The sequence below is a fragment of the Thamnophis sirtalis genome, unplaced genomic scaffold (genome assembly GCF_051295495.1).
Source record: "Thamnophis sirtalis isolate CommonGarterSnake01/CBP01778 unplaced genomic scaffold, rThaSir2_p1.2 scaffold_9, whole genome shotgun sequence".
Classification (NCBI taxonomy): Eukaryota; Metazoa; Chordata; class Lepidosauria; order Squamata; family Natricidae; genus Thamnophis; species Thamnophis sirtalis.
Window position 1 is genome coordinate 73,035,912 of NW_028261389.1, and position 71,096 is coordinate 73,107,007.

The window sequence follows — 71,096 nt, forward strand, 5'->3', positions numbered from 1 at the left end:
TATCGCCCCCACAGTCTGGGTCCTCATTTCACCCACCTCGGAAGGATGGAAGGCTGAGTCAACCCTGAGCCGGTGAGATTTGAACAGCCAAACTGCAGATAACAGTCAGCTGAAGTGGCCTGCAGTACAGCACTCTAACCACTGCGCCACCTCGGCTCTTCAGGGTTGTGTTTGACCTCGGGGGACCAGGGTGGGCATGGCCAGCTTGACGTCACTTGTGTCGAGGGCACCTGTAGTAGCCTGAGTGCTCTGCCAGAGAAAACAGGCTCCAGAGTACTGTTTTTGGCTGCAACAACCTCCTACAATCCTCTGCCATTGAAAACTCCATTTGAAAACTCCAAAATGGAACTCCATTTTCGCTGGCAGAGGCCCTGCAGGCCAGTCTTTCACAGTTTTCAGGGTGGCCCCATGGCCCAGACCAGTGGTGGGTTGCAGGCGGTACACCCCAGTATGGGCATACCGGAGCCTGCCTGGAGCACTGGATACCATTCCGGTACAGTGCTCCGGAGGGCCCACTAACCCACCTGAGCTCCTTACCTGTCTTTTACAGCTTCTGTGCTTCCACGCATGCACATGGCGCATACAACACTTGCGCGATGTTCCGCGGAGCAGCTGGAGCATCACGGAGGCTCGTGGAGGCGCTGAGACGCATGTCCACGCTGCGCATGTCCATGTGGATGATGCCGGGCCTGTTCCAACTGTACTGGTTGGAACGGGATCTGGAACCCACCACTGGCCCAAACCTAAGCACCCTACAGACCGGATTCGTCCCCTGGGCCTTGAATTTGACACCCCTGCTTTAGAGCTTCCAGCGCCTTTCAGTATAGACTCTGCTTTTCTGGGGATTGTTCCCTGTGTCCTGGAATAACCTTCCAATCCCCAAAACAACCAGTGGTACCTGAATTTCAACAGTAACAAGATATCCTTGGACTACTGCAGCATTCAACAGGTATCACAAGAGGCTTACTGTAATTACTACTGCTGCTAGTAAGAAATGCTGCTCTAATGGGCATTGACTTTTGTTTCCACATCATCTCTACGAAAGCTGCAATTTTCACGTTGACATTCTCCAATTCCAGTTGCGTTTCACCCCAGTGCCCAGCTGAAGCATGACAATTGTCACTGGATGTCCTCCACCCAGAAGTGCCGAATATGAACCAATTTGTATTCTGTATATTCCTAATCAGAGGTGATATTCGGCCGGTTCGGACTGGTTCAGGTGAACCGGTAGCCAAGATTCCGTATGGACGGTGCTATGCCGTCCTATTTGGCCATGTTTTTGAGGCCGGGCACATGTGTGGAAGGCGAGCACAGCGCATGCACAGAATCCGGGAGCATGCAGGGAAGATGCGCACACGGGGTGAACCGGTGGTAAAAAAATAAGTGAAACCCACCGCTGTTCCTAATGTATTTATCCAACAGGGCTAGAGATTTTGTTTTTATTTAAAATATTAATACTATGGAATGTAACAAGGATATACAGTAGATCCCTAGGAGTGGAGGTTTGCATTCTAGAAGAGAAAGACACAACATAATCCGCAACTTGGGAGTCCTCCTGGACCCACAGCTGACTTTTGAACACCATTTGTCAGCTGTGACCAGGGGGGCATTTGCCCAGGTTCGCCTGGTGCACCAGTTGCGTCCCTACCTGAACCGGGAGGCTCTCACAACAGTCACTTGTGCCCTTGTGACCTCTAGACTGGAGTACTGCAATGTGCTCTACATGGGGCAGCCCTTGAAGAGTATTCGGCGACTTCAGCTGGTCCAGAATGCAGCCGCACGAGCGATCGTGGGTGCGCCTCGATTCACCCACGTAACACCTATCCTCCGCGAGCTGCACTGGCTGCCTGTTGATCTCCGGGTACGCTTCAAGGTGCTAGTCGTCACCTACAAAGCCCTTCATGGTATTGGATCTGGGTACTTGAGAGACCGCCTACTGCCAATTACCTCCACTAGACCAATAAGATCCCACAGACTAGGCCTCCTCCGAATTCCATCAGCCGGCCAGTGTCGACTGGCGACTACCCGGAGGAGGGCCTTCTCTGTGGCTGCTCCGACCCTCTGGAATGAACTCCCCATGGAGATTCGTACCCTCACCACCCTCCAGGCCTTCCGCATAGCCCTTAAAACCTGGCTGTTCCGACAGGCCTGGGGCTAAAGACTTGCAGCCCCACTTCGAATGGTATGATTGTTGTGCTTTTTAATTGTGTATGAGTTTTATGTTTTGTAACTTGTCTGTTTTTCCCCTCCCTCGAGTTGTGAGCCGCCCTGAGTCCCTTTCAGGGAAAAGGGCGGCATACAAATAAAGCAAAATGAAATGAAATGAAATGAAATCCAGATATTATATGCAGAGAAAAGAGGGTAAGGACAGTACATACCTAATGAAAGTATATTGTAGCTGCAAATACGTAATAGGATCCTCAGTCTGGCAAGATTTTGGGCAGAAGTGTGAAACCATAAAGAACTCAACTTGGAAGACTTGTCATGTTTCATTCTTGCTTTGGAGGCCGATGTAGTTTTTTGGGAATCTCTTTCGCTCATACTGAAGCTTCATTACCAAAGCAACTAAGGATGAAATGTATGTTAAATCCACAGCAGAGAAATGTTATTAGGAAAAAGCTCAGGGTTGGAACACTCTAGGTGTGGTCTTACTAAGGCTTTATAGAATGGTATTAGTACCTCCCTTGATCATGATTGTATCCCTCTGTTAATGCAACTTAGGATTGTGTTGTCCTTTTGTTGTTGTTGTTGTTTCTTCTTCTCAATTTCCTTTCTTTCTCTCACTGGAATCTGAAGTAGAAGTTTAACTGTTTAACTGTTTAACTGTTTAATACATTTATAGGCCGCCCAATCCCGAAGGACTCTGGGCGGCTTACAGAAATACATTTCCAAAAATAAAAATTAAAATAGAGAGAATAAAAACAGATTAAAAGATCACTTCATACACTCAATCTAGGCGGGGCTGGACCTCATACATTATTATTATTATTATTATTATTATTATTATTATTATTATTATTATTATTATGCAATTGTATCACAGCGGCCAGTTGTTTCACCGGATTTGGCATTGGTTACTAGTCGGGCCCCACCCAGGGGCCTAGGACGTCGTAACGTATTTTCGTAATATGCGTGCAGATCCAAGCAGTGCGGCTTTTTGCATTTGACTGATGGTGATTTTGTCAATTTTTAACTGTTTTAAATGTAATTCCAGTGCTTTTGGAATAGCACCCAGTGTGCCAATTACCACTGGAATTACCACTGCTGGTTTGTGCCATAGTCGTTGAATTTCAATTTTTAAGTCCTGGTATCTTGCGATTTTTTCATGTTCCTTCTCGGCGACCCTGCTATCACCTGGTATTGCGATGTCTATGATTGTGACCTTATTTTTCTCAACCAGTGTGATGTCTGGTGTATTATGCGCCAGTATTTTGTCGGTTTGTATACGGAAATCCCACAAGATCTTGACCATCTGATTTTCGGTGACTTTTTCAGGCTGATGTTCCCACCAGTTTGTTGCTGTTTTAATATTGTAATTTTTGCACAAATTCCAATGGATCATTTGTGCTACTGAATTGTGCCGCAATTTATAATCAGTCTGCGCGATTTTTTTACAGCAGCTGAGTATGTGATCAACAGTTTCATCAGCTTCTTTGCAAAGTCTGCATTTGGCATCATCAGAGGATTTTTCGATTTTGGCCTTAATGGCATTTGTGCGGATAGCTTGTTCTTGGGCAGCCAGGATTAGTGACTCTGTTTCTTTCTTTAATGTACCTGTTTTTAACCATAACCAAGTTTGTTCCCTGTCCACTTTATCTTTTATTTTTTCCAGAAATTGGCCATGCAGTGCTTTGTTCTGCCAACTCTCCATTCTTGATTTTATCACATCTTTTCTATATTCTTGTTTTGTCTGTTGGGCCTTCAGTAGATTTTTGTTCTTTACTTCGATTAATAGATGTTCTTGACTTTCTTTTAAATAATCAGCCAGTGCATGTTTTTCTTCTTGAACTGTTTGCTTCACTTGTAATAATCCTCTGCCACCTGATTTTCGGGGCAGGTAGAGTCTATCAGTATCACCACGTGGATGTAAACTGTAGTGCATTGTCATTAGTTTCCTGGTTTTTTGGTCCAAAAGGTCCAAATCAGTTTGTGTCCAGTTAACTATGCCAGCTGTGTATCTTATAACTGGTATTGCCCAGGTATTTATGGCCTTGATTGTATTTCCACCATTCAATTTAGATTTCAAAATTTTCCTAACTCTGTTGGTGTACTCTCGTCTGACAATAGTTTTTACTTCTCCATGCTTGATGTTATCCAACTGCAGAATGCCTAAGTATTTGTAGGCTTCATTTTCTTTGCATTTAATTAGTTGGCCATTGGGCATTTCAATTCCCTCAGATGCAGTGATTTTGCCCCTTTTTATGGATACAGTGGCGCATTTTTCCATGCCAAACTGCATTGAAATATCGGTGCTGAATACTCGGACTGTATTTGTCAATGATTGGATTTCTATTTCTGACAATATTATTAGAAATATTCTATTTCTAATTATTATTATTATTATTATTATTATTATTATTATTATTATTATTATTATTAATCTTGTATGCCGCCCACTCCCGGAGGACTCCGGGCGGCTCACAAAAGACAAGGGAAAGGGGGGAACAAGACAAAGACAACATATTAAAAACAAAACCAACATTCACAATTTCCATGGAGGTAGATGCTTCTCAGCTCCCCCCAGCCTGCTGGAACAGCCAGGACTTGGTGGCTTTGCGGAAGGCCGGGAGGGTAGTAAGGATCCGGATCTCAACAGGGAGCTCATTCCAGAGGGCCGGAGCTGCAACAGAGAAGGCCCTCCCCCGGGGAGTCGCCAGCCGACATTGGCTGGCAGATGGAATCCGGAGGAGACCCAACATGAGATACATGAGGTCAACAGCCCCAGGCCTACCAGAAGAGCCAGGTTTTGATAGCTTTTTGGAAGGCCGTGAGAGTGGGAAGGTCCGAATCTCCGGGGGCAGATCGTTCCATAGGGCTGGAGAAGTTTAAATGAGAAGATGATTGGAAATTACACTTAGGAGGCAATTACAATTACCCAGAATTGTTCATTACATGCCCAATGTATTTGGTTGATAAGCAGTAATAATCTAATACAGTTAGTTGCAGTTCCAATACTCGCTGTCACAATACTTTCTTTCATGAAAAAATAACAATAGCAATAGCAGTTAGACTTATATACCGCTTCATAGGGCTTTCAGCCCTCTCTAAGCGGTTTTCAGAGTCAGCATATTGCCCCCACAGTCTGGGTCCTCATTTCACCCACCTTGGAAGGATGAGTCAACCTTGAGCCGGTGGGATTAGAACCGCTGAACTACAGATAACAGTCAGCTGAAGTAAGCAATATATTCCGTGGCCCCAGAATTTCTCTCTACAAGATATACAATACAGTAACTGCATTAATAGTTTTACTAAGAAGAGGAAGGAAGGAAGGAAGGAAGGAAGGAAGGAAGGAAGGAAGGAAGGAAGGAAGGAAGGAGGAGGAAGGAAGGAAGGAAGGAAGGAAGGAGGAAGGAAGGAAGGAAGGAAGGAAGGAGGAAGGAGGGAGGGAGGGAGGGAGGGAGGGAAGGAAGGAAGGAAGGAAGGAAGGAGGAAGGAAGGAAGGAAGGAAGGAAGGAAGGAAGGAAGAAAGGAAGGAAAACAAAGAGAGATTCAGGGAGGGAGGAAGGGAAGAAGGAAGGAAGAAAGGAAGGAAGGAAGGAAGGAAGGAAGGAAGGAAGGAAGGAAAAAGCTCAGATATATATCTCCCCAATCCTAACCCTAACCCACACTATAACTTTGCAACTTTGCAACTTTGCAACTTTAATAAGATTTGTATGCCGCCCACTCCCTAGGAACTCCCTAGGGATAACCCATACCAGAGGTGTCAAACTCAAGGCCCATGGGCCACATCCAGCCTACAGGGTGATTATCTATTTAGTCACTAAGTGTCCACAATGAGTTAATGGCATATAATCACTATGCTGACATTATTTCTAGGTTGATGGTATGTAATCAAGCAATCAGATGACCTGTCAGGACACCATGTATAGCATAAACTGTAAACGAATATTCATAACATATAATTTATTGCTCCACAGCAACCACAATCAAACGCATCGGCTCAGTTCATCATGAATGAATGAGCCGTTTAAGGTGTGTGCTTAGTCATCTAGTTTACAACCACTTGACGCAGGGTGACACATCCATTTCACTTCCTTGAACCCAGCTTGCAATGATCTAATTTAGAGATACTTTCGCCATTTCCAACTTTCAGATGCAGTTTTCGGCTTTCAGAGGTTCTCCTTTTCCAATAGTAACCAACTCAAATTAGGATAACAACACACAATACCCAAGTAAGAGGCAACAATCTATGTACCAGGGGTGAAATTCAGCAGCTTCTGACCAGTTCTGGAGAATCGATAGTTCTGAGTAGTTTGGAGAACTGGAAAACGCCACCTCTGGCTGGCCCCACCCCCATCTTTTCTCCGCCTCCCAAGTTCCAGCTGATTGGGAGGGAACGGGGATTTTGCAGTATCCTTCCCCTGGAGTGGGGTGGGAATGGGGATTTTGTAGTATCCTTTCCCTGGAGTGGGGTGGGAATGGGGATTTTGTAGTATCCTTCCCCCAGGAGTGAGGAGGGAATGGGGATTTTGCAGTATCCTTCCCCCAGGAGTGAGGAGGGAATGGGGATTTTGCAGTATCCTTCCCCTGGAGTGGGGTGGGAATGGGGATTTTGCAGTATCCTTCCCCTGGAGTGAGGAGGGAATGGGGATTTTGCAGTATCCCTCCCCTGGAGTGGGGTGGGAATGGGGATTTTGCAGTATCCTTCCCCCAGGAATGAGGAGGGAATGGGGATTTTGCAGTATCCTTCCCCTGGAGTGGGGTGGGAATGGGGATTTTGCAGTATCCTTCCCCCAGGAGTGAGGAGGGAATGGGGATTTTGCAGTATCCTTCCCCTGGAGTGGGGTGGGAATGGGGATTTTGCAGTATCCTTCCCCCAGGAGTGAGGAGGGAATGGGGATTTTGCAGTATCCTTCCCCTGGAGTGGGGTGGGAATGGGGATTTTGCAGTATCCTTCCCCCAGGAATGAGGAGGGAATGGGGATTTTGCAGTATCCTTTCCCTGGAGTGGGGTGGGAATGGGGATTTTGCAGTATCCTTCCCCCAGGAATGAGGAGGGAATGGGGATTTTGCAGTATCCTTCCCCTGGAGTGGGGTGGGAATGGGGATTTGTTGTTATATTACACTAGAGCAGCGATGGTGAACCTTTATGGCTCATGTGCCATAAGCGCAGTCATTTCCGGTTTGCTCATAGGGCTCTTTTTAGTCCTACGGAGCCTGCAGGGACCTTCAGGAGGCTTCCCTGAAGGCTCCAGAGGACGAAAAACGACTGGTTTGCTTGTAGGGTCGTTTTTAGTCCTCTAGACCTTCAGGGACTTTCAGGAGGCTTCCCTGAAGACACCTTAGAATAATGACGTAATCTTCGAGAAACTAGTTGATGAAAGCTAACTAATTGGTTTATTTTCAACCCTCTTTTTCTTCTAACTTTTGAAATGTCAAGAATTATGAAATCAAGGATGGTGGAGTAATCGCATCTACATGATCTTGCTTAGCCACACCTGTTATATATATAGGAAGATTTAGAAACTGAACTGTGGAGAGCACATTACAGATTCCCTCTCATTCTCCCAAGACACAATTCTATAATATATATATTTTTAAATCCACTTATATCTGGTGAGTAAGGGCTGATTTTTTGGGGGGAGGGGTGGGTTTCAGGTGTTACAAATATTGAGTTCATCCTCTGGTTGGTTGTGATTTTACTTATCTGTGTTGCTTCTCTCTCTGTCTCTGTCTCTGTCTCTCTCTCTTTCTCTCGCTATCTCTTTCTCTCTCTCTTTCTCCCTCTCTCTCTCTCCCTTTCTCTCTCTCTCTCTCTCTCTCCCTTTCTCTCTCCCTTTCTCTCTCTCTCTCCCTTTCTCTTTCTATCTCTCTCTGTCTGTCTGTTTGTCTCTACTTCTGTCTCTCTGACTCTTTGTGTCTCTGTCATTATCTTTCTCTTTCTCTCTCTCCCTTTCTCTCTCTCCCTCCCTTTCTCTCTCCCTCCCTTTCTCTCTCTCTCTCCCTTTCTCTCTCTCTCTCTCCCTTTCTCTCTCTATCTCTGTCTGTCTGTCTGTTTGTCTCTACCTCTGTCTCTCTGTCTCTTTGTGTCTCTGTCTTTATCTGTGTGTGTGCGCGCGCGCGTGTGTGCACGTGTGTCTTTCTCTCCTCATCTGTCTCTCTCTCCCTGTCTCTATCTCGCTCTTTGTCTCTCTCTGTCTCTCTCTGTCTCTCTCTCTATCTCCCTCCCTCTCTTCCTCTCTGTCTCTCTTTTGTAAGCCACCGAGTCATTATGGAATTGGAAGGTGTGCAAATGGAAATGGTTCAAATGTGTATGGAATGCTTCCCTGTGGTTAGGCTGGAAGTTTTACTAACCTGGATGAGAAGAAACCCTTCCTGGGTTTCTGAAGGAAACTTAAGCTCAACTTAAATTTTATTAATTTGGTCTCACTTTTATTAGTTTTATTGTTTTTATATGAGGTTTTATATTCTTGTAAGCCACCTAACAGGGACATATTGCCTCAATGGTTAAGACGCTGAGCTTATCAATCAGAAAGATCAGCAGCTCAGTGGTTCAAATCCCTAGCGCTGCATAACGGAGTGAGCTCCTGTTACTTACCCCAGCTTTTGCCAACCTAGCAGTGCGAAAGCATGTAAAAATGCAAGTAGAAAAATAAGAACACCTTTGGTGGGAAGGTAACTGTGTTCCGTGCGCCTTCGGTGTTTAGTCATGCCGGCCACATGACCACGGAGATGTCTTCAGGATAGCGCTGGCTCTTCGGCTTTGAAACGGAAGTGAGCACCGCCCCCTAGAGTTGGGAACGACTAGCACATATGTGCGAGGAGATCCTTTGTAGTTATCTTTAAGCTGCCTTGAGTTGCCATTTGTGAATTGGCGACAATATAAATGTCCAAATAAATAAACTTTCCCTGGTCTTCAAGTCCAGGTCAATGAGGAAGAATGCAGTGCACCAATCACATAGGATGGCTTCTCATTGCCCTCTTGATAGGCCGGGGGCTGTAAGGCACTGAGTCCTGGACTTGAAGAGCCGAGGTGGCGCAGTGGTTAAATGCAGCACTGCAGGCTACTTCAGCTGACTGCAGTTCTGCAGTTCGGCTGTTCAAATCTCACTGGCTCAGGGTTGACTCAGCCTTCCATCCTTCTGAGGTGGGTAAAATGAGGAGCCAGATTGTTGTTGGGGGCAATATGCTGACTCTGTAAACCGCTTAGAGAGGGGCTGAAAGCCCTATGAAGCGGTATATAAGTCTAACTGCTATTGCTATTACTTGCTCCAGAGACAAACCAGATATTGGAGGGTGGGGTGGAGACAGCATTCACTCAGCCATTATGGCAAGGTCTTTTTCCTCCTAACCTGGCGTCCTTTGTAGGAACTGAATAGAAGGAATGGCATGATTGTAAAGAGCCTTCATCGTGGTTTACGCTGATGGCACCTTGCTTTCTCTTTGCAGTCAGTGGTCTGAATGTTGAAGGTGGACTTGAATGAACGGGCCAGGGTTGAGCCTAGAGGATAAGGACACTCTAGTTTCTCGTGACCCGTCAAAACCGCGTTCCACAAAACCGCGGTCGACGAAATCGCGTATGTGATGTCATCACAACGCGACGAAAAAGATCGAAAAATTGAAATAAAAATTAAATTACATAAAGGTAAGGGTTAGGTTAAGGGTTAGGTTTAGGGTTAGAGCGTTAGCGTTACGTTTAGCGTTAGGTTAAGGGTTAGCGTTAGGTTTTTCATTACGTTAAGGGTTAGGTTTAGGGTTAGGTTTAGGGTTAGGTTAAGGGTTAGGTTAAGGGTTAGGTTTAAGGTTAGGTTTAGGGTTAGGTTTGGGGGGGGTTAGGGTAAGGTTTTTGCTTTATTTTTACATTTTTTGATCTTTTCCGTCGCGCTGTGATGACGTCACATACGCGCTTTTGTCGACCGCGATTTTGTCGTCCGCGGTTTTGTGGTAGAACCCTAGTTTCTTTCTTAGGCTAGCTCTGGAGATGGTTAACAAACTAGCCCTTTAGTTAACACTGTGCTTATGGTTGTCCCAAAGGTGCTATTTTCCAGAAGTAACTGGACTTTCTGGATTTTCTTTTTTTTATTGAAAGTTTTAAAGAGTTTTGCAAATATATACCTTCCCTCTCCACCCCCCACCCCACATCACCTCCCACCCTCCCCACCCACCCCACCCCCCCAGAACCTCCCAGAGCAAATACAGGGTATAAACGTTTAACAACCATCTACCAAAATAAATTAACTAACTTTAGCATCATCCCTTGCTCGTACTTTAACTCCCCTTTTGCGAAGCTAATTTTAGATCAGTTGTAACATTCCTTGCTATCTGGGGTTTCTTAGTCCTATATTTATTTTGAATGTAGTACTGGATTTTCTTTGAAGACATTTCACTTCTCAGCCCAGAAACTTCTTCAGGAAGCTCCTGGGATGAGAAGCAAAATATCTTCAAAGAAAAACCAGAAAATACAGTGGTTTCTGGAAAAAAGCACCTTCGGGACAACCATGAGTTGGAGGACTGAGAATCTCCATAGATATTTTTGCTTATGGTCCTGAAAAAGGTGAGGATTGGTTGTATAGTTACTTTTTTCTTCATCTTCATAACTTGAACAGTTGCTGTACCAGTCAATCATTAGGTGAGGACTATTATGATTATAAAGGTAAGGTGGCTCAGTGGCTAAGACGCTGAGATTCTCAATCAGAATGGCCAGCAGTTCAGTGGTTCGAATCCCTAGCGCCGTGGAACAGAGTGAGCTCTCATTACCTGTCCCAGCTTCTGCCAACCTAGCAGTTCGAAAGCACATAAAAACACAAGTAGAAAAATAGGGACCACCTTTGGTGGGAAGGTAACAGTGTTCCGTGCTCCTTCGGTGTTTAGTCATGCCGGCCACATGACCATGGAGACATCTTCGGGCAGCGCTGGCTCTTCGGCTTCAAAACTGAGATAAGCACTGCCCCCTAGAGTCAGGAATGACTAGCACATATGTGCGAGGGGAACATTTCCCTTTCCCTATTATGATTATGGTTGGCTGGATGGTCAGTCAGATGTTTAGACTGGATTTGGTATTTTTCATCCACTTATCAAGTCCTTTCCAAAAAAACTGGGATTAGCAGATGTTGATGGTATTAAATGTGCAAAATTTAAAAGTAACATCAGTATGTGTTAAAACCACTTTATAATGCCTTGGTAAGGCCACACTTAGAATCCTGCATTCAGTTTTGGTCGCCACGATGTAGAAAATATGTGGAGACTCTAGAAAGAGTGCAGAGAAGAGCCACAAAGAGGATTAGGGGACTGGAGACTAAAACATATGAAGAACAATTGATGGAATTGGGTATGTCTAGTTTAAGAAGGACTAGGGGAGACATGATAGCAGCCTTCCAATATCTCAGTGGCTGCCCCAAAGAAGAGGGAGTCAAAATATTCTCCAAGATACCTGAGAGTAGAACAAGAAGCAATGGGTAGAAACTAAACAAGGAGAGAAGCAACTTAGAACTAAGGAGAAATTTCCTGACAGTTAGAACAATTAATCAGTGGAACAACTTGCCTCCAGAAGTTGTGAATGCCCCAACACTGGAAGTCTTTAAGAAGATGTTGGACAGCCATTTGTCTGAAACAGTATAGGGTTTCTTGCCTAGACAGGAGGTTGGACTAGAAGACCTCCAAGGTCCCTTCCAACTCTGCTATTGTATTGTATTGTATTGTATTGTATTGGATTGGATTGGATTGGATTGGATTGAATGTTGTTAAAAGGAAACTATTGTGTTAAATGCATTGCAGATATTCTGGGACACCATTGTTGCTCCTTTGTTGTTGTTTACAGTCGGTCTGCACAATCTTCTGGCAACAGCTAACAAGGTGGCCCATTGTTTTCATCAACTTCTTTGCAGAGACAGCATTTGCCAAATCTAGTTTTCTAAGGCAGCTTTGCCTGTTGCATTTTGTGTCTGCGTGTGCTTGTGGGTGCACCAGCCATGGCATAGTTTGCTTTGTCCTGAGTCTTCCCTGTTCCACTCTTCATTGAGCCTTTCTTGTGGGTCAGTTTACGCTCTCGAATGCTGGGATAATGCTCTCCCCCCCCCCCATGTCCTTCTTTTCTCTAAACTAGCCAAAACCCAAATCCTCCAACCGTTCTTCATATGTTTTAGTCAGAGGTGGGTTCCTGCCAGTTCTAACCTCTTCTATAGAAGAGGTTCCACAAATCTTCAGTGCCATTTGGAACCGGTTCCATCTCCCTCCCCCCGTCCATCCGCACATCATCAAGATGAAGAGCGAGAGGAGGAATTCTGGGAGTTGAAGTCCACAAGTCTTAAAGCTGTCAAGTTTGAACACCCCTGGGGTTATTTTTTTCTAAAGGGTTAGGGGTGCAAGGGTCTTGTAACATGACAGCTTTAAGACTTTCACACTTCAATGCCAGAGTTCCTGAGCCAACATGACTGGAAGAGGAATTCTGGGAGTTGAAGTCCACAAGTCTTAAAGCTGTCAAGTTTGAACACCCCTGGTTTTTTTTTCTAAAGGGTTAGGAGTGGAAGGGTCTTGTAACTTGACAGCTTTAAGACTTGCACACTTCAATGCCAGAGTTTCTGAGCCAACGTTTTGGTTGCTAAGCAAGAGCGTTATTGTTTTTTTAGCAGATGTTTTTTATTATTTTTTCCCTTCTACAACACCTTACAGTCATTACATCAACATTGTTATGTCATCATACCTGTACATGTATATAATATTTCGCTTCTATATTGACACACTTTATACACAGTTCTATATATATTTATATATATTGTTTTTTGGCTTAATTAATTTTATTCTTGTTTTGCAGCCATTTGTACCAATTGTTCCAAATTTCGTAATATTCCGACTCTTCTTTATCTTTTAATTTCAGAGTTAATTTGTCCATCTCTGCACAATCCAGAGTTTTTTGTATCACTAATTCATCCGAGGGGGTATTATTTTGTTTCCAGCATTGTGCAAATGCTATTCTAGCTGTGGTTAGCAGACATGTTAATATGTACTTAATTTTCTTTGTATATTTCCCTTTGATTATTCCCAGTAGAAAGATTTCGGGTTTGTATTTTATCTGTTCTCCTGTAATTTCTTGCACCCATTTCCATTTTTTTGTCCAATAAGAGCGTTGTTAAGTGAGTTTTATCACATTTTACAAGTTGGGCCATGGCCACCCAGTCACATGACTGCCAAACCACTCCCACTCAGTCACATGGCTGGCAAGCCACTCCCACAAAGCAGGCCATACCTACAGAAGAGGTTCTAAAAAAAATTTGAAACCCACCACTGGTTTTAGTCTCCAGGCTTTTTCAACAGGTCTTCTTGCTCTTCAACTTCTTTTCTTTCACTTGTTCGAGCTTTCGAACGTAACCTGTTCATCTTATTTCGCAGACGGATCTTTCATTTGGGAGATGCACCATTTGTTTGTGTTTACTTGTTGGTATATTTGGCATCCAAGTCATTCAGTTATAACTCCAGCCATGTTGTATATTAGTTGATTTGTTTCTTGCAACCCCCCTCCCCATGCTTGGACAGGAGACCTTATACCCGTGATAGGGGATCCATAAAGGGGGCATACATAAGTGCACCAGCATGCCTACCATCCCTGTCCTACAGTCCCCATATATTCGAAGCCATTTCCTATCCATTATAAAGTGTTAATGCCACTTCATTATGCCTTGGTAAGGCCACACTTGGACTCCTGCATTCAGAGCCGAGGTGGCACAGTGGTTAGGGTGCAGTACTGCAGGCCACTTCAGCTGACTCTTATCTGCAGTTCAGCGGTTCTAATCTCACCGGCTCAAGGTTGACTCAGCCTTCCATCCTTCCGAGGTGGGTGAAATGGGGACCCAGACTGTGGGGGCAATATGCTGACTCTGTAAACCGCTTAGAGAGGACTGAAAGCCCTACGAAGCGGTATATAAGTCTAACTGCTATTGCTATTGCTAGTTTTGGTTGCCATGATGTAGAAAAGATGTGGAGACTGAGTGCAGAGAAAAGCAACAAAGATGATTAGGGGACTAGAGGCTAAAAATTATAAAGAACAGTTGCTGGAATTGGGTATGTCTAGTTTAAGAAGGACTAGGGGAGACATGATAGCAGCCTTCCAATATCTCAGAGGCTGCCACAAAGAAGAGGGAGTCAAACTATTCTCCAAGGCACCTGAGGGTAGAACAAGAGGTGGGAACTAGTCAAGGAGAGAAGCAACTGAGGAGAAATTTCCTGACAGTGAGAACAATTAATCAGTGGAACAACTTGCCTCCAGAAGTTGTGAATGCCCCAACACTGGAAGTCTTTAAGAAGATGTTGGATAGCCATTTGTCTGGAACAGTATAGGGTTTCCTGCCTAGGCAAGGGGTTGGACTAGAAGTCCTCCAAGGTCCCTTCCAACTCTGCTATTGTATTGTATTGTATTGTATTGTATGTGTGATATTATGTGTCTTCCTACTAGATCCTGCCACCAAGAACTTGGAAATGAAGGATCCCATGTCTTTGGTTGGCGCTTACTACGCTGGGAAGTCAGTCCTTATTACAGGAGTCACAGGGTTTATGGGCAAAGTCTTGGTCGAGAAGCTTCTCCGTTCTTGCCACGATGTGAAAGCCATCTATGTGTGTGTGCGGCCCAAAGCTGGACATTCCATACAAACCCGGGTAGAGAATATGCTGAAATGCAAGGTAAGGACATTCAAAGGTGGGGAAAAACAGGTAGCAGCTGGTAGGGTTTTGCTGAATCATACAGAGCCATTTGTCCATTTGGTGCTGTGGTGAGGAAGCATGTCTATCCATAAGGGCAAAGATGAGTTTTCTTGAATGACATCCATGGTTTTACTTCACCCAGCACTCGTAAAGACAAGTAGGCTGGGAGATGCTGCTATCAAACTTAAATATTCAGAGGGAACGTCAAACATTTATTTTCAGATGGGGGTACCATATTTTTGGAGTATAAGACGCACCTTTTACCCTCAAAGAAGAAGCTGAAAATCTGGGTGCGTCTTATACACTGAATACAGCATTTTTTGCCTCCTGAAACCCCTCCCACTTCCCCAAAATGGCCGTGCATAGCCTTTAGGAGGCTTCCAGAGTACTCCTGGGGACTGGGAAGAGCAAAAATGAGTGACACATGTGCCGTTCTTTGCTCAATTTTGCCCCCCAGCCCCCAGGAGCAGTCTGCGAGCCCCCCTAAAGTCTATTCTTGCCTTTTTTTGGAAAACTCACAGGCCCATTTTCATGAAAAATGGCCTGGTTTTGGGAGGTTTGCAGAGGTGCAAATACCTTTTTTTAAAAAATTGCCTCTTCAAAACTTTGGTGCGTCTTATACTCCAGTGCATCTTATACTCTGAAAAATATGGTAAGTGTTGGAATCCATTATTGGAATGCATCTCTGTGCAACAACTACAATAATATTCAGCCAGTGGATGGCAGTATTTACAAGTTTGGATCTATGGTATAGACCGTGAATGGCGAACCTATGGCATGCGTGCCACAGGTGGCACACGGAGCTATATTTGGTGTCATGCCAGCCGTCAGTTCTGGCGCACATGCGTGCGCCAGCCAGCTGATTTTTTGCCAATCCAAAGGTCCAGGGGAAGCTATTTTCACCCTCCCCAGGCTTCAGGAAGGCTCCGGGTCATGTGTGCATGCACAGGTAGGCGAGGAGATTGAGTGGGCACGCGTACGCACGGGATAGTGCATGTGCACACAATTTTGGCACGCTGTAAGAAAAAGGTTCACCATCACTGGTATAGACTCAATTCTCTTTTGTTCTAAGCAAAGTTTCCTGTTTGTGTTACCCTTATATAGTTGAACAGTAAAGCACATGGTGACTGTACTCTTTGTTTCCTCTGTGATGCTTTATATAATCTGAATTTCTAATAGTAAGAAACATTTTTTTAAAATTATATCCAAAGCTAATATATTCTTAAATTAACCCATAAATTTGAAACATCTGCTCAGCAGTCATTTTGGCTTTATCTGCCAGCATATTAATAATATAAAATAAATTAAATCTTAGTGGATTTCGATTCGAGGAACCTGGAGCATTTTTTGTTATTAATTACACGACTATTGTCTCGAACTCTAGGTATTTGATAGAGTCCGGGAAGAATGGCCCAATTTCCATGAGAAGATTAAGCCCATCAGTGCTGAGTTCACCCAGCCAAACCTAGCCATCTCTTCCGAAGACATGGAGCAGCTGCTCCCTCAGGTCAACGTGATCTTCCATTGTGCTGCAACGGTTCGATTTGATGAGCCTCTGAAGTAAGTTCTCCTTCCTTCCTTCTTTGTTTCGTTGGAAATCACCACTTTGCTATCACAAGCTTCGGGCCATTCCTGAAGTCATTCTCAGAGGGGAAAAATTAGCTACAAAGAAAAAAGCAATAGATGGTGGCTTTGTTTTGGTTTTTGTTTGGTTAAAGAATTTGCAAATTCAACCAAGCCACGGTATTTCCAATTTTACAGCAGAGACAGAGGTGGTATTAAGCCGGTTCGGATCAGTTTGGACCGGTTTGCCCAAACTGGTAGTTGAAATCACAGGTGGCCCTGCTTTATACCGTCCTATTTAGGAACGTTTTTGAGGCTGGGTGTTTTCACGGAAGGCACGTGCGAAAGCAAATCGCACGTGGGGAAGGCTGGGTACATGTGCAGAAGTGGTGCACATGCCTGCATAGCAGGCGCACGCGGGAGGCCAACCAGTAGTAACAAAATGTGAAACCCACCGCTGAACAGAGACCTTTTGTAAGAAGATGTAGATTCCACCTGTGGTCTTCTCCATGAAACATGAGATACTACTGAAGTCAATCCAGGGAGGAGAGATTTCTAAATCCAGCAATGCAGTTTTATCTCTGTGAAATGATGTTCAATCCTCGAAGACGTTCTCAGAAGAGCCAAACAAGATGTGTTAGATCTCAATGTAATGTGACTTCACATGTATACTTCAGCTTGTCCAGAATGCAGCCACGTGAGCGATCGTGGGTGCGCCTCGGTTCACCCACGTAACACCTATCCTCTGCGAGCTGCACTGGCTGCCTGTTGATCTCCGGGTACGCTTCAAAGTGCTAGTCGTCACCTACAAAGCCCTTCATGGTATTGGACCTGGGTACTTGAGAGACCGCCTACTGCCAATTACCTCCACTAGACCAATTAGATCCCACAGACTAGGCCTCCTCCGAATTCCATCAGCCGGCCAATGCCGACTGGCGACTACCCGGAGGAGAGCCTTCTCTGTGGCTGCTCCGACCCTCTGGAATGAACTCCCCGTGGAGATTCGTACCCTCACCACCCTCCAGGCCTTCCGCATAGCCCTTAAAACCTAGCTGTTCCGACAGGCCTGAGGCTAAAGACTCGCTGCCCCACTTCGAATGGTATGATTGTTGTGCTTTTAACTATGTATGGTTTTTATGTTTTTATGTTTTTTTGTTACTCTGTTTGTATTTTCCCTCCCCTTTTGAGTTGTGAGCTGCCCTGAGTCCCCTCAGGGAAAAGGGCGGCATACAAATAAATTAAACCTAACCTAACCTAACCTTTTTTTTAAAAAAAATTCTTTAAAAATAGGATAGGCCAAGTATATTGACATGTAGCGGAAATACACCAAGGAGCGGAGGAGTGGGAAAGAAGAAAGATGGGCAGAGAGGGATGGGAGAGAGGGTGGGAGGGAAAGGTGAGAAGGAAGGGGGGGAGTGGATGTGGAGAGAGGAGGGGTAGAGGGGGAGGGGAAGTAGGGTAGAGGGGGATGATGGAGGAAAGATAGAAAGTTGGAGGATGGTGGAAGAAAGAGGTGTATGGAGAGCGGAAGAGTTATATTGGGTTTCTATTTTCTGGGGCATTTTTGACAAAGAGGAATTGATGCAATTATTGTTTAATGCTGTATGGCGTTGGCTATGTACAGTATGCATGTGAGTGTATGAAAATGAAAAGAAAAAAAAGAAGAGCCAAAAGGATTAATTTGGACCTGGTTTCATACCAGCTGGACCTCATCCTAGCTTTTTGTTCCTTCTTGAGCAGGGATGCTCTTCTCCTGAATGTTACGGGTACCCAGCAGCTCCTGAGGCTGGCCCACCAGATGAAGAACCTCGAAGCTCTCATCCACATTTCAATGGCCTATTCAAACTGTAGATGATAGATAGATGATAGATAGATGATAGATGATAGAGAGAGAGAGAGAGAGAGAGAAAGAAGCCCTCACATGCCTCCCTTATATAGACAGCTTCTTAACCCTGCTGACTCATTCTCATTTCATCATCTTGGTTTACAGCCTTACAGCAGCTGGTCAGCTACTAAATCATCATTACCTTAACAGATATGCTCTTTAGGAACTATGGGGGAGAGGCTCTGATTTTCCCATTGCCAAAAAGCAAATGGCCTTAAAAGTCAGGGTCCAGGTATCTTTTAAATTCACCTGGTAGTCAAAAGGGGACTTTGTCTTCACTGTAGGTGATGCTGTTCTCTTTATTTGTTGGGTGGTGGTGGAGGGGGTTGGTCAACTAATTTGTACCAAGCCACGGTCGTTTCCACTACTAGCAGAGATCTCTCATAAGGTGATGTAGACTATACCTGTGGTCTTCTCCACACTACATGAGGTATCTTGCCATTAAGGTGTTCTGAAGCTCCTGAGGCAACTCTCAGAAGAGCCAAGAGGACCTCTCACCAGCAGGACCTCATCCTAGCTTTTTGTTCCTTCTTGAGCAGGGATGCTCTTCTCCTGAATGTTATGGGTACCCAGCAGCTCCTGAGGCTGGCCCACCAAATGAAGAACCTCGAAGCTCTCGTCTACGTTTCAACGGCCTATTCAAACTGTAATCGGAGGCACATAGAGGAGGTCTTCTATCCTGTTCCTGTGGAACCAACGAAGCTTTTGGACCTGCTGACGTAAGTAATGGAAGCAACCCTCCCTCGGTTGTGATGTATTTGCAAGTGCGTTTGAAGGAATACCTGTTGTCTTCTCCTATATACTTTCTTCAAAAAAGAGAAGATTTGTGGTAGCAAAGTTTCAGAAATGTACAAGAGTTACATAGATGCCTCATGCAAAGAGTATTGTTACAATATAGAATATAATTCCTTATTGGCCAAGTGTGATTGGACATACAAGGAATTTGTCTCTGTTGCAGAAGCTCTCAGTATCCATGCGAGCAATAAGTAGTAAATCATGATCATAATCATAAATACAATAATTTTATTATATAATGAGCTTTGCCCTGATAAATGGTAATGGAGGAGGAGGAAACACACATACTCTGACAACAGAGCATCAACCACCATTGTGTTGCCTTCTTGTCTCTTTGGACCACAGATTCAGGCCACCACAGTTCTCAATAGCAATAGACTTATATACCACTTCACAGTGCTTTACAGCCCTCTCTAAGTGGTTCAGAGTAAGCCTCTTGCCCCCAACAATCTGGGTCCTGATTTTACCCACCTCGGAAACATGGAAGGCTGAGTCAACCTTGAGCCCGGTGAGATTTGAACTGCCAAATTGCAGGCAGCGAGCAGTCAGCAGAAATAGCTTGCAGTACTGCACTCTAACCACTCTGTCACTGAGGCTCCATGGTCTTTTTGTTGTTGTTAGTTGCGAAGTTGTGTCCAACCCATCGCAACCCCATTTGGAGGCTTGGAGGAACAATGTTCCTCCATGCCTTCCTGTCCTCTGGAGTACATTTAAGCTCACGCGGACTGCTTTGGTGACTCCATCCAGCCACCTCATTCTCCGTTGTCTCCTTCTTCTTTTGCCTTCCATCGTTCCCAGCATGAGGCTCTTCTCCAGGGAGTCCTTCCTTCTCATTAGATGGCCAAAGCACTTGAGTTTCCTCTTCAGGATCTGGCCTTCTAAAGAGTAGTCAGGGTTGATCTCCTCTAGGACTGACTGGTTGGATGGCCTTGCAGTCCAAGGGACTCGCAGGAGTCTTTTCCAGCACCAGAGTTCAAAGGCCTCCATTCTTTGGCGCTCAGCCTTCCTTATGGTCCAACTTTCATAGCCATCCATTGCAATTGGGAAAACTATATCCTTGACTATACACACTTTTGTTGGCAGGATGATGTCTCTGCTTTTTAGGATGCTGTCTAGATTTGCCATAGCTTTCCTCCATCACCTGATAAACAGTGCTCCCTCTGTCCCTGGGGTCTATGGGGAGCCTAGAACAGTGTTTTTCAACCTTTTTTGTGCAAAGGCACACTTTTTTCATGAAAAAAATCACGAGGCACACCACCATTAGAAAATGTTAAAAAAAATTAACTCTGTGCCTATATTGACTATATATAATAATTTTTCCCACGGCACACCTTACACTATGTCACGGCACACTAGTGTGCCGCGGCACAGTGGTTGAAAAACACTGGCCTAGAATATATAGGATGTCATCAGCCCCTGCAATCTCATATACAATGTGAGAAACATGAGATGCACATGAGTTCCCTGTCTTAGATTTAGCAGCGATTTCTAACTTCCTCTTTAGAGGCAAGTTGGAAAATTATTTTTGATTTAAGGTAGCCATCAGCAGAACAGGATATAATTCCATTTATAGAAGGCACTTCGGTTTTCTTGTGCTGCAAGACTCAAAGAAGCTGATTTTTAAATTTTATTTTATTACCCTTCAACGGAGATTAATACCCTCCTTTCAGGATAAGCTTCTACTGTGCCCAACAATTGTTCCTTTTGGGAACAAATGTATTACATCCATTATCTCAGATCTGAGATACGATATTTTCACATGTTTGTGTTATTTTCCAATGTATTCTTATCGCGGGTTTATTCCTATTTCAATAGCTATGACTGTAACTATAACTCCCCTAAAGTTAGCTTAATAAAAGGGGAGTTAAAGTACAAGAGGAGGTAGGATGCTAAAGTTAGTTAGCTTATGTTAGTGTATGATTGTTAAATGTTTATACCCTGTATTTTGCTCTGGGAAGTTGGGGGGAGGGAGGATTGGAGGGGGGCAGGGCTGGGGCGGAGGGAGGGAAGAGGAAGAGGAAACATTTGTAAAATCTATTAAAACTCTTTAATAAAAAAAAATAGCTATGGATGATCGTAATGAAATATGATTTTCATTCAATGGAAGATTTATTGTACAATTCCAGTGCACATATGTGACATTGTGAACATATTCTCCATGTGTTTCTCTTCTTTTAGTTTTCGCTTTTGGTTTCTTTTGAATATATCAAAATCAAAACCATTAAAACACATACAGACATTGCACCGAATTCTCTGTTCTTCTTCACCTGCAGCCATTTCTGTAGCCATTTCAGTCTACTTAGTTGCATAAAGGAAGCGAAGCCATGTAACAGCAATTTAACTTTTACAAGGATATGCATATGAAAAGATATTAAGACAACTGCTTCCCCCTCCCATGGATAGCTCCAGAGGTGGTCTTCAGCCACTTCCGACCGGTTCGCCTGAATCGGTAGTGTAAATTGCAGGTGGGCCTTCCCACCCACCCCAGCTCTATGTTTTTGTAACCAGGCAGATGTGTGTATGGCACATGAGCAAGCAAAGCACATGTGTGGAAAGTGCATGCACATGTGTGCACATTTGTGAACCAGTAGGGAAGGTAAGTGAAAACCACCCCAGATAGCTCTAAATATATATATTTGGTTCAAATCCCAGTAAGGGTATGGCTAGCTGATGAGAGCTAAATAGCTTGAAATAGATCTATACTAGTCTCCCTTTATTTATTTATCAGCACAAATACAACAAAATGTAACAAAAAGGCAACAGTAAAAATATTGGGTTTCTGTCTGGATGGTCTCTTGTGACGAGCCTAATGACAGAGAGTGGAAGTAGTGATCTTCCTCCCATATTTGGGCATACCGGGGGTTGTAAATCTAAATAGATACCTTCCACCCTGGCTTGGCTGATAAGGAGTCGAGCTCTGTGGCTTAGTGGTTAACACATCTGCCTAAGATGCAATATAGCACAGGTTCGATTCCCAGTAAGGGTAAGGCTAGCTGATGAGAGCTAAATAGCTTGAAATAGATCTATACTAGTCTCCCTTTATTTATTTATCAGCACAAATATAACAAATGTAACAAAAAGGCAACAGTAAAAAATATTGGGTTTCTGTCTGGATGGTCTCTTGTGACGAGCCGAAGGACAGAGAATGGAAGTAGTGATCTTCCTCCCATATTTCGGCATACCAGGGGTTGTAAAAATCATATATATATATATATATATATATATATATATATATATGTATGTATGTATGTATGTATGTATGTATGTATGTATGTATGTATGTATATTATATTATATTAGATATTAATATGAATTAATATGAATTGGGTGGGTGGGTGGGTGGGTGTGTTTTCGTAGATTTTTATGGGTACAGGTATGCAGGTTTTGGTGTATTCGGATCTTTTCCTGTGTAAGGTTTATATATCTATATATCTATATTTATATCTATATCTATGTCTATGTCTATGTCTATGTCTATGTCTATGTCTATGTCTCTCTATCTCTATCTCTATCTCTATCTCTATCTCTATCTCTATCTCTATCTCTATCTCTATCTCTATCTCTATCTCTATATATCCTTATATCCTTATATCCTTATATCCTTATATCCTTATATCCTTATATCCTTATATCCTTATATCCTTATATCCTTATATCCTTATATCCATATATCCTTATATCCATATATCCATATATATATCCATAAATATATATATTTGTTCTATTTGTGCTGATAAATAAATAAAGGGAGACTAGTATAGATCTATTTCAAGCTATTTAGCTCTCATCAGCTAGCCATACCCTTACTGGGAATCGAACCTGTGCTGTATTGCATCTTAGGCACGTGTGTTAACCACTAAGCCACAGAGCTCGACTCCTTATCAGTCAAGCCAGGGTGAAAGGTACCTTCTGGCAGCTCTGTGCATGCATGCCCTGGGAATAGGCTCCCCCTGTTCCTCTGCCTCGCTGATGTCAGGCTCCGGAAGCTCCGGAGGCAGCACATAACTCCCAGATGGCCCAGTCCCCCTCTCTGCCTCCAAAGCAGAGCCTCATCAGAGCCTTCCCTAGACTCCAGGACTGGCCCATGTTCCTCCCCAACCTCCTGACTATCCGACTCAGCGGCCAGCTCCGCAGGCCACTGGCGGGCCACAACAGGTATATCACATCTTAGGTGATGGATGGGTCCCCCATAGAGCTTTTCCAGAAAAAACGTGTATAAAAAATATGTAAGGACAATGTTTTTCTCCTCATGCGCATCTTTTACTGTTAATTCTTTTTTTCGAAAAACATCCCCTTAGGTGTATGGATGGGCCCCTCACCGAAGCGATCACCCCCAATTTGATTGGAGACTGGCCTAACACATACACTTTCTCCAAAGCTCTGACTGAACATCTGATCCAGCAGGAGAAAGGGGACTTGAATGTTGCCATCATTCGACCCTCCATCGTGGGGGCTAGTTGGCAGGAGCCCTTCCCGGTAAGTAGGTTTGCTCTACCAGTGTTTGCTTCTTGTCCAACATCGAGTAAAAGGTTTGATTTGGAAACCGTTCCCTGTAAACAAGAATGCCATTCTCCTGCGCTCGGAGGAGGGCCTTCTCTGTGGCTGCTCCGGCCCTTTGGAACAATCTCCCCGTGGAGATTCGGACCCTCACCACCCTTCAGGCTTTCCGTAAAGCCGTCAAGACCTGGCTGTTCCGGCAGGCCTGGGGCTGCTGAGTCCCATCCCCTACTCGAATAGGTATGCGTGTTGAGACCTTTTAGATTGTTTTGTACTGTTGTTCGTTTTTTGTGGTTTTCCTTTTGTATTGTCCTCCCCCCCCCCAGTTTTGTTAGCCGCCCTGAGTCCCTCAGGAATATGGCGGCATACAAGTCGAATAAAACCTTCAAACCTTCAAACCTGCAGGAGGGAAGCCTTCATCAATGAGCTCTAAAGCAGAGAGAGTGAACCTGGATGGGTTTTTATCGTGGTACCTCATGATTTGGAGGCCATCTGGTCACATAATTCCAAAAGAACTCCAGTGAGGTGGACCTCATTCTCAAGACATATTATAGATCAAACTCAAGGCCCGTGGGGCGGAGCCGGCCTGCACGGTGCTTAGATCTGGCCCCTGGGGCCGCCCTGGAAACCGCCCTGGCTAGTAATGCTCATAAATTGATCCTTTCATCTTTCCCATTTATGAATGTACTGAGAATAAAATAAAATAAATATTTCAGCCAATTATCTTTTTTTCCCCATGAAAATTGCTAGTTTAATCTAAGAAATTCAGATGTTGGCCGGGAACCAGTGATGTGCGGTCAGCTTTAGGCCTGGTGAAGCACTTTTTAGACTTGTGGACTTCAACTCCCAGAATTCCACAGCCAGGCATGCTCAGTTCCGATTTAAAGCGACAGCATTGGATATATTTTCCAAAAGCTTGAAAGCAGCTCCTGTGCCATACCCCCCCTTCCCCTGCTGACTTCCGATCAAACTTTTTGAATTCCTCCCCCCACTCCCCACACACGCACCTTTTCCAGCTATTTCAGAGACGATTTCAACTCTGCTTCGCCCTGCCCTGCGCTCCCTTCATGAAAGGCCAGAGACTGAGCTAGTTGCTCCCAGAGAACTCTAAAAAGCCTCTAAAAATGCCCTCTACAGGAGGCAAGAGAATATGTGCCTCATTTGCATAAGAAATTCTTCACATTTTAACCCTTGGTTATCTCTTAAAAGGCGAAAAATTCCTTATGCACAGGAGGCCTCTATTTCTCTGGCCTCCTCCTATGGTTAACACAAAGCACTGTTCCAAGTCACTGTAAATCTGGTAGCAACTACCTTGGCTTTAATTATTTTTAAAAAATTCTTTAAAATTCCTTTTCCTCATGACTGGTGAGGCCACGCCTCCCCTGCCTCTAATGACTGCACGTCCCTGCCGGGAACAGTCAATTTTTTTTCTACTGAGAGACTAGCTTGAAGTTTAGGTCCCTTCACCAAAATTCATGGAGAAAGAAATCTGATAACTTCCATATTAGTTTCCAAAGTTTGGGCAGAATTCATGTGTCCTTGTTACAACCAATTTTCTTTCTGGTTTGTTGGCCCTTAACAAATATTAGTATCGTGCTTGTAACATTTTCTCAATAATTCTATCAGCAGCAAAATCCTGCATGAGAATCGTGATTCCCAATTTTGAAAGTAGTGTGCCTCCCTCCCCAATCCCAGTTTAGCAAGCTGAAATGAGATGTGCCTAATGCTACAGTTTTTCCCATGCTTTAACATTTTTATTGAGTTATAAAGTATCATAAAATACAAAAAAAAAAGTAAACAGAGAAGCAGTTGGGGAAGAGAAGTGAGGAAACAGAGTGTTCTGACCCAGCTTTAGCAGAAGCAAGAAACAGAGTCCTTGTCACGAAAAGCCCCTCTTTATTTATGTCTTGTGAATTAATGGCATTCACCACTGAAAAGTCTGAGCAACAGTCCTGCAATGAGTAAACTGCAGTAAGAGACCTTATCAGTTGCTCGAGATAATTGCAAGGCCATGTGCTCCCAGCCGAAAGGCTGGCAAGCAATCTTTGTGGCCGGAAACACAATGAGCAAAATCTTCAGAAATATGAACTGTTGTCTCCTATGACAACCACTCCCCTTTCCTTCTATTTATTCCCCAGCCAGGGAGGGGCCATTCATTGTCCACATATGCTCTGAGTTGACTCCTTGTCCTCCATTGTTCTCCTCTCCTAACTGCTCTGCGCATATGTGCATCTGGAACAGGCCCCAGATGTTCTTCCTCCTCACTCATCTCAGCCTCCAAAGGCAGCTGCCTTTCCGATGCCTGGGAAATGTCGGACGGCCCTGGCTCTATCTCTGCGTCTGATGCAGAGCCTTCCTCAGACTCCAGAACTGGTCCAACCTCCTCATCGTCAGAGTCTGGTGGGCCGTAACAGATAGGGGAAAAGAAAAAGAAGCATTGACTTCCGACTCTCTCTGTTACAGTAAAATAAGGCATTAACATCAAATCACAACTTTTTACTTCGCCATAATAATACGAACAAGCCATTTCTGTAAGGATCTATCAATCTATCATATTTTGTGGAATATAAGACGCACCGGAGTATAAGATGCACCAAGATTTTTTTTTTTTGTACAGTATAGTCTTTATTGTCATTAAACAAAATAAATACAACTAAATTGGTTAGAAATTAAATAGTCACACAATCCTGCAAGTGGGGCTCACTCCAAGGCAGACTCCAAGTCCAGGGGCCTTCGAATAGCAGGGCCGGCCAGCTCTTCCTGAAGAATCTGGCCGCCTGCTTGCCGCTGCTGCGGACCCTGGGCAATGTGGCCTTGCAGGCGGAGGCGGCGCGGAGGGTGTCTTTTGGGGAGACGCCGCTGCGGGCCTTCACGCGCCTGCCGGAGCGGCTGCAGCTGAAGCAGCGGGCGGGCATGGAGGCCCTGCTAGCGGAGCTGCGCCAGGAGAAGCTGCCGGCGCTACTGGAGCCTCGGGAGGCCGTCGGCGCGTGTCTGGTGCCGCTGCTGGCGCTCGGGGGCCCCAACGCGGCCCCAGCCCAGCAGCCCCGTGCATCCTTCCCGGCCTGGGCCGACCTGGTGGTCGGGCTGTTGGACGCCGAGGCGCTCTACCACGTGGTGTACTTGGAAGCGCAGCTGCTGCTGCTCTCGCTGAACTACCGGGATGTGGCAGGGATGCAGGTGGCCCCCCAGGCCTGGGAGCGGATAATGCAGCACGGGCAGCGAGGAAACCGCGTGGAAGAAACGTTGCTGAAAGCCACCTTCTTCCTGGAGGACACCTGAGAGCACAAAGCAGCTTGTTTGCTCAGCCCCAGTGAAGATGCACCAAGATTTTGAAGAGGCAAATTTTAAAAAAGTTTTTTGCCCTCTGCAGTACTCCCCAAAACAGACCTGTTTTTTTAAAGGGCCTGCATAGCCTTTAGGAAGCTTGTAGAGTGCTCCTGGGGGGTGGGCGGAGCCAAAAAAGAGCAAAAACTGGGCCAATTTTTGTCAAAAAAAAATGATCCTTCAGAGTCTTTAGGAGGCTTATAGAGTGCTCCTGGGGGCTGGGGGAGCAGAATTGAGCAAAAACAGCTCATTTTTCGCTCATTTCTGCCCTCTCCAGCCCCCAGGAGTACTCTGGAAGCCTCCTAAAGGCTCTGCATGGCCATTTTGGTGAAGGGGGTAGGTTTTTGGGAGGCAAAAAATGCTGTCTTCGGTGTATAAGATGCACCCAGATTTTCAGCCTCTTTTTTGAGGGGAAAAGGTGCCTCATACTCTGAAAAATATGGTAACTGGTAAAACCCGAAGTCAGCATTTCATTGTTCTCCGCATCAAGCATGAAGTTCAGAATTGGTTTCCATCTGGCGACAAAAGCACGTATGTTCTTTTCTTTAATCAAAGTAGTCAATGCTACAGTTTTTCTCTGTTTTGCTTTTCAGGGTTGGATTGATAACTACAATAACATAAGCGGCTCATTAGTTGCGGTAAGTAGAGATGAAAATAACATTCAGGTCTTCTGAATCTGAGGTCAGCAAAAGGAAGAAATCACAAGAATCAATGCACAAAACTGCTCCAGGTTCTTGGATGAGAAGCGAAATGCCTTCAAAAAAAAAAAACCAGAAAAGAGGAAACATGAAATATACTTATAATGGAAAATTATTGAGATTATAAAGACAGAACTACAAATTTGGAGCATATAAAGATGCATAACTATATAAATATAATAATGAGAATAGCTGGGAATAATAACCAGGTCTACATCTCTGCCAAAAATAGTTTTTTTTTGGGGGGGGGGGTTAAAATATAATTACTATATATGTATACTTTTTTTCTTTTAAAAAAGGAGGAATATATATGTTAAAATTAAATATGTATATTGAAGAGGAATTATAAATACCGTCAACATAAAATGGAGCTTGCTCAGAGGCTGAAATACACCAAGTAAATGAGATGAAGAGTGGGAAGTAGAGGAGAGAGGTAAGGGAAGAAGAGAGGGATAGGAGAGAGGGCAGGGGGAGGAAGAGGAGGAGAGAAAGAAGGAGTGGAAAGGAGAGAGAGGAGAAGGAGAGAGGAAAGGGAAGTAGAGAAGAGAAGGGCGATAGAGGGAAGAAAGGAGGTAGGGAGGGGGAAGAGAGAGGGAGAAGGAGAAAGGAAGGGAGGGAGGGGGAGGAGAGAGGGAGAAGGAGAGAGGAAGGGGAAGTAGAGAAAAGAAGGACAACAGAGGGAAGAAAGGAGGTAGGGAGGGGGAGGAGAGAGGGAGAAGGAGAAAGGAAGGGAGGGAGGGGGAGGAGAGAGGGAGAAGGAGAAAAGAAGGATGACAGAGGGAAGAAAGGAGGTAGGGAGTGGCAGGAGAGAGGGAGAAGGAGAGAGGAAGGGGAAGTAGAGAAGGACAACAGAGGGAAAAAAGGAGGGAGAGAGGGGGAGGAGAGAAGGAGAAGAAAGTGATGGATAGGGTACAAATATGGTGTATGGAGAGCAGAAGAGCCAATAATCATTTTTTGGGAATTGATGGCAAGATGAATTGATGTAAACATTTAACAATATAATATAATGTTGGTTATGTAATAGTATACATGTGGTTATTTGTTACGAAAATGAAAAAAAAAAACTTTATTAAAAAAAACCCAGAAAGTCCATTTTTCCTCTTGAAATTTGTATGACATTGTATGATATATTATACAACATGGAATATATTAGAGAATATAGAAATAGAGCTTATGTAAATACGAATCATATCAACGATACTGATACGGACTGGCTCTAATGAATGGAAATTTGTGTTTTGTTTTTTTTTAATGTTGAAAAAGAGCTTAATAAAAATATTTTTTTAAAAAAAGGAGAGAGAAAAAGGCATCTTTGGGATATGCTAAGTAAGGAAATAAAATTATATGCATTCATTAATGTCTTCCCTTTTTCTAGGCTGCCAAAGGGATTCTACGGAGTGTGAAATGCAATCCAGGTGCAGTAGCTGATATTATCCCAGTAGACCTGGCTATCAACTTAACCATCACCGCTGGCTGGTACACTGCAGTTCACAGGTTGGGGCCTCTTTCTTGAGCAAGAGATAAGCCATTGAAGAAAAATGTTTTTTTCCCCCCAAGGTTGTAGGTTTCTCAGGAGCTGCCAAAGCTGCTGATTCCCTCATATCCTCATCCAGGTCTTTAAAGCTTCCTGAAAGTCCAACATTGCCTCCTACAGGCCGTGGTGCATTCACACAATTCCTTAGTGTTGGCTTCTGCCCCCTGCCTTGTGAAAGAAACCAGCACATCTGCAATCTTCATTGTTGGGGTTTCTTTCCTGGGAACAGGTGAACACTGCCATGTTATAGAGAGTTCATAGACAGCATGATTTCAGCAGCTCTAGTACTAACATCAAGGGCAGGAATCACCACAAGGAAGAGGAAGGCTAAATTCTTCTTTGGTTCAATTTGTATTTCAAAGCCTGCCAAAAAAACCCAAACTTTCATGGACTCTGATGGCTTTAAAAGAAACTTTTTTTAAAGAATAGAGTGTAGAGTAGAGTAGAGTAGAGGGTTCTACCACAAAACCGCGGACGAGAAAATCGCGGTCGACGAAAGCGTGTATGTGACGTCATCACAGCGCGACGGAAAACATCAAAAAATGTAAAAATAAAGCGAAAACCTTACCCTAACCCCCCCAAACCTAACCCTAAACCTAACCCTAAACCTAACCCTTAACCTAACCCTAAACCTAACCGTAAACCTAACCCTTAACGTAACGAAAAACCTAACGCTAACCCTTAACCTAACGCTAAACGTAACGCTAATGCTCTAACCCTAACCCTAACCCTTAACCTAACCCTTACCTTTATGTGAATCGGCTTGCTGTAATTTAATTTTTATTTCAATTTTTCGATCTTTTTCGTCGCGTTGTGATGATGTCACATACGCGATTTCGTCGACCGCGGTTTTGTGGAACGCGGTTTTGACGGGTCACTAGAGTAGAGTAGAGTAGAGTAGAGTAGAGTAGATAGAGTAGAGTAGAGTAGAGTAGAGTAGAGTAGAGTAGAGTAGAGTAGAATAGATAGAGTAGAGTAGAGTAGAGTAGAGTAGAGTAGAGTAGAGTAGAGTAGAGTAGATAGAGTAGAGTAGAGTAGAGTAGAGTAGAGTAGAGTAGAGTAGAGTAGAGTAGAGTAGAGTAGAGTAGAGTAGAGTAGAGTAGAATAACAGGGTTGGAAGGGACCTTGGAGGTCTTCTAGTCCAACCCCCTGCTCAGACAGGAAACTCTAAATCAAGCTGGTTTGGGAATTCTAGGCTGCAGCCCTTTCGAGAAATATTTGTTTGGTCAAGGAAAAAATAGCTAGTTGAATTATTTGTCCTTATGATCCAAGGCTGTTTATAAACAGTTGTAGAAAGTTAACACCCACTCCTCTTTTAGAAGGATGAAATAGGATAGAATAGAATAACAGACTTGGAAGGGAACTTGAAGGTCTTCTAGTCCAACCCCCTGCTAAGGCAGGTAACCCCACACCACTTCAGATAAATCGTTGTCCAATCTCTTCTTAAAAACTTCCAGTGTTGGAGGCAAGTTGTTCCACTGGTTAATTGTCCTCACTGTCTCTATTCTTACAATACAATAGCAGAGTTGGAAGGGACCTTGGAGGTCTTCTAGTCCAACCCCCTGCTTAGGCAGGAAACCCTACACCACTTCAGACAAATGGCTATCCAACATCTTCTTAAAGACTTCCAGTGTTGGGGCATTCACAACTTCTGGAGGCAAGTTGCTCCACTGATTAATTGTTCTAACTGTCAGGAAATTTCTCCTTAGTTCTAAGTTGCTTCTCTCCTTGATTAGTTTCCATCCATTGCTTCTTGTCCTGCCCTCAGATGCTTTGGAGAATAGCTTGACTCTCTCTTCTTTGTGGCAACCCCTGAGATATTGGAAGACTGCTATCATATCTTCCCTAGTCCTTCTTTTCATTAAACTAGACATACCCAGTTCCTGCAACCGTTCTTCCTATGTTTTAGTCTCCAGTCCCCTAATCATCTTCGTTGATCTTCTCTGCACTCTTTCTAGAGTCTCCACACCTTTTTTACATCGTGGCGACCAGAACTGGATGTAGTATTCCAGGTGTGGCCTTACCAAGGCGTTGTAAAATGGTGTTTAGAGAAAGGCATTGCAAGGAGGGGAGCTCTGGGTTCAAAACCTCAAGGAAAAAGAACAAGCTTGAGTCGAGCAAAGACTGGATCACTTGAACATTGGTGCACTTCATCACTGGGATCTGAATGTGATCTACTGATCACTCCCTTGTTGGTCCTGATACAGACCAAACAGAACATGATTTCATATCTGGAAGAGGGACTTGTAGGGAGGAGCAATATCAAAAGAAGAGCGGCTGGGTTGAATAGCATGTCCCTTTTTGGGTGTGTTATGTGTTAAGTTCCAGTATGGTGAGGCTTTAATCAATCCTCTTGTCCCTTTTAACCTGCTTTGCAAACGCTTCTGATTCTGCTATAATGGTGCATGTACAATATATAATCCCACCTATATAGCAATAGCAATAGCAGTTAGACTTATATACCGCTTCATAGGGCTTTCAGCCTTCTCTAAGTGGTTTACAGAATCAGCATATTGACCCCAACAATCCGGGTCCTCATTTTACCTACCTCAGAAGGATGGAAGGCTGAGTCAACCCTGAGCCGGTGAGATTCGAACAGCCGAACTGCCGAACTAGCAGTCAGCTGAAGTAGCCTGCAGTACTGCACTATAACCACTGTGCCACCTCGGCTCTTATACACCACTATAGCAAATAACATATTAATACATTTGGTGTATTGTATTGTCTGAATGCTGAGTTGTCTTTTATTTCCATTCCTTTCAGACCAAAATCACCCCTGATTTACAACTGTACCTCGGGTAGCCTCAACCCATTATATTGGGGAGAAATAGGTGAGTTTTCTTTCCAACAAAGGGGCAGAGATGATGCTTTCTTGTCTTACCTTTCCAAATCTCAAGGTCTGGGACAGATTAACAGAGTTGGAAGGGACCTTGTAGGTCATCTAGTCCAACCCCACCCCCCCACCCCCATCCAAGCAGGAGACCCTATACCAGTGGTGAGTTTCAAAAAAATTTTGAACCTACTCTGTGGGTGTGGCCTCCTTTGTGGGAGTGGCTTACTGGTCATGTGACCTGGTGGGAGTGGCTTGCCAGCCATGTGTTTTCTTTCTTTCTTTCTCTCTCTCTCTCTCTCACTCACTCTCTTTCCTTCCTTTTGTCTCTCTGTCCCTTTTTCCTTTTTTCTTTCATCTCGCTCTCACTTTTTCTTTCTTTTTTCTTTATTTCTTTCTTCCTTTCTTTCTCTCTCTCTCTCCTTCCTTTTGTCTCTCTGTCCCTTTTTCCTTTTTTCTTTCATCTCGCTCTCACTTTTTCTTTCTTTTTTCTTTATTTCTTTCTTCCTTACTTTCTCTTTCTCTGTGTGTGTGTGTGAGTGTGTGTGTGTGTGTCTGTCTGTCTGTCTGTCTGTCTGTCTGTCAGTGGTGGGTTTCAAAAAAAATTTGGAACCTCTTCTGTAGGTGTGGCCTGCTTTCTGGGTCCACTGGTGGAACCTCTTCTAACCGGTTCGTTAGATTTGACGAGCCGGTTCTACCGAATAGGTGCGAACTGGTAGGAACCCACCTCTGCCCTACACCATTTCTGATAGATGGCAGTCCAGTCTCTTCTTGAAAGCTTCCATTCACATTTCCATCCATTGTCGTTTTTTTCCCCATGTCATTACCTCACCGGAAACAGTATCTGTTTTCTACAATTTTTGCAGTAATCCATATGAAGCACATGTTTGAAAAAAACCCAGTGGAGAAACCCTTCCGAATACCAAATGCCACCATGACCTCCAGCCATTTGATCCATCAGTACTGGACGTTTGTCTCTCACACCATCCCTGCTTTTCTCTGCGACCTCTACCTGCAGCTGATTGGAAAGAAGCCACGGTGAGTTTGTGTCTACATTGTAGGGTATAGGGGACATGCGGTGAGGTTTATGGCTGGTGAGGCAGCAATTTTTTTAGACTTGTGGACTTCAAGTCCCAGAATTCCACAGCCAGGCATGCTCATTTCCGATTTAAAGCGACAGCATTTGTTTTTCTCCTTTGCTAAATAAGTTTCCTTCTTTCTTTTTCCTTTTCTTCTCCCTTCCCCTCCTTCCTCCCTCTCTCCCTCCCTCCCTCCCCCCTCTCTCAAACACACACACACACAAACACAAAGTTGCACCAGGAGGGTGAAGTTTGAATTCCTCCCCCTCCCTCCGACCCACACGTACCTTTTCCAGCGGTTTCAGAGAGGATTTCAACTCTGCTCTTGCCTGTCATCATGAAAAGGAAAAAAAAATGTAAAAGGAAAAAGGCAAGAGCTGAGGTCAGGCTGAGCTAGTTGCTGCCAGAGTCACCGTCATCTACGTCAGGAATTTTTTGGCTTTTAACCCTTGCTTAACTCTGCTCGAGTGATCATAAAAAGTCAGACTAGATGAGGCACGTCATTCTCCTGCCACCTCCTGTACAGGGTGCTTTTTTAGAGGCTTTTTTAAACAGTTAAGCATTAAGCAGAGTCATCCATGGTGACTCTGGCATCAACTAGCTCAGCCTGACCTCAGCTCTTGCCTTTTTCCTTTTACATTTTTTTTCTTTTCATGATGACAGTGGTGAGGCTCTGCCTCCCCTGCCTCCCCTGACTGCACGTCCCTGGGGCCAGTTCCAAAATAGTACAGACAACAGTTTTAGGGAAGCACCCTTAAGGTTAGGTTAGGTTAGGTTTAATTTATTTGTATGCCGCCCTTTTCCCTGAAGGGACTCAGGGCGGCTCACAACTCAAAAAGGGAAGGGAATACAAACAGAGTAACAAAAACATAAAAACCATACATAGTTCAGACATTTTTTTTTTCCAGACATTTATTACGATTTATAGGCCGCCCTTCTCCCTGAGGGGACTCAGGGCGGCTTACAATCACGGGAAGGGGGTGCAATAATACAAGACAAACAGTGAGTAAACAAGATAGATAATAAAACACCAACTTGCATTCAACAGTCAACCAACACTCGGGCGGGTAATTTAAAAACTTATCCCCAGGCCTCCTGGGAGAGCCAGGTCTTAAGGGCCATGCGGAAGGTCTGGATGGTGGTGAGGGTACAAATCTCAACGGGGAGATCGTTCCACAGGGTCGGAGCTGCAACAGAAAAGGCTCTCCTCCGTGTAGTCGCCAGTCGGCATTGACTGGCGGATGGAATCCGGAGGAGGCCCAATCTGTGTGATCTAATCGGTCGAAGGGAGGTAATCGGCAGAAGGCGGTCTCTCAAGTACCCAGATCCATTACCATGGAGTGCTTTAAAGGTGGTCATCAGTACCCTGAAGCGCACCCGGAGACCGACAGGTAGCCAGTGCAGCTCGCGGAGGATGGGTGTAATGTGGGCGAACCGCGGTGCGCCCACTATCACTCGCGCGGCTGCATTCTGGACTAACTGCAGTCGCCGGATGCACTTCAAGGGCAACCCCATGTAGAGCCCATTGCAGTATTCCAGCCTAGAGATCAGTTAAAAGCACAACAATCATACCATTCGTAGTGGGGCAGCAAGTCTTTAGCCCCAGGCCTGTCGGAACAGCCAGGTTTTAAAGGCTATGCGGAAGGCCTGGAGGGTGGTGAGGATACGAATCTCCACGGGGAGTTCGTTCCAGAGGGTCGGAGCAGCCACAGAGAAGGCTCTCAGAAGACATTTTTTTTCCCATGGAGGACTTACCTTCTTCATCAATTTGACAGCTGTGGGGATTTATTAGAAAAAGGATCAGACTGCCCTGCAGCTTTGTTGATTGCTATATTTACAAATGCTTTTTTTGTCTTTTTAAAAATGTTTTTATTAAAGTTTTTTCTCCTTTTTTTAAAAAACACAAATATCATCTTTGCAACATTTCCACATCATTAAGCTTCCATTATACTTTTTTTATCTGTACATGTATACCTTTATGTACCGTATTTTTCAGAGTATAAGACGCACCTTTTTCCCTCAAAAAAGAGAGTGAAAATCTGGGTGTGTCTTATACATTGAATATAGCATTTTTTGGCCTCCCGACCCCCCCCCCTGCCTTTTGCAAAAATGGCCATGCATAACCTTAGGAGGCTTCCAGAGTTCTCCTAGGGGCTGGGGAGGACAAAAAATGGCCTGTTTTTTGCTCATTCGCCCCCCAGCCCGCAGGAGTATTCTATAAGCATCCTAAAGGCTATGCATGCCCTTTTTTTGATGAAAAACAGGCCCGTTTTCACAAAAAACGGGCCATTTTTGGGAGGTTTGCAGAATGCAAAACCTTTTTAAAAAAATTTGCCTCTTCAAAATCTTCGTACGTCTTATACTCCAGTACGTCTTATACTCCGATGCATCTTATACTCTGAAAAAATATGGTATCTATGGTGTATATATGTACACATTTTTCATCTGCTCATATGGTAATTTATACTTATACAGTATTTCTTCTATACATATTACTCTTTCAATGTACTTATTTCTATACAATACATCATATCATTCTATGTACATATATTCCTCTTATAACTATTATTCTGTACTATTTTATATACAATCTATCTTACATTTCCCCCCCTCTTATTAATTATACGTTTTTTACGATTGCTTTCTAATTTCTTAATCTTTTTTCCCCCTTTAATGCTTTCTTATTCTTTGCATCTTTCCTCTAGCCATTTGTACCATAAATTCCATACTAAGTAATACTCAAGATTCTTCTTTGTATTTTATTTCTTTTGTAAGTCTGTCCATTTCAGCGCATTCTAAAAAAATGTTTTATCACATTTTCTTCTGTGGGTTTAAATTTTGTTTTTCCAGTTTTGTACATATATGATTCTTGCTGCAGTTATTACATGCAATGTTAAGGTGGGGGTTTGTCTTGTAATGACCCCGTAAATCCCTTGCATTGGGGTGGAGTCAGGGCAACTGAATCAGGAGTGGATTGCAAAAATTTTAGCAAGGGATTCTCTGCCCGGTTGCTGGGTGGGCTTGGCCATTGTGGGTGTGGCCTAGTCAGCCTCCTGCACCATGCCGGGGGGGGGGGGGTTCACTTTTTGCCCTCCCTGGGCTCCAGAGGCTTTCCACAAGCCCGTTTCCGGCCTTCCTGAACTTCCGGTAGGCCTGCTTTTCACCCTCCCTCATCCTCTGTGCATACCCTACACTTACCTGCATACAAAATGGGCTGTGTGGGGACTCCTGGGAGGGGCGGGGTGGGCGTGGCCAGCTAGGAGTGGGATTTGGGGGTTCTCTGAACTGCACAGAATCTTAGCTAGAAGTTCTCCCAAACCCCTGTGAACCCCCAGCTGCCCACCCCTGAACTGAATAGAGCTGAGTATTTACTGGCCAGATGCCTTTCCTGTCACCAATTCAGAGTCCACCGCTGATATTTACTCATTGCGCCCAGAGAGAGAAATACCTACCACTCCCTGGGATCGAACTCACTGCCTTCTGATTGTGAGGGGAGAACTCCACCTCTAGACCACTCCAAGAATCTCACAAATATCAGGATAATAATGATAATAATTCCCCCAACAGCTGATAAACAACGGAAATTGTTGTAAATTAAAAAAAAACCCACAAGTAATTAAATTAATCTGTAGGAGCCAATGGAGGTAGTCTTCAAGAAACAAGACTTCCTGGCATTCCCAGAAGTACCATCAGAATGGGATCTGTGGATGTCTCAGGGAAAGTCATCCAAGCCTTGGGTAGAGCCTAATAGAGTAGCGGCCACCAAACCTTTGGGCACCATGGACCGGTTCCGTGAGAGAGTGTTTCGTGTGCTGCCTACATCCTACATGGATGGGGCTTTGCTTGTTGCACGGATCGGTATCTGGTATGCTGTAGACTGATACCAATCCACAGACTGGGAATTGGGGACCCCTGTAATAGAGGATAACCCACCTTAGATCTCAGAGTAGAGGTTCCTAACCAGGGATGCTCGCACCCCCTTAAAAACCTCCTTAAAAAGCAAGAGGCAAAATCTCTTTTATTTACATGACTCTGAATTCCTTTTATTCACAGTCAGCAAGGCTTGGCAAACAGTCTTTCAGAGGAATGTTTATCCACACAAACCTTATCTCATTTGGAAAGCTACCGGATAACTAGTTTCCAAACACAGGGCAAGGCAACACTTGCCACAGAGTCTCTTATAGTCACAAAGAGAACTTTCCACCCCTGAAATGACTGAAGGAACGAATTGTTTCCTGCAAAAGCTCCCTTCCCATTCACTCCTCCTTTGTTTCCTATGGGAGGGGCCAATCACCTCCAAGGTTCAGCTTTACTCCCAAGTCGACCCTGGTTTCTTAGTTGTTCTTGTCTTCTGGCAGCACTGCACATGCGTACATTGGGAACAGGCTCCAGAAGTTCCTCTGCCTCACTGCTGTCTAGCTCCCTCTCTGCCTCCGATGCAGATCCCTCACTTGAGCTTTCCTCAGCCCCCAGGACTGGCCCATGTTCCTCCCCAACCTCCTTACTGTCTGACCCTGCTGCCAGCTCTGCTGGCTGCTGGCGGGTCAACCTCCCCCGCCCACCCCCGGCCGGTAATGAGACAATATTCCAGGGGGTGCAAAAACCTGGGTTTAGAAGTTTCAAAGCTAACCATACCCTTCCTGGGATTTGAACTTGAGCTATTTTACATGTTAGGCAGTTATATTAACCTCTAAGCCACAAGCTCTCCTCCCTTATCAGCTGAGCCAGGGGAATGATTAGATGTTTTGTCAAGGCACCTGGTATGCCTAAATATATATATATCGAGAATATATCAGAAGCATTCTAGGGATGCAGGGTATAGAAAAGGTTGGGACCCCTGTCCTAGAGGATTGTGGCACCAAGAACTTTTCAAATGATCCCCTGCCCAGTTGTTTTGACGTAGGATGCTAGAACCCCAGATGTTTCATATGTTTCTATTCTGTCTTTCAGGATGAGGAAGCTTTTTACTCGCTTGGAAAAGGCCATGAGTCGCCTTGAATATTTTACCAGTCATTCCTGGGATTGGAGCTCCGACAATACAAACATGTTGATGAAAGAGCTCAATCAAAAAGACAAAAACGTAATGAGAGAGTTTGTTGCATACAATCAAATCCAGAACACCCACACAGATAAATGATTCAGCTGGATTCATTAACTTCTTTATATATATAAGAATAGATGAATAAATGTACAATACCAACAGGTGGTTCTTCCAAGTAAACCCAAGGCAGAAGAGTTACAGGCAAACACAAGCAGTTAGTTCCATTTCAGCAGGCAAGCCCAGACAGACTGCTAGTTTACTTCTCAGAGCAACAGCCTGCTTAAGTTTCTGTTTCAATTCTCTGCACAGACTCAGATCTGTTTAAGCTCCCATTGGCTGACTTAGTTGCTATGCCTATTCATTGGCTGACTTTGTTCCCATGTCTCTCCCAGTCCTGAATATTTTACTGAACCACTACATCCTCATGGATATTTAAAATGTCTATTCAGGGTAGATTCTAGTTGCTTTCCGAAAGGACAAATTCCTTTCTCAGAGCCCTGTGGAAGTGGTCAGTCCATGTAATGATGTGTGGGAAAGACCTTGGGAGATGCATTTGAAAAGATGTTGCTTAGAGAATGATCAGATAAGAGGCAACGTAGCCCCCAGCTGGAAAATGGGTGAGGCAAGAGGTTCAAAAAAGACCCTCCTCAGTTTTTTTGGCCTATAAAAATAGAAAAAAGGAGAACGGTATTTCAGGCTCACAAAACTCTGCTAATGTAGCTGTCAAGTTTCCTAACAATACCATAATTGATTCATAATATTCGAACCAATGTTTTAATACAAAAACCAGTGATTTGTTGATAGCTTAATTAGGCAAGATTTGTTCACAGTCAAATCTTTGCTTTGTTTTATTTGCTTCTGAAGTTTACCTGTTCCCCCCTCACCTCAGTCTGTGTCATAAATCACGCTACCCAATAGATACACCTCTCCCAATCCAGCAGCAGTAATCTGAGATCCCATTCCATCTGGCAGTATCCATGGAATGCACTCCCACTCATTCTGTCCCCATGACAACATGTAGAGTTGACAGTAGCTTTACCATAAAGTAGAATTATCTTATCTGGACATATTTCCTGTGTGGAAATATGGTAGATAAAGGGAGACAGTTCTAGAGTTAAGGACTAGGGCACATTGAATTTTTTTTTTGTAACAAACAAACATCTAATTGAGGAAATGGACAGCTACATACAGCCTCTCCTTCACTGACAATTCAGTGAGCAAAAGAAAATTAAGAAAATAATCAAGTGGAAGTCCTCGGCATCTGCCTAACCATTTTTTTCACTTATTTTTCACTCCCCGCCCCACATTTTTCATTTATCTTAGCTAGTCTTAGATATGAAAAATGAGGGATACCCAAGGCCTAGAGTCCTGTCCTGGTTAGTGGGATCAGCGAGATTAATGAGGAATTTTCTCCTCCAAAGCTAAATTTATTATTCAGAAGTCATTTCATGTAATATTCAGCGTAAAGCAAATGTTCTGACCTAGGCATCACAAAATCACGAAGCAGACTCCTTGTCCCAACAAAACTCTTTTTTTTTTAATTAAGCTAATGTGAATTCCTCTCATTCACATCCAGCAAATTTCAAGGGTGAATTTACAACCACAGACCTTATCAGGCTTGGAGAGCTGCCAGGCTGACATCTTCCAAACACAATGGCTGTAACAAGAAAATACTTGGCAAGGAGTCTCGGAGAGTCACAAACAAATCTTCACACTAATTAAATGGACAAATTGTCTCCTGCAAACTCCCCTCCCCTTTCACTCCTCTTTATTCCCTATGGGAGGGGGCCATTCACCATCCACCTGTGCCTTTACTCCCCAATCTGCCCTTGTTCTTTAACTGTTCCCTTCTCCTGGCAGCTCTGCCCATGCGCACATCAGGAACAGGCTCCACTGTTCTTCTGCTCCACTGATCTCCAATTCCAAAGGCAGCTGATAAATGTCGGATGGCCCTGGCCCCCTCTCTGCCTCCAACACAGAGCCCTCGTCAGAGCCTTCCCCAGACTCCAGGACTGGCCCAGGTTCCTCCCCAACCTCCCCACTGTCTGAGTCTGCCACCAACTCCTCTGGCCACTTGCAGGGCACAACATCATATATGTTGGTTTGATGAGAAGAAAATAGATATAACAGTAAAGGATTTTTTGTTAACCATTATTAATTGTAACAACTAACAATGGAATGATAAGGATAAGGGATACAGTTAATGATACATACATGTACTATCGTAATAAAAGGAACGTGGACACAAATTGTAAACAGTGATTTGAGGGGAGGAAAGGGCTCAGATATTTTGTCAACTAATTGGTTCCACCACAAAACCGCGGATGACAAAATCGTGGTCGACGAAAGCGCGTATGTGACGTCATCACAGCGCGACGAAAAAGATTGAAAAATGTAAAAATAAAGCGAAAACCTTACCCTAACCCCCCCAAACCTAACCCTAAACCTAACCCTTAACCTAACCCTAAACCTAACCCTAAACCTAACCCTTAACCTAACGAAAAACCTAACGCTAACCCTTAACCTAACGCTAAACATAACGCTAACGCTCTAAATCTAACCCTAATCCTTAACCTAACCCTTACCTTTATGTGAATCAGCTTGCTGTAATTTAATTTTTATTTCAATTTTTCGATCTTTTTCGTCGCGTTGTGATGACGTCACATACGCGATTTCGTCGACCGCGCTTTTGTGGAACGTGGTTTTGATGGGTCACGAACTAATTTTTGTTTAGAATGTGTTATAAAGGTTTAAGGCTATTGGATGACTTTGTAATAATTAATGAAATGCCATTAGGTGGCTGTGATTTTTTTTTTAAACTAGGGATTATTCTAGGCAAAAGGACATTAAAACAATTTCAGTTAAATGAGAACTATCGTATGTTGAAAGTAAGACTCATTAAGAACTTTGATACTCGATATGAATGTAAGTAATGATTCTGGAAGACATGCACGAAAGCTTATTGTAACCAATTGACACCCTTTCTACAAGATGTAATGTAAGATGATCATTTTTGTGTGTTGTTTGTTTAGTAAAAATTTAAAAAAATGTTTATTAAAAAAAAAAGAATGAAATAGCCCTTCCACCCTTCTTCGATATTCTCTTCTCCATTTTATTCCAGTTATTCCCCTTTGATGTTTGTCAAGTGAATTGGTCAGAATACATACAAAATTACTACTTGGGAACTAAGAAATATCTGCTGAAGGAAGACATGGCTGGAATTCCTGCGGCCCAACAGCATATTAGAATGTAAGTGTCCATAAAGATTCTCAGTCATCCAGTTTCATGGCTGTCCCAAAAGTGCTTTTTTCAAGAGGCAACTGGACTTTTCGGTTTTTCTTTGACGACGTTTCGCTTCTCATTCACGAAACTCCAACTCTGACTGGATGGACTGGATCCTTCCATTCCCCATCATCCAGTCAGAGCTGAAGAAGCTTCTCGGATGACAAACCCAGAAAGTCCAGTTGCCTCTTGAAAAAGCACCTTTGGGACGATCAGAAAGTAAGGCATATACCATCTTCTGTGTTAACTTTCCTCACCCGAAAGCAGATGCTTTCAGTGAATTAAATTGTGTTTAGTCACCACAAAGCAGAGGTGTGAAATGTGGATGCTTCTCTTTTTCTGCTTCTGATGAGGGAGCCGGAGGCTAAAACATATGAAGAACAGTTGCAGGAATTGGGAATGCCTAGTCTAATGAAGAGAAGGATTGGGGTGACATGATAGCAGTCTTCCAATCTTGGAGAAGTTGTCACAAGAGAGTAGAGGATCAATCTTTTCCCCAAAATCTCTGAGGGCAGGATAAGACGTAACTGGTGGAAAACTACCAAGGAGAGATCCAACCTAGAATAAGAAGAAATTTGAGTGAGAATAATTAATCAGTGGAACCACTTGTCTCTAGAACACATCAAATGCAAGGAGGCCAGGGGCCAGATCTGGCTTTGGGGTGCTTAGAACTGGCCCACTGGGCCACTTGGAAACAGTGAAGGATCAGCCCACAGTGCCACTGCCAGCAGAAACGGAGCTTCATTTTCACTGACTGAGAGCTGCAGGAGGTCATCGCAGGTGAAAACGGAGCTCTGGAGCCTTTTTCACTGGCAGAGTGCTCAGGCCACCACAGGCGCCTCCAACACAAGTGATGTTGAGCTGGCCATGCCCACCTTTGCACACTCCCCCCCGCCAGTGGTGGGTTTCAAAAATTGTTCGAACCTACTCTGTGGGTGTGGCCTCCTTTGTGGGAGTGGCTTGCCGCCCATGTAACTGGATGGGAGTGGCTTGCCGCCCATGTGACCGGATATGAAGATGCCGACGACACTTGTCAGAACCACCTTAAATTACCTCACACACAGCACTGGCCTGCATAAGAATAGGATGTAAACTTGTATTTTTAAAAGGCATCTTTGGTTTGCGTTAAAACAACTTCAACACACGCAATGCTCTGATTGCACCACAAACGCAGTAGTCATCCTTACCTTTCACAGAGGCCCTGAGTTTTATAAATATGAGCATGATAGTGTAGAATAATCATATCCAAGGACCAGTGGTGGGTTTCAAAAAAATTTTTGGAGCCTCTTCTGTAGGTGTGGCCTACTTTCCGGATCCACTGGTGGAACCTCTTCTAACCGGTTCGGTAGATTTGACGAACCGGTTCTACTGAATAGGTGCGAACTGGTAGGAACCCACCTCTGCCCCCCCCCGCCCCCCAAAGTAAACCATAACCCTGATGCAGCCCTCAATGAAATCGAGTTTGATACCCCTGCCCTAGAAATTGCAGTTGCGCCCACCGCTGGAGGTTTTCAAGAAGAGTTTGGACAGCCATTTGTCCAGAATGGTATACTCTTTTCTCCTTAAGCGGGGTGAGGAGCCGAGGTGGCGCAGTGGTTAAATGCAGCACTGCAGGCTACTTCAGCTGACTGCAGTTCTGCAGTTCGGCTGTTCAAATCTCACCGGCTCAGGGTTGACTCAGCCTTCCATCCTTCCGAGGTGGGTAAAATGAGGACCCGGATTGTTGTTGGGGGCAATATGCTGACTCTGTAAACCGCTTAGAGAGGGCTGGAAGCCCTATGAAGCGGTATATAAGTCTAACTGCTATTGCTACTGCTATTGTTGGACTAATTGACCTCCAAGGTCCCTTCCAATTCTGTTATTCTATTATTTTGTCCTGTTATTGATATTCCATCACACTCTCTATAGTCCAGGTTTTGGTTGTGCCCTGTGTTGTGTTGTGAACTATCTTAGCATTGATATTTCAGCTCCTCTTTTTCGCTTCTCTGTTTTCTCAGGCTAAAGACCATCCACTATGCACTGAAGGTCCTTCTATTTGTGATCACCTGGCGTATATTCGTTGCAAGATCAAAAGTCGCTCAAGATTTATGGTGTTTTTTATTAAACCTCTGCTACAAGTTTTTCAGCTACGCTTCCAGCACCCTTAGACATTGACTGCGCTTTCCTGGCAATTGTTCGCTAGGCCCTGGAAAGACCTTCGTGACTTCCAATCAACTTTGGTATCTGTCGGCTTCAAGATATCTTTCAACGGTTTATGCATTCGATAGATAGCACAAGAGACTTACTCTAACCAGTATGGCTTCCTTAGAAAGCAAGAAGCAAAGTCTTGGTCCTGACAAAGCCTCTTGTATTCACTTTCATTCACAGTCAGCAAAGCTTTAGCAAACAGTCTTTCAAAGGAATGTTTATCCACACGCACCTAATCTCGTTTGGAGCACTGCAAGATAACTAGTTTCCAAACACAGGGCAAGGCAAAACTTGACACAGAGTCTCTTATAGTCACGAACAGAACGTTCCACTCTTGACACCACTGAATGAATGAATGATTTCCTGCAAAAGCCCACTCCCCATTCGCTCCTCTTTGTTTCCTATGGGAGGGGCCAATCACCTCCAAGGTGTGGCTTTCCTCTTAGGTCAACCCTGCTTTCTTAGTTGTTCTTGTCTTCTGGCACCTCTGTTTATGCACACACTGGGAACAGGCTCCAGCTGTTCCTCTGCCTCACAGCTGTCTTACTCCCTCTCTGACTCCGATGCAGAGCCCTTGCCTGACCTTCCCTCCGCCCCCAGGACGGGCCCATGTTCCGCCCCAACCTCCTCACTGTCCGATTCTGCTGCCAGCTCTGCTGGCTGCCAGCAGGCCACAACACGGTACTGTCACCACTACTATTATTAAATGATTGTTGCAATGGGCATTGACTTTGTGTCTCTACCTCCATCACATCATCTCTATGAAGCTGCATTTTTCACTCTGACATCTACCAGTTTTGTTGGCCTCTTCCGGATTTCTGGTGTGCATGCAATGATCAGCTGACCTTTGTGCATGCGCGTATGCGTGCCGGCCAGCTGACCGTCCTGTGTGCATGCATGCCAGAAACTGGAAGAAGAGCTGCCCCATGAGCATGCACGCACTGGAAACCGGAAGTTCATTTTCCGGAAGTTCTTAAGGATCCTATGTCCATAGCATTTGTTCCTAAAAAGGAGAGATTCAATGAGCAAAGTTATACCTCTGGTGCTTAGAGATGTACTTTATCCAATCAATTTTTTGTTCACATTTCTGTACCTACCATCTCTCTCAAAGACAGCTGACGTGTTTGAGGTGAGAAAGAAATAAGGCAGAAGCTAAAGAATTGTTCTGACTCAGGCTTCCTTTGAAAGCAAGAAGCAAATCTTGGTCCCGACAAAACCTCTTTTATTTACACGACTGTGAATGCCTTTCACTCACAGTCAGCAAGGCTTTGGGCAAACAGGAATGTTTATCCACACGCACCTTATCTCATTTAGAGCATTGCCAGGTACGTAACTAGTTTCCAAACACAGGGCAAAGCAAAATTTGGCACAGAGTCTCTTATAATCACAAACAGAACTTTCCGGACCGAATGAACAAATTGTTTCCTGCACAAGCCCCACTCCCCATTCGCTCCTCTTTTGTTTCCTATGGGAGGGGCCGATCACCTCCAAGGTGTGGCTTGTGAGCCGAGGTGGTGCAGTGGTTAGGGTGCAGTACTGCAGGCCACTTCAGCTGACTGTTATCTGCAGTTCAGCGGTCCTAATCTCACCGGCTCAAGGTTGACTCAGCCTTCCATCCTTCCGAGGTGGGTGAAATGAGGACCCGGATTGTTGGGGGCGATATGCTGACTCTGTCAACCACTTAGAGAGGGCTGAAAGCCTTATGAAGCGGTATAGAAGTCTAACTGCTATTGCTATTGCTATTATTCTTAAGTCGACCCTGCTTTCTTAGTTGTTCTTGTCTTCTGGAGCTCTGCAAATGTGCACACTGGGAACAGGCTCCAGCTGTTCTTCTGCCTCACTGCTGTCTAACTCTCTCTCTCTCTGCTTTCGATGCAGAGACCTCATCTGAGCTTTCCTCAGCCCCCAGGACTGCCCCATGTTCCTCCCCATGTTCCGCCTCACTGTCAGACTCTGCCGCCAGTTACACTGGCTGCCAGCATGCCACAACACAGTACTATCACCATTACTACGATTAAATGATTGTTGCAAATGGGCGTTGACTTTATGTCTCGACATCCGTCACATCATCTCTATAAAGCTGCACTTTTTACTATGACATTTACCGGTTTTGTTGGGCCAGTTGAAGCATGAAAATTGGCCCTGAATATCTTCTACCCAGGAATACTGAATGGTATAATTTTCATGCTGGATGCGAACTGATTTCTACTGGACTTGCACTTAAGAGCCGAGGTGGCGCAGTGGTTAGGGTGCAGTACTGCAGGCCACTTCAGCTGACTGTTATCTGCAGTTCAGCGGTTCTAATCTCACCGGCTCAAGGTTGACTCAGCCTTCCATCCTTCCGAGGTGGGTGAAATGAGGACCCAGACTGTGGGGGCAATATGCTGACTCTGTAAACCGCTTAGAGAGGGCTGAAAGCCCTATGAAGCGGTATATAAGTCTAACTGCTAAGAAGGCTAAAGAGTTTGTTTCATAATAAAATCTTCAGATTGGACATACAAGCATGCAATGGATTAAGCGATTGGCCGGCGGGCCACAACAAGAACAGCACAGAATTAAGTCAGTATATCATGTTTATTTAATTGGTTTGATAATGGAGCCGGTTGCCAAACCAAATCAGAAATCCGCACTCTATTGTTAACAAGGGTTAAAAAGGCACAGTGGAAGCTTGTGTCACAACTTCCCAAACTACTTAACCAAATGCCCATCAGGGATCCATAGAATGTCATAGAAGTTAAGCAATTTCTTTTTAAAGGGAAAGCAGGTCTTCTCCATTCTCTGGACAAAAGAAGAAAAGCTAAAAAACCCTGAGGTTAAAAATACAAGCAAATTAAGTTGGTGTTCTTCCCCCGAAGCTCATTCTTTCAAGATGCCAAAGCCTTGGAAGCCTTGGGGCCTGAATAAGATTTGACCTATTCAACATAACGTCACTCAACTTGAAGTGAGTGTTGGCGAGGGTGCCCACCTTGCTGGGATAACATTTGTCTAGAGACACTGACATCTAGAGAGATGTTAAAGCAGTGACTATCACCACAGGCCCAGCCCTCGAGGTGGATTTAAAAATTAATAGCTGTTGGTTAGTTGTGTGTTAAAACAGATATCTCACAATTTAATATTACAGAGTGCTTTTCAGGAGTGGGATTCAACCGGTTTGGAGCGGTCTGGTGGAACCGGATGTTAATTTTACATCTGGTTTGCTGAACCGACTGGCTGGCCACACCCACCCCTCCCAAGATTCTCCACGCGGCCTGTTCATCATGCCAGGTAAGTGCAGGGCCTGCGCAGAGGCTCTGGGAGGGCGAAAAAAGGGAAGTTCTCCCGGAAGTTCTGGAAATCCAGAAACTGGCTGGTTTCCAGCCTCTGGAAGGCCTCCAGAGCCAGGGGGAGGCTGTTTTCACCCTCCCCCTGGCTCGAGGAAAGCCTCTAGAGCCTGGAGAGGGTGAAAATTGGGCCATCTGGAAGTCCAGAAATGAGCCTGTTTTCAGCCTCCATTGGGCCTTTGGAGCCTGGGGGAGGCCATTTTCATCTTTCCGGAGGCTCCAGAGGCTTTCCTTGAGCCTCCGAGAGGGCGAAAGCCTCTGGAGCCTGGGGAGGAAAGCCTTCGGAGTCTGGGAAGGGTAAACACACCCCCGCTATGGTGCAGGAGGCCGAGTAGGCCATGCCCACCATGGCCACGCCCACCCAGCCTACCGGGCAGAGAACCGGTTGCTAACATTTTTCAATCCCACTCCTGGTGCTTTTCCATTCATATAAAGAAACCAAAAACACAAGATCTCTCCACGGTTCGACTACAAATGCAAAGGCAGATGGAACAATCTTGGGCTAAACTGGGTCTAAATGAAGCAAGACAGTCCCCTTCACGCGAAGGAAACCTACATTAAAATTTGGGAATAGCTACCCCGGTGGAATGAGTCGAGCCAATTATATTAAAACGACATTTGAGCTGTGTGGTAGACATACGGTTGCGTCTGTCCAAAACAATGTCTTCAGGAAAGGTTTGTGACCTTCTAAAAATAAAAACAAAAACCGGAAGCTCATCAGGAGGTCCCGGAGCTTTATATGGGACAAAGAGGATATTTAAGAAGAAAAATGAGGTGTAGGTTCTGGAAGGAGATCCCTGGGATTGTGAAAGAAAGGGGCAGAGATGGATTTGATTGCCGCTGTTTGCTGACTCAACAGAAGGCCAAGGCTGCATACGTTGGAATTGATTAAATCATTTCCAGGCAGAAGAACATTCAATTGGCTCTGGATTCCCTGCAAAACCTGGAGCTGGACTTCTTGGTTGAGGATAAGCAGGTCAAAATTATTCCTGATCTTGGTCACTGTGGAGAAAGAGGTTGGTGTTGTCATTTCCCATCACAACACAACACAACAATCCAACTGAATGTTTAAACGCTTACCTTCCTCAAGCAGGGATTCAGTATGCTCCCTTCCCGCATCCTCTTCTCCACCTTTCTGGTCAACACAAGGATTCCCTAGAAGGAAGCAGGGGAAAAGACTACATGTTAAAGCAGGGAGTCACCAACCTTTTAGACCTCAGGGACCACTAAACTCATAATTTTAAATCCCGCGGACCACTAATAGGATCTGCCTAATGACAGGCTGGGTGGGCGTGGCTAGGTGGTCATGTGATTGGGTGGGCGTGGCCAGCTTGATGTCACTTACATCGAGGGGCGCCTCACCGGCCTCTACTTGCCCCTCCCCTCCCACCCACTCCTCCCCTGCCCACTCGGGCTCCTTAGGGCCCCAACAGGAAGCAGTTGTTGGAGCTAAGCAGCCACCATGAGAAAGAGTTGGCAAAACAGCTCAGTTCAAAATGGATCTGACCGAGAAGGAGGCTCAGCAGAAGCACCTCACTGAGCGTAGGCTTTCCAAGCAGAGGGAAGACTGCGGGAGTGCAAGACCAGAAACCGGCGCCTGGAGGCTCAGCAGGCTGAGATGGTTAGCCAGTTCCAGGCCATGATGCGGTCCCACTGGAACGGGGCCCTCCGGCTCTTCATCACCAGCGGCACTTCCCTCCAGCCTTCACCCAAAGCCCCACACCAGGAGGCTGAAGCAGACCCCAAATCAGAATTTCTGCCCCACTCCGACCCACACAAAAAGACCCCGAAGGGGGAGACTCTCTGCAGCAACACAAACGTTCATTGCACATATCCGTCCCAGGGGCCGTAGTTTGAGGAACCCTGATTTAGTGCGATATAAAAAATGCAAATAATTTTTCTGCGGGACCACTAAAATTTTCTTGTGGACCCCCATGGTCCACGGACCACCAGTTTGTGACCGCTGTGTTAAAGGGTTACCGTGGTTTGAAGCTTCAAGAGTTGAGCTTGGAACTTCACAAACCCTCCAGCGGGCAGTTAATGAAGTTAATTTTCTACAGTGCAGGATGCTGAGCTTCTTCGCCCACAAAATACAAGCACAAAAAAGGTTTGTTTGTCTTGAGTTCTTGGCTTAAGCAGCAGCCTGAAGAGGGTCAGTCATTGTTGCCAATAAAGTTCCAAAGGTGCTTTTTCCAAAAATCAGCTGGATGTTCTTGTTTTTTTTCCCTTTGAAACCCTTCTGCTCCTCATCTAAGAAGCTTCTTCAGTTCACGAACTCAGGGGAGAAGCGAAATGTTTTCAAACGGGAAAAAAATCCAGTTGTCTTTTGGAAAAAGCGCCTCTGAGACAACCATGACCTGAATCATGGAAAATCTTCATAGACATGAAAATAGAATAGAAAGAGTAGAGAGAAGAATAGAAATAGAATAAGGGATAAGGGATAAGGGAGAATGAATGGGAGGGGAGGGGAGGGGAGCAAAGAAGAGAGGAAAGAATAGAATAGAGAAGATAAAAGAAAAGAGGAGAGGAGAGAGGAGAATAGAGGAGAGGAGAAAAGAGAAGGGAAGAGAAGAGAAAAGAGGAGAAAAGAGAGAGGAAAAGAAAATAGTGGAGAGAAGAAAGAAGAGGAGAGTAGAAAAGAATGAGAAGAGGAGAGAGGAGAGAGGAGAATAGTGGAGAGAAGAAAGAAGAAGAGAGGAGAGAGGAGAGGAGAAAAGGGAAGGGAAGAGAAAAGAGGAGAAAAGAGGAGAGAGGAAAGGAGAATAGTGGAGAGAAGAAAGAAGAGGAGAGGAGAGAGAGGAGAAAATAGAAGAGAAGAGAAAGAGGAGAGTGGAGAGGAGAATAGTGGAGAGAAGAAAGAGTAGAAGAGAGTAGAAAAGAAAGAGAAAAGGAGAGAAGAAAGGAGAAGGGTGGAGAGAAGAAAGAAGAGGAGAGGAGAGAGGAGAGGAGAAAAGAGAAGGGAAGAGAAAGAGGAGAAAAGAGGAGAGAGGAAAGGAGAATAGTGGAGAGAAGAAAGAAGAGGAGAGGAGAGTAGAAAAGAATGAGAAGAGGAGAGAGTAGAGGGGAGAATAGTGGAGAGAAGAAAGGAGAGGAGAGGAGAGAGAGGAGAAAATACAAGAGAAGAGAAAGAGGAGAGTGGAGAGGAGAATAGTGGAGAGAAGAAAAAGTAGAAGAGAGTAGAAAAGAAAGAGAAGAGGAGAGAAGAAAGGAGAAGGGTGGAGAGAAGAAAGAAGAGGAGAGGAGAGAGGAGAGGAGAAAAGAGAAGGGAAGAGAAGAGAAAAGAGGAGAAAAGAGAGAGGAAAGGAAAATAGTGGAGAGAAGAAAGAAGAGGAGAGTAGAGTAGAAAAGAAAAGAATGAGAAGAGGAGAGAGGAGAGAGGAGAGAGGAGAATAGTGGAGAGAAGAAAGAAGAGGAGAGGAGAGAGAAGAGAAAAGAGGAGAGAGGAAAGGAGAATAGTGGAGAGAAGAAAGAAGAGAAGAGAGTAGAAAAGAAAGAGGAGAGAGAAGAGAGGAGAGAAGAGAGGAGAATAGTGGAGAGAAGAAAGGAGATGAGAGAGACGACGAGACGAGAGAAGAGAGATTCATGCGATCACAGGGATGCTGTTACAGTTGTTAATCTGAAAAACGAGCATCAATCCCTTTTTCCAGTGCTGTTGTAACTTCAAATGCTCACGACACGCACTGCTGTAAATCAAGGACTACCTGTATTAACTTCACTGCAAATTGGTTGTAAAACACCTACACCAAAGTGACCGCCTCTGCACCCCACACTAATCCACCATTCGTCTTTGAGCAATTTGTGTGAACCGCCCATCTCTTCCCAAAAGCCAAAGGCCAACCATACCTGCTTGAGGTTCGTCTGGCACTGGTGGCAAATGGATTTTCTGATGCTTGACAAAGTTCTCTTGAAGAAAAAATATCTTCATGCACTTCTGGCAGCGGTACGTTCCCTCTGCTCCGTGCTTCCTCGTCTGGCTTTTGACATTGTTGGTTGCCTTTAGCAGGTGGGCTGCCGTATAGATTGGAAACCTTACTCTTCGGCCAAAGGTTGGCCCAAGGCTTACCAAACCCATCGTATTTGCGTGGCTCCGCCGATGTACTAACCAGCTCGATCTTCTGCTGAAGCTCTTCTCACAGGCCACACACTTAAACCACCTGTCCCAGGTGTGTCCCTTCACCTGTTTTGCTAGCCCAGTTTCCCCATGGATAGTCGTCATAAGCTCCTTCTGCTTATAAGGCTTTATTCGGGAAGATTTGGAGGACTTCACTGGGTAGGAATCTCCTCCTTCGGGAGGCACTTCACTCAGGCTTCCTCTTCCAACTGGTTCTTCCAACACAGGGAGACCCTCGGGGAGCTTCCGTGCCTCATTTGGAGAAGATGGCGACACTTGTGGAGTTGCCATGGGAGATTCCTCTTTGGAGATGGTTCTTCCAGTCCACTTGTGGTTTTTCGCACCAGCTGGGATTAAAAGATGATGGTTACAGTGGTTAGGAAAATTGTGTAGTCGTTCAATTAATCTGGCTTCTCTTGTTGACTTTGTCAACTCCTGAAGCTGACCTGACCATGGCCGTTTTGAGACTTTGGTGTTGCCACACTGGAGCTGAGATATAGGGAGGGGGGGAATAGAGATAGCTGGGGTTTTGTAGCCAAAACAAAATACCGTATTTTTGGGAGTACAAGATGCTCCGAAATATAAGACGCACCTAGCTTTTGAGGAAGAAAAGAACTTTTTCTTTTCTTTTCTTTTTTTTTAAAATTTTTAAAAAAGATTTTATTGGTAAAAAGAAAATACAACATCCATAACTTGTAAAAAAACAATACAACTACATTTCGAGATATTCCCATACTATCAAATCATTATAAACATCAAAGGTTAGGTATCTTATTCCTTCCCTCCCTCTTCTCTTCCCTCATTTCTTCTTTTCCATACCCTTTTCTTCCCTCCCCCCTTACTTCCTTCTCCCCTGCCTTCCCTCCTTTCTTTTCTCCTTTCCTTCCCCCTCCTTTCCCTCCCCCGGTCCCCCCCTCCTTCTCACATACCTTCCCTCCTTCCCTTCCTCTTTCCCTCCTCCTTCCTTTTCTCTTAATCTCCCTCCTTTCCTCCCTCCTTCCTTCCTTCCTTTCAACTCTCCTTCTCTCTTTCTTTCCCTCCCTCTTTCCCTCTTTACTACCCTCTCCTCTTCCCTCCCTCCTTCCTCCCCCAGTTTCTTCTCCTTCTTCTCTCCTTTCTTCCCACCTTCTTTCCCTTCTCTTCTTTCTCTTCCTCCTCTTTATCCTTCCCCCCTTCTTCTGCCTTTCCTGTTCCTCTCCTTTCTCCTCTCCATCCTGACTTCCCTACTGTCCTCCTTCCCTCCCCTCTAACCTTTGTTACATAGAACTTTTTCTTTAATTTGCCTCTTCAAAACCTTGGTGCGTCTTATACTTTGGTGCGTCTTATACTCCGAAAAAATACGGTAATTAATATGATTGGAGGGAAATAGATTAATATTACTAATTGTGGATAATTAACTAAGTAAAAGGTTTATTATACAACATTAAATCTGAGGATATATGTTATCTATAATAAAATGGAATAACGGATGGAAATGAAAGGTTAAATTTGATTAATTTGGAGGGGCAAATAATAATATTGTTTATGTATTAAGAAGAAATTAAACTTAAGATGGAAAATATGGAAAGAAATTACTATGGCTGAAACTGGAAATGGAAATATGATGTCAAATGAACTATGCGTATGAGAAGATGTTAAGGGGGAAAACCCAGGAAAGACTTTGTTTATAAAATAAGGTAAAATATGTAACAAAACAAAAAAAAACTTTGTTTCAACAAGTCACTTTTTAGGTGGCATTGTAACTTCAGATGGCCACTAAATGAATTGTTTCAAGTCGAGGACTATCTATATTGACTGGGCTGGTTTTGTACGGGACAGGAATCTCCAAACTTGGCAACTTTAAGACTTGGGGACTTCAACTCCCAGAATTCCTCAGCCAGCATGGAAGTTCAAATCCACAACTCTGGGAATTGAAGTCTACAAGTGTTCAAGGTAACAAGTTTGGAGGCCCGTGATGTAGTAGGCAACCCTCCTTATTGATAAACAGGGTTACTGCAAGGATGTGCAACATAAACTCATCCAAACTCAAGGGGAAATCAGAGTGGGTTTCCTGCAGGTAATTTGGTAGGTTTTCAAATGGCTTAGAGGTTGAGCTCTCGCCTCACGATCAGGAGGCTGTGAGTTCGATCCTAGGTAGCAGCAGATATTTCTCTCTCTGGGCATGATAAGAATATATATGATCTGCTGAATATAACTCTGCATTGGTGACAGGAAGGGCATTGGGCCAGTAAACACTCTGCTAGTTCCATTCAGTTGCCCAGACTCCACCCCACAAGGGATTATTGGGCGGGGGCAGGCGGTCATTGAATGAAGATGATGAATTTGGTAGGTTTTCAAGGAAGGGAGGTAGGTTTCTGCTTCAACTAAGCAATAGTTAAACAGCAACAGGGCCATATCCTTAACCGTGTTTGCAGTAAGAAGCATTACCTGATTTCAAGCACCGCCTGAAAGTCCCTTTCAACTGTGGAATCTTTGCAAGAGGTGGAACTGGACCCAAACCTGGAGAAACAGCACATATTCACAATTGGAGTTGGGGAAATTCACACCTGAAAGCTCTTTCGGTTCATGTGCATTGCAAGCAGGAACAAAAACCCTGGTCTAATTTAAACAGGTTACTTCCCTTTTCACCAGAGCACAGGTCGGCAACCTTAAGCACTCAAAGAGCCACGAAGGTCCTAAACGGAAGCCCCCTTGTTCAATTCTGGAGCCGACCGGAAGTCCAGTTCCCCTACCATAGAGGCTCCTCCTAGCGTGGTGTCCTTTTTCCTCTACCCGTCCTAACCAAAAGCTCTATAAATTGTGTACCTGGCCAGAAACACGGAGCTGCAGCAGAGAAATGAAAGACCCACATGCAGCTCCAGAGCTGCAGGTTGCTGACCCCTGCACTGAAGTTTCTCAAACCTGGCTACTTTAAGATGGATGGACTTCAATTCCCAGAATTCCCTAGCCAGCATGGGAGTTGAAATCACCCCGCCTCCCTTTCTTAAAATGGTCAAGGTTGGGGACCCTGGGTTATGGGATCTCCCTTGTGAGCGCACACAATGTTGCTGATGCACTTTGCTCCCAATCTTGGATGAGATCCAAATGATTCCTGTTACTTACTTACTTACTGTATTTTTCAGAGTATAAGACGCACTGGAGTATAAGACACACCAAGATTTTGAAGAGGCAAATTAAAAAAAAGTTTTTGCACTCTGCAGACCTCCCAAAAATAGTTGGTTTTTCACAAAAACAGGACCGTTTTTGTCCAAAAAAGGGCATGCATAGCCTTTAGGAGGCTTGTAGAGTGCTCCTGGAGCTGGGGAGGCAAAAACAAGCAAGAAACAGCACATTTTTCACAAAAATGGGGCCATTTTTTGAAAAAAAAAAGGGGGGGGCATCCATAGCCTTTAGGAGGCTTATAGAGTGCTCCTGGAGGGGCAAAAAGTTGGCCTGTTTTTCACTCATTTTTGCTCTCCCCAGCCCCCAAGAGCACTCTGGAAGCCTCCTAAAGGCTATCTGCGGCCATTTTTGCAAAGGGAGCGCGGTTTCAGGAGGCTAAAAATTGAGTGTATTCAGTGTATAAGACACACCCAGATTTTCAGCCACTTTTTTGAGGGAAAAAGGTGCGTCTTATACTCCGAAAAATACAGTACTAGCCAATAACCCAGCATTGTCTGGCTATTTATTTATAGAGGGGAAAATGTCTGGACCAAACATAATTTACAATGTTGGATTTTCCCGCTTACAAGGAGGAGGTCCCTTGTGGAGTACCCTGAAGCCGTTACCATGGCACTGCGCTGCACAGTCGAAGCCATTTTATGGCAGTATAGTAGAAGCCGTTTTAAGGCACAACAGGCTGTATCTTAACAGAACACCTCGCCCCGAGGGGTGTTAGGGGTGTCTTACTCCCACAGTATTTGTGCCACACAATTCTGGGCACAGAATTTTTACAAAAATAATGGCAGTATTCTTCCACTGTCACACCCACAAAGCCATGCCATGTCCACAAAGCCACACCCACAAAACCAGTAATAAAAAAAATTGAATACCACCACTGGTCCAGACCTGCCCCAATAGCCAAGCAACATCTAAAAATATTTTGGCTGTGTTGGAAAACCTACAAACCCATGTTTATCAAAACAGTGGCTTACTCACTTAAGTCAAGTATACGGGTACTTAAAGAGACACAAATCACTCCGTTAGGACATGCCCAACATCCTTGGTTAAAATGTGGTTCTTTGATTGTTGTTCTGTGCTGTATACAGCCACAGTGGTCTAATCAAAAGCTCACCATTCCCCTCTCCCTCCCTTGGCAGGGTAAGTTCTCAAAGGATCCACTTAACTTAATATATAGTTGAACCTTCCAGTTTTCCCCCAAAGAAGGTGAGGGATGGGATTCCAGAAGCTTTAGCAAAACATCCAAAGAATTTTTCAAGTTACAGGCTTGCAAAGTGAAGTTAAAAACCTCAAGAGCTGATAACAGCCCAGCCTGGTGCTCCCACAAAATCCCAAGCTTTAAATTTATCTTCCCAAAGTTAAGAAAGGAGAGACACCAACATGGTTACTTGCTAAGCCAACACACCTGATGAGATGCAAGAACTTCCTTTGGGATCTTCCTAAGAATGGCTGTTCCTCATATCCCACCTCATTCCAGCTGCTGCCAATCAAAAGAAGAGCCTGTTTAAGTAGGCTTCGGGCTAATAGGGTTGATGGCAACAGAACTTTGTTTTAACTAGAGGGATATTTTTTTTAAGTGACCTCTTAGAAGGCTAGGACTTCCTCCAAGCTTAAAGCTTAGCCTTAGGATAGGGTAGGAAGTTAAAACCCACCCCTCTCCTAGTAAGTAAGTAAAATCTTTATTATGGTCAAAGACCAGCAATACACATTCGTTTTTACACTATGTTAAAAAATACTAACATTAAAATATAATTAAAACATTGACATTAAAAGTGGATAATAACATAATGGTCCAAAGATTGTTAGAGGTATGTCCAGATAATTGGTACAAGATGGTACTATATTTCTGTAGCCAATTTTTTTTCTTATGGACATTGCAGCAGCACAGAACTTTGCCGCTGCGTACCTGGTAACCGGGTTAGTGTCCTGGAGGAGGAAGCCTAGATAAAAATGGTCTGCCCTCCCTGTCAATCTCTCTAATAAGGGGAGAATATGTGCAGACCTACAAGCTCTGTATAGCTCGCAGTGTAATAGAACATGCGGATTATCTTCCACTTCTCCTTTACCACATATACAAACCCGTTCGGCTATAGGTGTTCTCTTATACCTGCCCTGGAGGAGTGCTGAAGGAAGAAGGTTAAATCTGGCTCTGAAGAAAGCTATTCTTTGTTTTGGGGAGATCAGGTCATTTAGATATCTTGCCGATTCCCACACACCCTGTTTAATTCTGTCCCTACTGCGGAGAGGCAACCTCAAATCCTTCACATCTCCCCCTCTCCTAGAAAAATGAAATATCCTGGGAAATATTGAAAAGGCAGAATATTATATTTCCCTGGATAAGAAATGGAGAAACATGTTTTGAGGCAGGAAACAGACTCACTCTTAATAGCCCCCCCCCATCTTTGTCAATGGGCCATTAAAAGGCCTGAGCTAGTCTATTCTACATAACAAAGATCTCCCCACTTCATCTCCAAGGGGATGGGATTAAAGCATGATAGTATTAGCCCTTTACTCACCACAGGGCACCTGGGAAGACGCAATGCTCAACCAAACATGGACTCAAAGCACAACCTAAAGAGTTGTCCTTGCATGGTCCCATGGGAGTCTGACAACCAATCAGAATACAAGCTCAAGATCAAAGGCCAGAGAGGGCATAAAACCAGGGACTTTCAGCATCTCGGTCTCTTTTTCATCTCCACCCAACATCTGGAAGCATGTGATCCGCCTTTTCTGTTCAGGAGCTCAAGCCATGTGATCCTGTCCACCATTAAAACCATCTTTCCAAGCAGCCTCCATGTTTCCAGTGTCTTTTCCCCCACTTGGAACTGAACCCAGGAGGACATTTCTCCCAACAATAGTTTTTTCAAACTTAGCAACTTTAAGAAGTGAGGACTTCAACTCCCAGAATTCCCCAGCCAGCATTCTGGGTAGCCTGCTCGGCATTGAAATGCAAGGTTGCTAACTTAAGGTTGACAGACACTTGCCTGGGGGAGATCCCATCTTAAAAGACACATCCAAACAGTAATTCTTCAGCATTTCCATGTCTGCCTCAGAAGCCAGAAGAATGGGCTTCTTATTTCCAGGATAAAAAAGGTTGAGGGGAAATTTAGAGTGTTAATTAAGTGATAGAAAGAAGACGACGCGGCATAATTGTATTTTTTTTTTCTTTCTTAAAATATTATTTCTGTATTTTGTATATTTTTCCTTGCTTTGAATGTTTGCTACATTGAAAAATTCTAATAATGTGTCTGTGTGTGTGTGTGTGTGTGTGTGTGTGTGTGTGTGTGTTTGTGTATACACTAGCCGATAACATGGTGTTGCCTGGGTATTTATTTATAGGGGGAAAATGTCCGGACCAAACATAATGTCTAATGTTAAATTATCCCCTTACCAGAGGGAGCCCCCTTGTGGAATACTGTGAAGCCCTTACCAGGGCAACTCCACTGTGCTGCACAGTAGAAGCCATTTTAAGGCACAACAGGCTGTATCTTAACAGAACACACATCCTGATGGGTAAGTCATCTGTGTACCTTGTTTGGTTGAAATTGCTTGAGGCGCTCCAGAGTTATGCTGGAACATACATACACACACACACACACACAGAGCTGGTATTTATATACATGTGTGTGTGTGTGTGTGTGTGTGTGTGTGTGTTTGTGTATCCTGTTTCCCTGAAAATAAAACCTCCCCGCATACTAAGCCCAATCCGGCTTTTGAGCACATGCACTAAAGTAAGCCCTCCACAAAAATATTGCAACACAGCAGCAGCCATGAGGCAACCACACTCGCCGCCTCCTGCACCTCAAAAATAATAAAACCTACCCGAAAATAAGGCCAGGCGCTTATTTCCGGGTCAAAATAAGACCCTGTCTTATTTTCTCTCTGTGTGTGTATGTGTGTACACACACACATTATATATAGTTTTATTAGAATTTGTAGGCCGCCCTTTTCCCTGAGGGGACTCAGGGCGGCTCACATAAAACTGGGAAGGGGGGAACACAAACATCAAGATAGAAGACATATAATAAAATAGTAGGCAACATACATTCATCATTCGGGAGGGGTAACTATCCTTATCCCCAGGCCTGACGGGCGAGCCAGTTCTTCAAGGCTATGCGGAAGGCTTGGACGGTGGAGAGGGTACGAATCTCCACGGGGAGCTCGTTCCAAAGGGCCGGGGCTACTGCTGAGAAGGCCCTCCTCCTTGTGGTTGCCAGCCGACACTGGCTGGCCGATGGGATACGGAGGAGGCCTAGTCTATGGGATCTTATTGGTCGCAGGGAGGTAATTGGCAGAAGGCGGTCTCTCAAGTATCCAGATCCAGATCCATATATATATATATATATATATTAAAAATATTGGGTTTCTGTTTGGATGGTCTCTTGTGACGAGCCGAAGGACAGAGAATGGAAGTGTGACCTTCCTCCCATATTTGGGCATACCAGGGGTTGTGACTTTAAATATATACCTTTCACCCTGGCCTGGCTGATAAGGAGTCGAGCTCTGTAGCTCAATGGTTAACACATCTGCCTAAGAGGCAATAGAGCAGAGGTTCGATTCCCAGCAAGGGTATGGCTAGCTGATGAGAGCTAAATAGCTTGAAATAGATCTATACTAGTCTCCCTTTATTTATTTATCAGCATAAATATAACATATGTGTGTGTGTGTGTGTGTGTGTGTGTGTGTGTGTGTGTGTGTATGTATGTATGTATGGTGTCACAATATAACTGCCTAATATGTAATACAGCCCAGGTTCGATTCTCAGTAAGGGTATGGCTAGCTGATGAAAGCTAAATAGCTTGAAATAGATCTATACTAGTCTCCCTTTATTTATTTATCAGCACATCACACACACACACAAACACACACATATATATATAGTGTCACAACCCCTGGTAAGCCCCAATTATGCGACGAAGCTAACTGCTTCCATCATCTGTCAATCGGCTCGTCACAAGAGTCCATCACGACAGAAACCCAATATTTTTACTGTTGCCTTTGTTATATTTGTGTTATATTTGTGCTTTAATTATTTATCAGCACAAATATAACATACATATATATATATACACACACACACACACACACACACTCATACACATACACACACACACACACACACACACACACACACACAAAAGGAAACCGCACTGCCTTCTGTGAACATGGCTGTGCTCCTGATATGCAAGGAACTGCATCCTCCATGTTTTATCTAAGATTTCACACGGAAAAGGGAGGTTAAAGCTCGCACCCTGTAATTTACCAAGCAAGCAGTTTTTAAATTGGATTTATCGGGATGAAAACTGGTTCCCGGCGCTTGTGCAATGCTGAAGAGCAGTTGCCCATATAAAAGGGGTTAGAGATTATGTTGGATTGGGAAGCTTCAGCTGCAAATGAAAAGCTCTGCTGTTTGGCTCCAGGGCACAGGAGAAAATGCTGTCCAAGTTTGTGTAGGTAGGGATGTTCTGACTTATTGCTCTCTAAGAGCATGTGTTTCTCTCAGGACCTAGAAATCAAGTCTTGAGTCCAGCTGGAAGAAAAATGCATACACATAGAATTCTTGACAGTTATGGGACTCATCCTGGCTTCTGGATCCTGGCTTCTGGATCCTGGCTTCTGGATCCTGGCTTCTTTTAAGACTACTAATTTTTCAATTTGGTTTGAGCTCAGCCAAGGTTAGCTAAATCCTGCCACCTCCTGGGCCTTTGAGGAATTACAACTTCAGAAGGAGAATAACAAGAGTTGGAAGCAGGGGTGGGTTTCAGGCGGTTCGCGGCGGTCTCCACGAACCAGTTGGTCGGCGAACCCGGAAGTAAGTAACTTCTGGGTACGCCGAAGGATCCACCCGCCCGCCCGTGTTTATTACCCAGTTTTGACTGCGCGATCCTCCAGGAGCAGCTAGAGCATCGCACAGGCACTAGTACGCATGCGTGCACTGCGCGCGTGCACGAGGACGCCGCCGGCCCCGTTCCAACCGAACCGGTTGTAACAGGGCGAGAAACCCACCCCTGGTTGGAAGGGACCTCGGAGGTCTTCTAGTCGGTTCGGGGGTGTGTGGCAGGACTGGGTTGCTACCAGTTCCAGTGACCCAGGCCGCCAAACCACAACCGGTTCGGCTGAACCGGACCGAACCGGTAGGAACTCACCACTGTATTGTTTGCCTGCCTATTGTTGAGGTTGAAGCTGAAGAAGTTGTTGGCAGGTAGGATACAATTATAGCAGAGGTGGGTTCCTACCAGTTCGCACCTATTTGGTAGAACTGGTTCGTCAAATCTACCGAACCAGTTAGAAGAGGTTCCACCAGTGGACCCGGAAAGCAGGCCACACCTACAGAAGAGGTTCCAAATTTTTTTGAAACCCACCAGTGGTGGGTGTGTAATGTCCCGCAGTTATCAACGCATTAATAATGATCTAGTAATATTTCCTTATACATTTTAGGGAACTTTCCGTCCATAATTGGTGTTTTCTTTCATACTTTTGGATTTCTAATTTCTGTTTCCGTTAGTTGGCAATTGCTAAAACCAATCCCACGTGAAAAAGTATTCAAAGCCTTCTTGGTTTTAATTGTCAATTTATTTATTCCTGCACATTGTAATATTTATTCATTTACACATCTCTGTTTTTCCACTGTTGTGCAAACACAATTCCAGCAGCTGCTAACATGTGTAAAATTAAATATATATTATACTCCCTTTCAAATAGCCAACAAAATATTTCTGGTTTTAATTCCATATCTTGCTTTACGATTGCTTCTAACCACTAAATTCTGAATAGCTACTTGGACCGACCTAAGTACTAATTCATAATTTCCTAATTATGAATTTTCGGTCACATGAGTGGCAAGCCACTCCCATTCGGTCACATGGGTGGCAAGACACTCCCACAAAGGAGGCCACACCCACAGAGTAGGTTCCAACAATTTTTGAAACCCACCACTGAATTATAGCATACAATTTTGTGTGCTATGCTTAGGCCAGACCGTAGGCGCCATAGTTCCAGGTCGCCCAAGCTGAAAATTTCAAACCTGGTGGCACCAGCCTCAGTGTAGGAGAATAGAATAATAAACCTTTTTTTTTTTTTGGTCTCCTCAAAATCAGAAGCTAAACACTTGAGATATACAAACTATTTCTGAGTTAGGAATGGGGATGACTCTGAAATAATGGATGTTGTCATTCCTATATTAAGGGGACATTTTGGGAAGCATCGTTTGGGTAGAAACTTTGGCTTAAAAAAACAGCTTCTTGTAATTGCAACACAGCCGCAACCCAACACTTGCTTATCTCTGCTTGCGGTGTGGTTCAATTAACTCCGCTTGCTGTGTGATTTCCCCAGTTTGCACCACACACAGTGATCCATAAGCTAAACCCCCGGGGCTGGGTTCATACAGCAATCTGCGATTCAACACTGCATCTCACTCAAATGATGACAACCCAATTCTCCTTTTCCACAAAGTACAGGTGGTCCTCGACCTATGGCCACAACGGCGTCCAAAATTCCTGTGGTTAAGTGAGGCATTTGTTAACTTGAGTTTGCCCCCCCCCCATTTCACGGCTTTCCTGGGCCACAGTTGTTAAGGGAATCATCACCGTGGATAAGTTAGTAAGACCGTTGTTATGTGACTCTGGATTTCCCCATTGGAATTGGCTGGTCAGAATGTTGCCAAAACGGATCGTATGACCCCAGTAGGGGTGGGTTGCTAATCCCATTCCAACCGGTTCGGTTGGAACGGGGCCGGCGGCGTCCTCGTGCACGCGCGCAGTTCACACATGCATCTTAGCGCCTGCGCAATGCTCCAGCTGCATGCGGAGACTCGCGCAGGCACTGTATGTGCCATCCAGCTGCTCGCGGAGAATCGCGCAGGCACTGTATGTGCCATGCACCTGCGTGGAAGCGCAGAAGCCTTCAAAGATCGGTAAGGAGTGCGGACGGGCAGGTGGGCCCTTCGTCGTTCCCGGAAGTTACTTACTTCCGGGTTCGCTGACCAACCGATTCGTGGGGACCGCCGAGAACCGGTTGAAACCCACCCCTGGACCCCAGGACACTTGAACCATCATAAATATGAAGCATTTGCATCTGAATTTTGATCACACGATTATGGCGGGGGGGGCACATGCAATGGGCCGTGTGGAAAAAGGTCATTTTCCCCCCCAGTGGCGCTGTAACTTTGAATGGCCACTAAATGAACTGTTGTAAGTCGATGACTATCTGGCACTGCTCCGAAGGGAAGCCTGATGCGTTACCTTCTGCGTTTGTAGATAGCAGCTGCACAACTTCTATATCAGCAGCGCTGGGGAAACCCTGCGAAACCTACAACAGACGAATGGCTAGTGAAGGTGACAAAACTGGCAACTCAGGTTAAATAAATGAATGGTCTTTTGTCAGAGAAAATTCACTGAAGAAATGTATCCATAATTGTAAGCCTTTGGTGAACTTTCTGCAGATTCCCCCCCCCCCTCACAAATTTTAAATATTTATTTACCTAACTAGCTGATAACCAGGCGCAGCTTGGGTATGTATTTATACCAATCCTGTATTAGAAGTACTGCAAAGCCGTTACTATGGCAACTCCACTGTGCTGTGCAGTAGAAGCCATTTTAAGGCACAACAGGCTGTATCTTAACAGAACTTGAATCTAAAACGCACACTGTCACCATCAAAAGTACTGTGTCTTGGCACTATAGATATAATTCAGTCCTTTTCATTTCAGCAGCCCGGGCGTTCCAGAGTTATGCAGGAACACCCACACACAGACACCTACACCCATTCCAAGGGACGTTAGGGGTGTCTTAACCTCACAGTACTTGCTTCCAGAAAGTAAGTCATCTGTGTACCAAGTTTGGTTGAACTTGCTCAAGACGTTCCAGAGTTTTGCTGGAAAACACAAACACACACACACACACAAACACACACACAAAAGGGAACAGAACTATAAACAAAAGTAGAAAAGAAAAAAATATCAGATGAATAACAAAGGAAAAGGGGGGAAAGTAAAAGAAAATTATAAACAATATAAGCATATCACATATCTATCATCTATCTATCTATCTATCTATCTATCTATCTATCTATCTATCTATCTATCTATCTATCTATCTATCTATCTATCTATCTGGTTTTGTCTGTGTATGTGTGTTATCCAGCATAACTATGGAACACACACACAAATACTGTAGGGGTAAGACACCCTTAACACTCCTTGGGGGGGTGTTCTGTTAAGATGCAGCCTGCTGTGCCTTTAAATATTTTCTACTGTACTGCCGTAAAATGACTTCCACTGTACAGCACAGTGGAGTTGCCATCGTAATGGCTTCACAGTACTCCACAAGCGGGCTCCCCTTAGAAATTACATTTGGTCTGGGCATTTCCCCCTATGAATAAATACCCGTGCAACACCGGGTTATTGGCTATATAAAACAATATATGAAGATTTCAGATCTAAAAGAGAAAAGGACTCTGTTGAAGTAAAATATCACGACATCTGATGTTTCCGAGAAAGAAGCATATTGCATTATTTTATGATTAGCAGAAAGGATCACCTTTCCCCCAATGTATGAATAATACATATCCTGAATCCAATTTTGATTATCAGGGGAAAAAAATCCAATTTCTCAAATATAATTCCTTGGGCAATTTCCCACTCCCAATATAGCTAAAGCTTCTCTAAAACAGTCGAATTCCTCATTTTTGGAATGTAATTCAAAACAATATGCATATGTTTAATCTCCTGGAGGAGCAGACATTTTAAACATTTTTTAAAATATTATTTTTTTGTGGAAAATGGACATTAGATCAGAGTTTTGAACTAAGAGTTGAATGTAAGTATTTCTTTTATCCTTAGAAGAAGTCAGAAATTAATTCTTTGCATATATTTTTTCTTTATCTATTTCTGCACCTCTATTTCTCTCTTTTCCCCATACTTTTAAGTTTGTATTTGTGCTATAAACAATTTAATAACATTATTGCAAAGATTAGAACTTTGCTAGACCAGTTCCCTAGTATGTCGTATTTCTTCTCTGAAAACGTTCCTTTACTTAAAAGTTTTCCTGTTGCAACCAGCACAAATTATGAAGACACCTTCTTTCCCATGTTTCAAAATAGATAATCCTATTCATGAAATCTAGAAATTATTTTTGCAGCCACATTGCAAGCTGACTCATCATAAGAATATGACCGTTCCAAGATTCCCCTTTGGTCTGAGGTAAATTTACCATATATGCCTCTGTAATTTGTGTTAGATTTCATTCTGTGATGTGCAGTCCATTATTTTAAACAATTCAAAATCATTCCAGATTCTATCTTGGTTTTCCAAAGTATTAACAATCCCATTCAGTAATGGGTCTTGCGCAAATTTGGGAAAACCATACTATTCCCCCAAGCCATTAAAAACTTGAAGGCCAAACCATGGAATGTGGTCTTGTTGATTCAACCATTTAGTTGTGTTTATCTCTTGGAAATTTTATAGGCAAGTTGCCTATAAAATGCATTTCCGCAGCCATTTGACTGAAATGGTGTACCAGTGGTGGGATTCAATTTTTTTTACTACCGGTTCTGTGGTTGGTGAGTGTGGCTTGGTGGGCATGGCAGGGGAAGGATTCTGCAAAATCACCATTCCCTCCCCACTCCTGGGGTGAGGATACTGTAAAATCTCCATTCCCTTCCCACCCCACTCTAGGGCAAGAATACTGTAAAATCTCCATTCCCTCCCCACTCCAGGGGAGGATACTGTAAAATCTCCATTCCTTCTGCACCCCAGGGGAAGGATACTGTAAAATCTCCCTTCCCTTCCCACTCCACTCCAGGGGAAGGATACTGTAAACTCTCCATTCCCTCCCCACTCCAGGGGAAGGATACTGTAAATTCTCCATTCCCTCCCCACTCCAGGGGAAGGATACTGTAAAATCTCCATTCCCTCCCCACCCCGGGGAAGGATACTGTAAAATCTCCATTCCCTCCCCACCCCGGGGAAGGATACCGTAAAATCTCCATTCCCTTCCCACTCCACTCCAGGGGAAGGATACTGTAAACTCTCCATTCCCTCCCCACTCCAGGGGAAGGATACTGTAAACTCTCCATTCCCTCCCCACTCCAGAGGAAGGATACTGCAAAATCCCCATTCCATCCCCACCCCACTAACCTGCTTTCCAGCTCCATTCTCCTGTGCAGGGCAACAGAAGACGACCCGGACAATCAGCTGAGATGCGGGAGGCAGCGAATAGATGAGGGCAGAGCCAACCAGAGGTGGTATATGCCAGTTCTCTGAACTACTCAAAATTTCTGTTACCGGTTCGCCAGAACCGCTCAGAACAGGCTGAATACCACCTCTGGTGTAGGCGTAAGGTTTTCTACCCGAGCAGACAGTTGGACTACAAGATCTCCAAGGGCCTTCCAACCCAGTTATTTTTTGTTTTCTATGTTTGCTAAGATGGGGACCGCAAGGAATACAAACAAAGCCCTTTACTTTTTTTAAAAAAAAAATGATTATGCAGTTACAGCATATACTTTTCTACAAGTGGAGAAAAAAGAATAGAAGAAAAAAAAAACAGAACTTCCAGGATAATTAATACAGCTATCTACACGCCCACGGGTTTTTTTTTAATAAAAAAAATATTTTGCTTTGTATGAATTATATGGTGCTAAACATTAAAAAAAATTGTTGGAAGAAAAGTCTTTCTGGGTTCAGTTCCAAGTGGGGGAAAATACACTGGATTCATGGAAGTTGCTTGGAATATGGTGTAATAGTGGACAAGACCATATGGTTTGAGATGCTGAGAAAAAAGGGAAGAGATGCTGAGAATACTCTGGTTTTATGCCCTCTCTGGGCCTCACTCCAGAGCTTCCTGTTCCTGTGCAAGAAACACACTCTGATTGGTGATCAGATTCCCAAGGGGTGGGGGTCTTAGCTAATTTTTTAGGCTGACTGTCTTTTGAGTCCCAAGCTTGGTTGACTCTTGCTGGATGATGATGTAATGAAAGGGCTTTGGGATTCCTATTACGGATCTGCCTGAAGGAGGTAGATCTTTGTTATACAGAATAGACTAACTCACGCCCTTATTGGCTCATTGACAAAGGTGGAGGGCAGGGAGATTGTTTTGTCCTTAAAACATGTTTCCCCTTTTCTCATCCCGGGAAATATAATATTCTGTCTTTTTAATATTTCCTAAAATATTTCACTTTCCTAGGAGAGGGGTGGGTGCCAACGTCCGACATATCAGTGCATACAAACTGGATTCATGGAATATTCAAAACAATACTTTTAAGAAAGGGGAGGGGTGACGTATCCTATAAGGAGCAACAAATTCAAAAATCTATGACTGTGTTGCTTGAAAACCTCCCTTGCCCCTTTCCAGCAGAGCCCTCAACTTGATTAATTGCTCTCATCCATTTATTTAGTGACCATTTGAAGTGACACTGTCATTTTGACTCTTCCTCCTCCTTTTCCGAGTCCTTTTTCATATCGATAGCGGAATTGCATTTTTTGGAACAGAGAAAGACTGCAAATTTTACCTTGCTCTTTCTTCTTCTGTCTGACATCATTGCAATGATTCTGTAGATGATGACCCGGCTGAGCCCACGGGTGGGGTCAAATGCATCATCTGTTTGGACTCGTTACGCCACCATAAATAAACCCATAGTCCTTTTGAACGGTTCACCGACAAAACCGTGCTCAACTAAACCGCGCCCGACTAAACCGCGTCGCTGACGTCATCAACAGGGTGACAACAGCGCGGAGACAGAAGCACGCTGTAAACCCTAAACCTAAAATTAACCCCTAAACCTAAACCTAATCCCCCTAAACCTAATCCTAAACCTAACCCTAACCCTTAACCTAACCCTAAACCTAATCCTAACCCTTAACCTAACCCTAATCCTAACCCTAATCCTAACCCTTACCTTAAGTTGAATCGGCTTGCTTTCAAAGTGCTATTTAAAGCGCCCTTCTTTCTCCGCTAGGCTGTTGTCGCCCTGTTGATGACGTCAGCGACACGGTTTAGTCGGGTGTGGTTTAGTCGAGCGCGGTTTTGACGGGTCACGCTTTTGAACTCTATCCTGGCTCCTGATTCCCCATGCCTGACAGATTCTTTGACAAAAGCAATGTATTTTCTCTAACTGATTTCCCTTCTGACCGGCTAGCCGGTTGGGCATGCGCGCTCCAGAAACCGGAAGATTGTCTTCCTGGCATATGCATGTGCACCGTGCAGCTGCTCTTCCAGTTTCTGGTGCTTCTGTGTGCGTGAAGACTAGCTGGCCAATGCGCCGGAACCCGGAAGAGCAACTGGTGACGGCTCGCATGCCTGGAGAGATGAATCTGCATGCCACTTCATTCACCATGATGGGTAATCTAATGTTTCTTAACTTTAAGATAACTTCTTCGTCAACCAAGACTGGCTGGGGAATTCTGGGACTTGAAGTCTACCTGTTTTAAAGTCGCCAAGGCTGAGAAACACGGTACAGATAGTCCTCAACTTGTGACGACAATTGAGCCCAAAAATGTCTGTGGCTAAGAGAGACATTTGTTAAGTGAGATGTGCCCCCTTTTACGACCTTCCTTGCCAGAGTTGTTAAGTGAATCACTGCAGGTGATAAGTTAAGGAACACAGTTGTTAGGGGAATCTGGTTTCATCATTGAGTATGATCATACAACTTGAACATACAACTTGAACATTGGGCGCTATTTAACAAAATGAAATTCAATGGTGAAAAGAGTAAGGTTCTACATTTAGGCAAGAAAAACGAAATGCACAGGTACAGTATAGGTGGCACCTTGCTCAATAGTAGTAACTGTGAGGGGGATCTTGGAGTCCTAGTGGACAACCATTTAAATATGAGCCAGCCGTGTGCAGCAGCTGCCAAAAAAGCCAACACAGTTCTAGGCTGCATAAACAGAGGGATAGAATCAAGATCACGTGAAGTGTTAATACCACTTTATAAGGTCTTGGTAAGGCCACACTTGGAACACGGCATTCAGTTTTGGTCGCCACGATGTAAAAAAAAATGTAGAGACTCTAGAAAGAGTGCAGAGAAGAGCAACAGAGGATTAGGGGACTGGAGGCTAAAACATATGAAGAATGGTTGCAGGAACTGGGTATGTCTAGTTTAATGAAAAGAAGGACTAGGGGAGACATGATAGTAGTGTTCCAATATCTCAGGGGCTGCCACAAAGAAGAGGGAGTCAAGCTATTCTCCAAAGCACCTGAGGGTAGAACAAGAAGCAATGGGTGGAAACTAATCAAGGAGAGAAGCAACTTAGAACTAAGGAGAAATTTCCTGACAGTGAGAACAATTAATCAGTGGAACAGCTTGCCTCCAGAAGTTGTGAATGCCCCAACACTGGAAGTCTTTAAGAAAATGTTGGATAGCCATTTGTCTGAAATGGTATAGGGTTTCCTACCTAGGCAGGGGGTTGGACTAGAAGACCTCCAAGGTCCCTTCCTGCTATTGTATTGTATTGTATCATCAGAAGGTCGCAAAAAGGATCCCATTATCCCAATATACCATCATAAATATGAACTAGTTGCTGAGCATCTTAATTCTGATCAGGTGACTAGGGGCACGCTGCAATGGCCATGTGAAAAATGGTCATAAATCTCTTTTTTTGGTGCCATTGTAACTTCAAACAGTCACTAAATGAACTGTTGTAAGTCAAGGACGACCTGTAACCCATACTTAATTATCAGCCTGCTTTTGAGTAGGCAAAAGGATTCAAAGCCAGTGCCAGAATTTGGCAGGAGAATGCAAACCTGAGGTTTACAGTCAATGTAAGGAAGGAAATCCTGTTGGTAACATATTTAATTTCCAATTTTGGGCAAATACAATTCTTGCTGCTGTAGTTACATGTATAACCAAATAAGTATCCTCTTTCTTGAATTTCTCTGGGATAATGCCTAGTAAAAATATCTCTGGTCTAAATTCTATTTCTTGTTGTAACATATTCTCTAGCCATACTCTTATTTTAGTCCAATATTTCCTTACTTCTGCACATGTCCACCACATATGATAATAAGAGCCTATCGCTTGTTGACATTTCCAACATTTCGCTGACTTGTCTTTAAACATCTTTGCTAATTTTCCCAGTGTCATGTGCCATCTATAAAACATCTTGTATAAGTTTTCTTTATAGACCGCTAACATGGAGGCCCTTCAGACAGTCACTCACGCCCTTGTGACCTCAAGACTGGATTATTGTAATGCGTTCTACATGGGGCTGCCCTTGAAGGGTGTTCGAAGACTCCAATTAGTCCAGAATGCAGCCGCGCGAGCGATCGTGGGTGCACCAAGGTACACCCACATTACACCTATCCTCCGCGAGCTGCACTGGCTACCTATTAGTCTCCGAATCCGCTTCAAGGTGCTGGTCGCTACCTATAAAGCCCTACATGGCATCGGACCTGGGTACCTGAGAGACCGCCTCCTGCCGATTACCTCTCTCAGACCAATTAGATCGCACAGGTTGGGTCTCCTCTGGATTCCATCTGCCAGCCAATGTCAGCTGGCGTCTCCCCGGGGGAGAGCCTTCTCTGTTGCAACTCCGGCCCTCTGGAACGAGCTCCCTGTTGAGATCCGGATCCTTACTACCCTCCCGGCCTTCCGCAAAGCCATCAAGTCCTGGCTGTTCCAATAGGCTGGGGGGAGCTGAGAAGCAGCTACCTCCATAGAAATTGTGAATGTTGGTTTTGTTTTTAATATGTTGTCTTTGTCTTGTTCCCCCCTTTCCCTTGTCTTTTGTGAGCCGCCCGGAGTCCTCCGGGAGTGGGCGGCATACAAGACAAATAAATAAATAAATAAATGGTTAATTTATAGTTCCTTTCCCATAGTTGTTGCCACTTTTCTAGCTCAATCTCGTGTGGCCAAAATTCTTTGCCCAAGTTAACATTGTATCTTTAACCACTTCTTCTTCTAGCCTAGTTCTTAATAGGTGGCTATATAGTTTCTTCACTCTTCTTTCTTCCGTTCCCATAAGTATCTTATCCAGCTCTGAACTTCCCAAGTTAAAACCGTATTGTAGGGAAGGAAATCCTCATCTGAAGCCAGCTTGAATTTTATTGCCAAGTTTCCTTTTTTCCTTCCTCAATGAGGAGAAATCTGCGAAGGGGAGATCAGGCTTGGCTTGATGGCATCTCCTTCACCATCTGTGTTTAAATTGAAACAAACAGACAAACCTCTATCCTTCAGCATTAAAAACTTAGAATAACTTTGTCACTTTGAATGTACACAAATCGCCCTACATTAAAATGAAATTTTGTCACATACAGCTCTCCTAGGGTCACCACCTCCAATATTCACAACATAAACATGACAAGATTATGAAAGAAAGAAAGAAAGAAAGAAAGAAAGAAAGAAAGAAAGAGGGAGGGAGGAGGAAGGGAGAGAAAGAAAGGAAGGAAAGAAAGAGAAAAAAGTGGAAAGGGGGATAGAGACAAAGAAAAAGAAAGAAAGAGGAAGGAGGGAGAGAAAGAAAAAAGAAAGAGAAAGAGAGAATGAGAAAGAAAGAAAAAGAAAGAACGAGAAAGAGAAAGAAAGAAGGAAGGGAGGAAGGAAAGAGGAAGGCAGGAGAGAGAAAGAGAAAGAAAGAAAGAAAGAAAGAAAGAAAGAAAGAAAGAAAGAAAGAAAGAGGAAGGCGGGAGAAAGAGAAAGAAAAATAAAGAGAAAGAAAGAGAGAAAGAGAAAGAAAGAGAGAGAATGAGAAAGAAAGAGAAAGAAAGAGAAGGAAGGAAGGAAGGAGGGTGGCAGAGAGAAAGAGAAAGAAAAAGCAAGAAAGAGACAAAGAATGAGAAAGAGAATGAGAAAGAAAGAGAAAGAAAAAGAGAGAAAGAGAGACAAAGAAAGAAAGAAAAGAAAGGAGAAAGAGGATAAAGAAAGAAAAAGAAAAAGAGAGAGAAAGAAAGAGAAAGAGAGAGAATGAGAAAGAAAGAGAAAAAAAGAGAGAGAAGGAAGGAAGGAAGGA

The 71,096-nt window shown here is 44.2% G+C and overlaps 3 protein-coding genes across 3 annotated transcripts; 2 read left to right on the plus strand and 1 right to left on the minus strand.

The window, feature by feature from the left end:
* Window positions 1-7,709: 7,709 nt before the first annotated feature.
* LOC148044190 (fatty acyl-CoA reductase 2-like) lies at window positions 7,710-43,723 on the plus strand. Its single transcript, XM_087722567.1, has 12 exons — window positions 7,710-7,775; window positions 14,605-14,828; window positions 16,234-16,409; window positions 18,837-19,016; window positions 23,391-23,568; window positions 27,507-27,551; window positions 28,987-29,105; window positions 31,909-31,976; window positions 32,842-33,013; window positions 38,005-38,134; window positions 41,217-41,344; window positions 43,375-43,723. The coding sequence occupies exons 2-12, from the start codon at window positions 14,628-14,630 to the stop codon at window positions 43,529-43,531; spliced, it is 1,554 nt and encodes a 517-aa protein (XP_087578693.1). The 5' UTR covers window positions 7,710-7,775; window positions 14,605-14,627; the 3' UTR covers window positions 43,532-43,723.
* On the plus strand, window positions 26,364-26,899 carry LOC148044191 (AFG2-interacting ribosome maturation factor-like). Its single transcript, XM_087722569.1, has one exon. The coding sequence runs from the start codon at window positions 26,503-26,505 to the stop codon at window positions 26,866-26,868; it is 366 nt and encodes a 121-aa protein (XP_087578695.1). The 5' UTR covers window positions 26,364-26,502; the 3' UTR covers window positions 26,869-26,899.
* Window positions 43,724-47,641: 3,918 nt separating the features above from the next.
* Window positions 47,642-51,286, minus strand: LOC148044192 (uncharacterized). The gene is made up of 3 exons (XM_087722570.1): window positions 50,728-51,286; window positions 47,965-48,039; window positions 47,642-47,886 (listed from the first exon to the last, which is right to left on the minus strand). The coding sequence occupies exons 1-3, from the start codon at window positions 51,284-51,286 to the stop codon at window positions 47,642-47,644; spliced, it is 879 nt and encodes a 292-aa protein (XP_087578696.1).
* Window positions 51,287-71,096: the final 19,810 nt, after the last annotated feature.

Coding starts and splice junctions, on each gene's coding strand:
- LOC148044190 (XM_087722567.1), top strand. CDS start 14,628: ATGAAGGATCCCATGTCTTTGGTTGGCGCTTACTACGCTGGGAAGTCA. Junction 14,829..16,233: donor AGAATATGCTGAAATGCAAG/GTAAGGACATTC, acceptor CTCGAACTCTAG/GTATTTGATAGAGTCCGGGA. Junction 29,106..31,908: donor TGGTACACTGCAGTTCACAG/GTTGGGGCCTCT, acceptor CATTCCTTTCAG/ACCAAAATCACCCCTGATTT.
- LOC148044192 (XM_087722570.1), bottom strand. CDS start 51,286: ATGGCAACTCCACAAGTGTCGCCATCTTCTCCAAATGAGGCACGGAAG. Junction 48,040..50,727: donor GCCAGACGAACCTCAAGCAG/GTATGGTTGGCC, acceptor GCTTCCTTCTAG/GGAATCCTTGTGTTGACCAG. Junction 47,887..47,964: donor TGAATCCCTGCTTGAGGAAG/GTAAGCGTTTAA, acceptor CTTTCTCCACAG/TGACCAAGATCAGGAATAAT.
- LOC148044191 (XM_087722569.1), top strand. CDS start 26,503: ATGGAGGCCCTGCTAGCGGAGCTGCGCCAGGAGAAGCTGCCGGCGCTA.